The sequence below is a fragment of the Corylus avellana genome, chromosome 2 (assembly GCF_965113065.1).
Source record: "Corylus avellana chromosome 2, dhCorAvel1.hap1.2, whole genome shotgun sequence".
Taxonomy (NCBI): Eukaryota; Viridiplantae; Streptophyta; class Magnoliopsida; order Fagales; family Betulaceae; genus Corylus; species Corylus avellana.
This window is the reverse complement of record NC_142491.1, coordinates 35636040-35705351: the sequence shown is the minus strand read 5'-3', so window position 1 is coordinate 35705351 and position 69312 is coordinate 35636040. Positions and strand designations below refer to the sequence as shown.

The window sequence follows — 69312 nt, the reverse complement described above, 5'->3', positions numbered from 1 at the left end:
AACTGTAGAATGCTACATAAATGACCTGGCTGTAAAAAGTCGTAAAGGGAAATTCCTGGCAGATTTACGACAAGTTTTCCTTGGGCTTAGGCAACACAACCTGAAGCTGAATCCTCTAAAGTGCTTCTTCGGAGTATCGTCGGGAAAATTCCTCGGATTCATAGTACGAAAGAAACAAGCAAGGGATTGAGCTTTAGAAAGCCGTTGCTTGTTGTGGTGAAGTTCTTTGGTGTGCCCCTGGAGTTTTGGACTCCCAATGGCTTGAGTTAGATTGCCAGTGCTATATATATAAACTAGCCAAACCCCTCTCATAAGTGCCTTTAAATTGCGACATGTGGCATTAACCCATTTTTTTTAAAGGCTAAACCGATTTTTTAAAGCATAATTTTTTAATCGATTTTTTAAGAGTGAACCGGTTTTTACTTAAAAAACCGGTCATTAATTAACGTAATTAATTGTGTTAATTATATTTCAAGAGTTTTCCATATATAAATTGTTTAATTAATTAACTATTATTAATGTCCGAATCAAATAAGGAAACAAATAATATAAATCAAATTATTATGTATTAATACGTTTAGGATTCTAAAAAAAAAAAAAGAAAAAGAAAAAAGAAAGACGATATATATATATATATATATATATATAGAAAGCCGTTGCTTGTTGTGGTGAAGTTCTTTGGTGTGCCCCTGGAGTTTTGGACTCCCAATGGCTTGAGTTAGATTGCCAGTGCTATATATATAAACTAGCCAAACCCCTCTCATAAGTGCCTTTAAATTGCGACATGTGGCATTAACCCATTTTTTTTAAAGGCTAAACCGATTTTTTAAAGCATAATTTTTTAATCGATTTTTTAAGAGTGAACCGGTTTTTACTTAAAAAACCGGTCATTAATTAACGTAATTAATTGTGTTAATTATATTTCAAGAGTTTTCCATATATAAATTGTTTAATTAATTAACTATTATTAATGTCCGAATCAAATAAGGAAACAAATAATATAAATCAAATTATTATGTATTAATACGTTTAGGATTCTAAAAAAAAAAAAAAGAAAAAGAAAAAAGAAAGACGATATATATATATATATATATATATATATATATATATATATATATAAAATAGCCGAAACACCTCTTAGAAATGCCTTAAAATTGCAACATGTGATGTGAACACATTTTTTTAAAGGCTAAACCAGTTTTTTAAGAGTGAACTGGTCATTAAATTAGCTTAATTTAATTATATTTCAATAATTTTCCTTATATGTGATTTCATTAAGTTCAAAAATTTAATGCACGGTATTATTTTTTCAAAATTTACTACTCTCCAAAACTATAGAAAGACAACATTAAAATTTAAAAACATACTACATTAACTACTTATAATCGGCCATATCGGTCATAAAAAATTAAAAATAAATAAAAAAAAGAGAAAAAATCGGCCAATTAGCCCATTTATTTAAAATACTATTTTTTTCTTCTTTATACTTTCATTTTAAGGGCATGTTTGAGATTACGTTTGAGAAATAGAGTTTTTAAGTAAAAAACGCTTTTTGGCAAAAACTTTATTTTTAAGCTTTTGCCAAAGATGTGCTTTGGCATTTTTATGGTTTTTTTTTTACCAAACAAGTTTTGTTTTGTTTTGCTTTTGTTTTTTTTTTTTGTTTCAAATGAGCTTTTAAGGTGTTAAACGCACTTTTGAAGCCCTTAAACGCAATCTCAAACAAGCCTTAAACCATGTATACCTATAACCTATGGGAACAAATTTTCATTAAAAAAAATTGTTTTATTTTTCTCTGTATTTTTTTTCGAATGTGCAAAATTATATCCATTTGATATGTATTGAAATATTATAGATATCACACTAATAATATTAGATAATCATGCTAATTTTCTATATTATAATCTATGTATTCTTCTTGCTAATTTTTTTTTCTTTATACTATTCATTTTAAATCATATATGCTTATAGTTACAAAGATTTAATTTATTTTATTTAAAGAGGTGAGATATATTTTTATACGTATTTTTTAACTTATAATGAAAAATGACGCGTTTAAATTTTAAAATTAAATTATAATGAAGAATCTCGCGCTATGCCAGAGTTATAAGCTAATTTATATAAAGCAAAATTCCCATCTATGAATATTTCAAACACTTTCACACATAACATGCACATAATCTAACAATTGCAATTAGATTCACATATAATTACCCGAAACCCATTCTTTATGGCAATAGGATAGCTCAAAGAACCCTATAAAACAATTACTAGAGTTGAGATAATTACTTCTTAATTTATAGGGTAAATATATTTAAAGTTCTTGGGTCAAGACGCCAAAATTTTTATCTCCTCAAGCTTTTTTTTTTTTTTTTTTTTGAAAATTTACTTTATGGGTTAATCTAAATTTCAATAAAATCTCTACCGTTAATTTTTTTTTTTAACAGCTGTTATATTCTTTGAAAAGTACCGTTTTGCCACGTTAGCATAATAATTTTTTATTAATTTAATTTTAAAAATTAAATAAAAATTAATAAAAAATAAAAAAATTGAGGAGGTTATGGGGTGGGCAAACGACCCCTAGGGTGGCTTCCGGCCACCCCCAGGGGCTGGGGGTGGCCTGCAGGTCACCCCAAACCACCTAGGGGCCACCCGCAGGGTGGTTAGGCCACCCCTAACCACCCTACGGGCCACCCTAAACCACCTAGGGGTGGCTTGTGAGATACCCCTAGGTGGTTTTGGGTGGCCCGCAGGTCACTCCTAGCCCCTAGGGGTGGAAGCCACCCCTTCATTTTTTTTAATAATTTTTATTTAATTTTTTAAATTAAATTAATAGAAAATTATTATGCTGACATGGTGAAACAATGCGTTTCATCCAATTTAACGGCAGTTAAAAGAATTTGATGGTATGGATTTTCTTGGCATTTCAATTGACCCAAGGAGTAAATTGTCGAATAAAAAAACTTAGGGAGATAAAAATTTTGGCGTGTTGACCAAAGGACTTTATATATATATTTACCCTAATTTATGTAACGACTACCTAATTGTCAGTTGGTTGGGCCTCTGTAACTGGGTTTTTTTCTTTCTAGGACGCTATCTTTGAAACCCTAGAGGAGAAGGAGCTTTTCTAATCCCATCACTATTTACGTAGAGTGTGGGGGGATTGAACACGAAATTTATCTCTCTTTAGGGACAATGAATTTCTCGAACAAGGATGGCTGATGAACTGGTAAGAAGATGGGGAAACTTCTCTTTGTGAGAAAAGGAGAGCGTTGGGGTGGAGGCCATTGAAGGTGTTGTTGAGGCTTTGGAATCAAGGGGCCAGTCTTGGCTAGTGGGCAAACTCGTTACCGACAAGATTATTGGGAAGGACTACATTCGATCTACCCTCATTAAGGGGGTGGAAGCAGACAAGATCCCTACATTTCAAAGTTCTAGGAGAAATTTGATTCCTCTTGGATTTTGCACGTTATTGGGATAGATCACAAGTATTGGAAGGACGTCCGTGGATCTTTGAAGGTCAATTGTTCACAGTTGAAGAGCTAGACGGATTTACACCCCCCAATAAGATGAAGCTTGATTCAGCTTTATTCTGGATCAGAATGTATGATCTTCCATTGGTTTGCATGGAGAGGGAGATGGGATTCAAACTTGGATCCACAGTGGGGGAGGTGGACGAAGTTGATACAGAGATAAATGGAACAGGTTGGGGCTAATACTTGCGAGTTTGGGTGCATTTAAGTTTAACCAAGCCAATTTTGAGGGGACGTACATTGAAACTGAAGGATCAATCTCTCTAGGTGCCATTTCAATTTGAAAGGATCCCAAACTTTTGCTTTAGCTGTGGGGTGATCAACCATGGCCATGAAGGTTGTTTAAAAGATGATGGAAAAGGCAAGCAGGGAGATGTTTCAGAAAATGAGTACGGGCTATGGCTTAGAGTTCCACCAAACCGAGCTTGGTTGGAAAAACGGCGGCTACGGCTAAGAGAGGGGTTGCTAAACATATGTTGGGGGAGGGCCAAGGAGATTTTTGATCATCGGCGGCGGCAACGACGGAGCCTATTGTCAATGATGGTGTTAAAATTAGGAATGAATCTGCTAGAGCCAATGACGGGCTGTCAGACCATGCATGGTACGCGACAGCGGGGTAATTTCCTTATGGAGCACAGGGTCCGTTGATGACTGATGGCATTAATAAGGTGGACAACAGTTATTATGGGGAAAATATGGGAAGAAAGGAGGGAAATAAAAACTATACTTGTGCGAATGTTATTGCACAGGAAAGCTGTGACTTACCTTCCAAAGCAGATATGGCAGTAAATGAAATGGAGAAAAGAAGGAAAGATTCTAAAGAAATAAATCCACCATCAATGGAGGTAGATGGAAATCTAGAAATCCAGCAAACTATGCAATTCCCAAACTTGGAAACTCCTAAAGGTGCAACTTCTTCATTGAGAGGAAAGATGTCATTAATGGGTGATAGTCGCGTGGGAGAATACACGGACAGTAACTTTCTTTCCAGAAAAGCTGTGAACGAAGACTTTGGACAAAGTCAAAATGAGCTGAATCTGAATTTGGAAGCAATTCATGGGGAAGGAAATATGCAGAGATTAGGCAACCTTTATATGGGTCAATGGAATCATATGAAACAAAAAATGGTGTGGAATTTAATGGAAGAAAACAAGGAAAGAAAGGGTCTGACTATGGGTGTAGAAGCAGCCATGTCACCAACTTTGGGGCACGTGGCTGTCTCCAATCCAATTGGGCGTTGCAAAAAGCCTAGGTCAGGAGGACCTAGATAGGAATGCAATAGAGAAAAGGCCCATGAGCTCTCAACAGTACCAACTCATCCAATGGGCGGGAAAAGAAGAGGTTAGGCAGATGCAATGAATGATGCAAGCGACGGGCAGAAAAGTGTGCAATCCTGCTCAAACCTGGGAGATACTTCTGGAAGAAAACGAGTAAGAGTTTTGGAAATTGGTACTAGTAATGTAAACAATGATCAGGCGGAGGCTGCTTTGCAACCCCGCCAGTCTCCATGAATGTATTAAGTTGAAACTGCCAAGGGCTTGGGAACCCTCGGACAGTTCGTGACCTTCACCGTTTGGTAAAGGAAAAGAAACCCGATTTGGTTTTTTTGACGGAAACCAAAATGCATAATAAAAAATGTGATTTTATTCTAATAAAATTGAGATTTGATTACATGTTTGGAGTGAATAGTGTGGGTCGAAGTGGTGGTTTACTTTTGCTTTGGGAAAATACTTTTAATGTTGACATTCAAAGTTTTAGTTGTCGCCATATTAATGCGGTAATAGCTAGTTGTGGGATATGGCTCGATTGGAAATTCACCGGGTTCTATGGACACCCGAACATAGCAAAACGGAAAGAATTGTGGGCTCTACTCTGACACCTCAACTCCTTCCAACCCACCCCGTGGGTGTGTGTAGGGGATTTCAATGAAATTGTGAACCTCTCGAAAAAAAAAAAAGGAATAATAATTTGTCATAAGGGCAAATGGAAGATTTTCAGCATGCTTTGGAGGATTGTCAACTCCATGATTTAGGTTATAAGGGCCCAAAGTACACTTGGAATAATGGTCATCCAGGGAGCGAATACACGTTGGAAAGGTTGGATAGGGTCATGGCCAATATGGAATGGAGTACCATATAGAAGGACGTGGGTGTGGATGTTTTGACCTGTTGCAGCTTAGACCATCTTCCGATACACCTTACTATGAACAAAAAAGGGACATCTACTGGGAAAAAAAATGGGGGCCATTCCATTTTCAAGCGGGTTGATCAAAGCATGGAGATTTTAAAAAGATCGTTCAAGAGTCATGGGCTATGAGATGTCCTAACAAAGAACCATGGACGGTGTTTAGAAAGAAGCTACACGGGTGTCAAAAAGTTATCAAGCAATGGGTTAAAAAACAAAAGCAACCGACGGAGAAACTTATTTTGGAGAAAACAACGGAATTAAGGAAAATTCAAGAAGCAGCAAATCCTCTCAATGTGCAAAGTGAAAAGGTGCTCCAAGAAGAAATAAATGTCATGTTGGAACAAGAAGAGCTCAAATGGCAACAACGGGCAAAGGAAAATTGGCTGCGAGATGGTGATCGTAATGCCAAATTTTTCCGCGCTTGTGTGAACTAGAGACAACACAGAAACCGGATTGAGCAAATTATTGATAGAATGGGCTGTACTTGTATGTCCCAGGCCACGGTGGAGCAAGCATTTATAGATTTACACCAGGATTTATTTACGTCGGCCATACTGTGTGATATAGATGACTGCACAGTGGCGATTGAAGGCAAATTGTCAGAAGATATGAAGGCCTCTTTGCTTGCTGCATACTCGGAGGATGAAGGTCTATAGAGCACTCATGCAGATGGCACCACTCAAAGCATTAGGTCCTGATGGCTTCTCAGCGGAATTTTATCAACAACAATGGAAGACGGTTGGCCAGGAGGTATGTAGTGTTGTTTTACATTTTCTCAACAGATCTGAATTGGACAACAACATTAATGCGATGCATTTTGCCCTGATTCCAAAGAAGACAACCCTAGCTGCGTAACGTCGTTTACAAAATCATCGCAAAGGTCTTGGCAAACCAACTTAAAATGATCCTTCTGCATGTCATTTCTGCAAATCAGAGTCCTTTCATTACGGGAAGGTTAATTTCTGACAATATAGTGGCGGCATACGAAACTTTACATTCAATGCACACTAGATTGTGGAGTAAGATGGCCTATATGGGAATAAAGCTTGATATGAGTAAGGCATATGACCAAGTGGTGTGGGCATTTCTAGAAGCGGTCATGCATAAAATGGAGTTTCCGGAGATTTGGATAAATTTGATTATGGGGTGTGTAAGCTCAGTCTCCTATGCCATTCTTGTAAATGGACTGCCAGTCGGACACATAAAGCCTTCCAGAGGGATCTAGCAAGTGGATCCTTTATGCCCGTATTTTTTCCTTTTATGTGTAGAGTCACTTAGCGCATTATTGACTCGAGCTGAGAAGAATAGGCCCTAGATTGAGTCACTTGTTTTTTGCAGACGATAGCTTGATTTTCTATAAAGTGAATTCGGTCGAATGGAGTAGATTAACTAAATTCCTAGAAAAATATGAACTAGCATCGGGATAGAAGCTTAACAAGGATAAGACGTCTATTTTTTTTAGCCGTAACACTAGTCTAGAAAATATGAAGGAAATCACTCAGCTTTCGGGACTCCTAGCCACCCAGAGTTATGACAAGTATCTAGGGCTTCCAACTCTTGTGGAAGTCCTAGATATTTCATCATGTCCTCAGTCAAGAGGGAAGGTGAACATTCCTCTCCTTTAAATGCAAATGTCTTGGCGCTATCCGCTTCTCCAAGCTAAACCCAAAATACTGAGGAAACCCAATCAGCTCCACCACACTCCTCTCCATCTATTCCACCAAATAAAAGTACTTGGCATAACTGAATTTGGGATAAAAAGTTGCTTCATCTATTATTAGCCAAACACTGAATTAAGGAGATGTTGGGATAACTTTATTTAAGGTTATAAAGCATTTGATATATCTATTATCAACGAAACATTGGAATTAAGGTAGGTGATAAAGCTTTTGATGCTTGAATGCAATAAGGATTTTCCGCGGGGTGGGGGGGGGGGGGGGGGGGCATGGTAGGATTAATTCATTATATCACGTAAAGTGTAGAAATCTAATTGATAGGTTTATACTAATCAACAAGCTCCTCATAGAAAGATTTATAGTTGCAACTAGTCAAAAGAAAAAGATTTATAGAAAACCATGAATTCGAGATTTTTAGTGTTTTTGATATTGTTGCAGATTGTTACTGCAACACATGCTCCACCTAAAGTTGGTGAATTTGCTTGAGCTCCAGCTATCACAGGTACATCAGGAACTTTGGAATGGTGCCCCCTTGGCAAGTGCCTTAAATGTTGTCTGTGTGTCAATGTCTTCTATAGACCACGTTGTTCACGCTGCTGTGAGAAGGCTTAGAAGACTCAGGAAAAATATGTAGGACTTTTGAAATTAGTAGTTTGTTTGAGTTTAAATCAGCTGTTTCTCATGTAGTAATGTTTCAGATGTTGTAGTTTGTTTTATTTAATTTGAATCAGCTGCTCGTTGGAAACTCTTTTATGCGATCTTATAGTTGATTAACAAAGTGGCTTTGGATGGAATGAACATACTTTTGCGAGTATTTTGAGTGCTTGCTCGGAGCTGAAAAGTTTGAAGCTTGGAAAGGAAGTCCATGCTTGGGTTTTCAAAAATGGGTTAAGTTTCAATCCATTTATAAGTAGTGGCATTATTGATGTCTAGGGGGGGTGTGGGGTAGGGTAGAATTAATTCAGCACATCTCATAAAGTGTATAAATCTAATTGAAAGCTTTATACTAATCAACAAGCTCCTTATAGAAAGATTTAGAGCTGCAACTAGTCAAAAAGAAAAAGATTTATAGAAAACAATGCATTCGAGATTTTTAGTGTTCTTGATGTTGTTGTAAATTGTTACTTCAACTCATGCTCCACCTAAAGTTGATGAATTTGTTCAAGCTCCAGTTGTCACAGGTACTGCAGAAACTTTGGAATGGTGCCCCCTTGACAAGTGCCTTAAATGTTGTTTGTGTGCCAATGTCTTCAATAGACCACGTTGTTCACGCAGCTGTGAGAATGCTTAGAAGACTCGTGAAAAACATGTAGGACTTTTGAAATTAGTAGTTTGTTTGAGTTTAAATAACCTGTTTCTCATGTAGTAATGTTTCGGATGTTGTAGTTTGTTTTATTTAATATAAATCAGCTGTTCATTGGAAAATCTTTTATGCGACATTATAGTTGTTTAACAAAGTGGCTTTAGATAGAATGAACATACTTTTACGAGTATTTGAGTGCTTGCTCGGGGCTGAAAAGTTTGAAGCTTGGAAAGGAAGTCCATGCTTGGGTTTTAAAAAATGGGTTAAGTTTCAATCCATTTATAAGTAATGGTAGTGTTGATGTCTAGAGAGGAAGGTGGGGGGGGGGGGGGGGGGTGGGGGGTAGGGTAGAATTAATTCAGCACATCTCGTAAGTGTATAAATCTAATTGAAAGATTTATACTAATCAACAAGCTCCTCATAGAAAGATTTAGAGTTGCAACTAGTCAAAAGAAAAAGATTTATAGAAAACCATGAATTCGAGATTTTTAGTATTCTTGATGTTGTTGCAGATTGTTGTTGCAGATTGTTGTTGCAACTCATCCTCCACCTAAAGTTGGTGAATTTGCTCAAGCTCCTGCTATCACTGGTACTAAAGGAACTTTGGAATGGTGCTTCCTTGACAAGTGCCTTAAATGTTGTCTGTGTGCCAATGTCTTCAATAGACCACATTGTTCTCGCTGTTGTGAGAAGGTTTAGAAGACTCGGGAAAAACATGTAGGACTTTTGAAATTAGTAGTTTGTTTTAGTTTAAATCAGCTGTTTCTCATGTAGTAATGTTTCAGATGTTGTAGTTTGTTTTATTTAATATAAATCAGCTGTTCTTTGGAAAATCTTTTATGCGACATTACAGTTGTTTAACAAAGTGGCTTTAGATGGAATGAACATACTTTTACGAGTATTTAAGTGCTTGCTCGGGGCTGAAAAGTTTGAAGCTTGGAAAGGAAGTCCATGCTTGGGTTTTAAAAAATGGGTTAAGTTTCAATCCATTTATAAGCAGTAGCATTGTAGATGTCTAGGGGGTGTGGGGTAGGGTAGAATTAATTCAGCACATCTCATAAAGTGTATAAATCTAGTTGAAAGATTTATTCTAATCAACAAGCTCAAAATTGAAAGATTTATAGCGGCAACTTGTCAAAAGAAAAAGATTTATAGAAAACCATAAATTCGAGATTTTTAGTGTTCTTGATGTTGTTGCAGAATGTTGTCGCAACTCATGCTCTACCTAAAGTTGGTGAATTTGCTCAAGCTCCAGCTATCATTGGTAGTGAAGGAACTTTGGAATAGTGCCTCCTTGGCAAGTGCCTTAAATGTTGTCTGTGTGCCAATGTCTTCAATAGACCACGTTGTTCACGCTGCTGTGAGAATGCTTAGAAGACTCAGGAAAAACATGTAGAACTTTTGAGATTAGTAGTTTGTTTTAGTTTAAATCAGCTGTTTCTCATGTAGTAATGTTTTGGATGTTGTAGTTTGTTCTATTTAATATAAATCAGCTGTTCTTTGGAAAATCTTTTATGCGATCTTACATTTGTTTAACAAAGTGGCTTTAGATGGAATGAACATACTTTTACGAGTATTTTGAGTACTTGCTCGGGGCTGAAAAGTTTGAAGATTGGAAAGGAAGTCCATGCTTGGATTTTCAAAAATGGGTTAAGTTTCAATCCATTTATAAGCGGTGGCATTGTTGATGTCTAGGGGGGGGGGGGAGGGTTGTGTGGGGAAGGGTAGAGTTAATTCAGCATATCTCGTAAAGTGTATAAATCTAATTGAAAGATTTATACTAATCAACAAGCTCCTCATAGAAAGATTTAGAGCTGCAACTAGTCAAAAGAAAAAGATTTATAGAAAACCATGAAGTCGAGATTTTTAGTGTTCTTGATGTTGTTGCAGATTGTTGTTGCAACTCATCCTCCACCTAAAGTTGGTGAATTTGCTCAAGTTCCAGCTATCATTGGTACTAAAGAAACTTTGGAATGGTGCCCTCTTGGCAAGTGCCTTAAATGGTGTCTGTGTGCCAATGTCTTCAATAGACCACGTTGTTCACGCTGCTGTGAGAAGGCTTAGAAGACTTGAGAAAAACATGTAGGACTTTTGAAATTAGTAGTTTGTTTTAGTTTAAATTAGCTGTTTCTCATGTAGTAATGTTTCAGTGTTGTAGTTTGTTTTATTTAATATAAATCAGCTGTTCTTTGGAAAATCTTTTATGCGACATTACAGTTGTTTAACAAAGTGGCTTTAGATGGAATGAACATACTTTTACGAGTATTTGAGTGCTTGCTCGGGGCTGAAAAGTTTGAAGCTTGGAAAGGAAGTCGATGCTTGGGTTTTCAAAAATGGGTTAAGTTTCATTCCATTTATAAGCAGTAGCATTGTAGATGTCTAGGGGGTGTGGGGTAGGGTAGAATTAATTCAGCACATCTCATAAAGTGTATAAATCTAGTTGAAAGATTTATTCTAATCAACAAGCTCAAAATTGAAAGATTTATAGCGGCAACTTGTCGAAAGAAAAAGATTTATAGAAAACCATAAATTCGAGATTAAAAAGTGTTCTTGATGTTGTTGCAGAATGTTGTCGCAACTCATGCTCCACCTAAAGTTGGTGAATTTGCTCAAGCTCCAGCTATCATTGGTAGTGAAGGAACTTTGGAATGGTGCCCCCTTGGCAAGTGCCTTAAATGTTGTCTGTGTGCCAATGTCTTCAATAGACCACGTTGTTCACGCTGCTGTGAGAATGCTTAGAAGACTCGGGAAAAACATGTAGAACTTTTGAGATTAGTAGTTTGTTTTAGTTTAAATCAGCTGTTTCTCATGTAGTAATGTTTTGGATGTTATAGTTTGTTCTATTTAATATAAATCAGCTGTTCTTTGGAAAATCTTTTATACGATCTTACAGTTGTTTAACAAAATGGCTTTAGATGGAATGAACATACTTTTACGAGTATTTTGAGTACTTGCTCGGGGCTGAAAAGTTTGAAGCTTGGAAAGGAAGTCCATGCTTGGATTTTCAAAAATGGGTTAAGTTTCAATCCATTTATAAGCGGTGGCATTGTTGATGTCTTGGGGGGGAGGGTTGTGTGGGGTAGGGTAGAGTTAATTCAGCATATCTTGTAAAGTGTATAAATCTAATTGAAAGATTTATACTAATCAACAAGCTCCTCATAGAAAGATTTAGATCTGCAACTAGTTAAAAGAAAAAGATTTATAGAAAACCATGAAGTCGAGATTTTTAGTATTCTTGATGTTATTGCAGATTGTTGTTGCAACTCATCCTCCACCTAAGGTTGGTGAATTTGCTCAAGCTCCAGCTATCACTGGTACTAAAGGAACTTTGGAATGGTGCCCCCTTGGCAAGTGCTTTAAATAGTGTCTGTGTGCCAATGTCTTCAATAGACCACGTTGTTCACGCTGCTGTGAGAAGGCTTAGATGACTTGAGAAAAACATGTAGGACTTTTGAAATTAGTAGTTTGTTTTAGTTTAAATCAGCTGTTTCTCCTGTAGTAATGTTTCGGATGTTGTAGTTTGTTTTATTTAATATAAATCAGTTGTTCTTTGGAAAATCTTTTATGCGATCTTACAGTTGATTAACAAAGTGGCTTTAGATGGAATAAACATACTTTTACGAGTATTTTGAGTGCTTGCTCGAGGCTAAAAAGTTTGAAGTTTGAAGAGGAAGTCGATGCTTGGGTTTTCAAAAATGGGTTAAGTTTCAATCCATTTATAAGCAGTGGTATTGTAGATGTCTAGGGGGTGTGGGGTAGGGTAGAATTAATTCAGCACATCTCATAAAGTGTATAAATCTAATTGAAAGATTTATACTAATCAACAAGCTCCTCATAGATAGATTTAGAGCTGCAACTAGTCAAAAGAAAAAGATTTATAGAAAACCATGAATTCGAGATTTTTAGTGTTCTTGATGTTGTTGCAGATTGTTGTTGCAACTCATCCTCCACCTAAAGTGGGTGAATTTGCTCAAGCTCCAACTATCGCTGGTACTAAAGGAACTTTGGAATGGTGCCCCCTTGCCTTGTGTCTTAAATGTTGTCTGTGTGCCAATGTCTTCAATAGACAACGTTGTTCACGCTGCTGTGAGAAGGCTTAGAAGACTCGAGAAAAACATGTTGGACTTTTGAAATTAGTACTTTGTTTTAGTTTAAATCAGCTTTTTCTTCTGTAGTAATGTTTCCGATGTTGTAGTTTGTTTCATTTAATATAAATCAGCTGTTCTTTGGAAAATCTTTTATGCGATTTTACAGTTGTTTAACAAAGTGGTTTTAGATGGAATGAACATACTTTTATGAGTATTTTGAGTGCTTGCTCGTGGTTGAAAAGTTTAAAGCTTGGAGAGGAAGTCCATGCTTGGGTTTTCAAAAATGGGTTAAGTTTCAATCCATTTATAAGCAGTGGCATTGTAGATGTCTAGGAGGGGTGTGAGGTAGGGTAGAATTAATTCAGTACATCTCATAAAGTGTAAAAATCTAATTGAAAGATTTACACTAATCAACAAGCTCCTCATAGAAAGATTTATAACTACAACTAGTCAAAAGAAAATGATTTATAGAAAACCATGAATTCGAGATTTTTAGTGTTCTTAATGTTGTTATAGATTGTTGTCGCAACTCATGCTCCACCTAAAGTTGGTGAATTTGCTCAAGCTCTAGCTATCATTGGTACAGAAGGAACTTTGGAATGGTGCCCCCTTGGCAAGTGCCTTAAATGTTGTCTGTGTGCCAATGTCTTCAATAGACCACGTTGTTCACGCTGCTGTGAGAAGACTTAGAAGACTCGGGAAAAACTTGTAGGTCTTTTGAAATTAGTAGTTTGTTTTAGTTTAAATCAGCTGTTTCTCTTGTAGTAATGTTTCAGATGTTGTAGTTTGTTTTATTTAATATAAATCAATTGTTCTTTGGAAAATCTTTTATGCGATCTTACAGTTGTTTAACAAAGTGGCTTTAGATGGAATGAACATACTTTTACGAACATTTTGAGTGCTTGCTCGGGGTTGAAAAGTTTGAAGCTTGGAAAGGAAGTCCAAGCTTGGGTTTTCAAAAATAGGTTTACTTTCAATCCATTTATAAGCAGTCGCACAGTTGATGTCTAGGGGGGGTGAGTGGGGTAGGGTAGAATTAATTCAGCACATGTTGTAAAGTTTTATACTAATCAACAAGCTCCTCATAGAAAGATTTATAGCTACAACTAGTCAAAAGAAAAAGATTTATAGAAAACCATGAATTCGAGATTTTTAGTTTTCTTGATGTTGTTGCAGATTGTTGCTGCAACTCATAAAGCCTTCTAGAGGGATCCGGCAAGGGGATCCTTTATCTCCGTATTTTTTCCTTTTGTATGTAGAGTCACTTAGCGCATTATTGACTCGAGCTGAGAAGAACAGGGTGCTGACAGGGGTCCCTACATGCTGAATAGGCCCTAGATTGAGTCACTTGTTTTTTCCAGACGATAGCTTGATTTTTTGTAAAGCGAATTCGGTCGAATGGAGGAGATTAACTAAGGTCCAAGAAAAATATGAAGTAGCATCAGGACAGAAGCTTAACAAGGATAAGACGTCTATTTTTTTCAACCGTAACACTAGTTTGGAAAAGATGCAGGAAATCATTCAGCTTTCGGGACTCCAAGCCACCTAGAGTTATGACAAGTATCTAAGGCTTGCAACTCTTGTGGAAGCCCTAGATATTTCATCATGTTCGGGATATTTCATTATGTCCATCAGTCATGAGGGAAGGTGAACATTCCTCTCCTTCAAATGTAAATGTCTCGGCGCTATCCGCTTCTCCAAGCTAAACCCAAAGTACTGAGGAAACCCAATCAGCTCCTCCACACTCCTCTCCATCTCATCCACCAAATAGATGTACTTAGCATAACTAAATTTGGGATAAAAAGTTGCTTCATCTATTATTAGCCAAACACTGAATTAAGGTGATGTTAGGATAACTTTATTTAAGGTTATAAAGCATTTGATATATCTATTGTCGGCGAAACACTGGAATTTAGGTTAGTGATAAAGCTTTTGATGCTTGTATGCACTAAGGATTTCCCGGGGGGGTGTGGGGCATGGTAGAATTAATTTATTACATCACGTAAAGTGTAGAAATCTAATTGATAGATTTCTACTAATCAACAAGCTCCTCATAGAAAGATTTATAGCTGCAACTAGTCAAAAGAAAAAGATTTGTAGAAAACCACAAATTCTAGATTTTTAGTTTTCTTGATGTTGTTGCAGATTGTTGCTGCAACTCATAAAGCCTTCTAGAGGGATCCGGCAAGGGGATCCTTTATCTCCCTATTTTTTCCTTTTGTGTGTAGAGTCACTTAGCGCATTATTGACTCGAGCTGAGAAGAACAGGGTGCTGATAGGGGTCCCTACATGCTGAATAGGCCCTAGATTGAGCCACTTGTTTTTTGCAGACGATAGCTTGATTTTCTGTAAAGCGAATTCGGTCGAATGGAGGAGAGTAACTAAGGTCCTAGAAAAATATGAAGTAGCATTAGGACAGAAGCTTAACAAGGATAAGACGTCTATTTTTTTCAACCGTAACACTAGTTTGGAAAAGATGCAGGAAATCATTAAGCTTTCGAGACTCCAAGCCACCTAGAGTTATGACAAGTATCTAAGGCTTGCAACTCTTGTGGAAGCCCTAGATATTTCATCATGTTCGGGATATTTCATTATGTCCATCAGTCATGAGGGAAGGTGAACATTCCTCTCCTTCAAATGTAAATGTCTCGGCGCTATCCGCTTCTCCAAGCTAAACCCAAAGTCCTGAGGAAACCCAATCAGCTCCTCCACACTCCTCTCCATCTCATCCACCAAATAGATGTACTTGGCATAACTAAATTTGGGATAAAAAGTTGCTTCATTTATTATTAGCCAAACACTGAATTAAGGTGATATTGGGATAACTTTATTTAAGGTTATAAAGCATTTGATATATCTATTGTCGGCGAAACACTGGAATTAAGGTTGGTGATAAAGCTTTTGATGCTTGTATGCACTAAGGATTTCCCGGGGGGGTGTGGGGCATGGTAGAATTAATTTATTACATCACGTAAAGTGTAAAAATCTAATTGATAGATTTCTACTAATCAACAAGCTCCTCATAGAAAGATTTATAGCTGCAACTAGTCAAAAGAAAAATATTTATAGAAAGCCAAGAATTCGAGATTTTTAGTGTTCTTGATGTTGTTGCAAATTGTTACTGCAACTCATGCTTCACCTAAAGTTGGTGAATTTGCTCAAGCTCCAGCTATCACAGGTACTGCAGGAACTTTGGAATGGTGCCCCCTTGGCAAATGCCTTAAATGTTGTCTGTGTACCAATGTCTTCAATAGACCACGTTGTTCACGTTGTTGTGAGAAGGCTTAGAAGACACGGGAAAAACTTTTGAAATGAGTAGTTTGTTTTTGAATAAACTATTTCAAGTGTTGTAGTTTGTTTTAGTTTAAATCAGCTGTTTCACATGTAGTGATGTTTCGGATGTTGTAGTTTGTTTTATTTAATTTAAATAAGCTACTCTTTGGAAAATCTTTTATGCGATCTTACGGTAGATTAAAAAAGTGGATTTAGATGGAATGAACATACTTTTACGAGTATTTTGAGTGCTTGCTTGGGGTTGAAAAGTTCGAAGCTTGGAAAGGAAGTCCAAGCTTGGGTTTTGAAATATGGGTTAAGTTTCAATCCATTTATAAGCAGTGGCATTGTTGATGTATAGGGGGGGTGAGTGGAGCATGGTAGAATTAATTCAGCACATCTCGTAAAGTGTATAAATCTAATTGAAAGATTTATACTAATCAACATTCTCCTTATAGAAAGATTTACAATTGCAACTAGTCAAAAGAAAAAGATTTATATAAAACCATGAATTCGAGATTTTTACTATTCTTGATGTTGTTGCAGATTGTTGCTGCAGCTCATAAAGCCTTCTAGAGGGATCCGGCAAAGGGATCCTTTATCCCCTTATTTTTTTCTTTTGTGTGTAGAGTCACTTAGCACATTTTTTACTCGAGTTGAGAAGAACTCGTTGCTGGCAGAGGTCCGTACTTCCTGAATAGAATGAGTCACTCGTTTTTTGCAGACGATAGCTTGATTTTCTGTAAAGCGAATTTCGTCGAATGGAGGAGATTAACTAAGGTCCTAGAAAAATATGAAGTAGCACCGGGATAAAAGCTTAACAAGGACAAGACGTCTATTTTTTCAACTGTAACACTAGTCTGGAAAAGATGTAGGAAATCATTAAGCTTTCGGGACTCCAAGCCACCCAGAGTTATGACAAGTATCTAGGGCTTCCAACTCTTGTAGAAGCCCTAGATATTTCATCATGTCCGGGATATTTCATCATGTCCTTCAGCCGTAACACTAGTCTGGAAAAGATGTAGGAAATCACTCAGCTTTCGGGACTCCAAGCCACCCAGAGTTATGACAAGTATCTAGGGCTTCCAACTCTTGTGGAAGCCCTTAATATTTTATCATGTATGGGATATTTCATCATGTCCTTCAGTCTAGAGGGAAGGTGAACATTCCTCTCCTTCAAATGCGAATGTCTCAGCGCTATCCGCTTCTCCAGGCTAAACCCAAAGTACTAAGGAAACCCCATCAGCTCCTCCACACTCCTCTCCATCTCATCCACCAAATAGATGTACTTAGCATAACTGAATTTGGGATAAAAAGTTGCTTCATCTATTATTAGCCAAACACTGAATTAAGGTGATGTTGGGATAACTTTATTTAAGGTTATAAAGCATTTGATATATCTATTATCGGAAAAACATTGGAATTAAGGTAGGTGATAAAGCTTTTGATGCTTTTATGCAATATGGATTTGCCGCCGGGGGGGGGGGGGGGGGGGGGGGGGGCATGGTAGAATTAATTCAGCACATCTCGTAAAGTGTAGAAATCTAATTGAAAGATTTATACTAATCAACAAGCTCCTCATAGAAAGATTTATAGCTGCAAACTAGTCAAAAGAAAAAAGATCTATAGAAAACCATGAATTCGAGATTTTTAGTGTTTTTTATGTTGTTGTAGATTATTGGTCCAACTCATGCTCCACCTAAAGTTGGTGAATTTGCTCAAGCTCCAGCTATCACCGGTACTACAGAAACTTTGGAATGGTGCCCCCTTGGCAAGTGCCTTAAATATTGTTTGTGTGCCAATGTCTTCAATAGACCACGTTGTTCACGCTGCTGTGAGAAGGCTTAAAAGACTCGGGAAAAACATGTAGAACTTTTGAAATGAGTAGTTTGTTCTTGAATAAAATATTTCGGGTGTTGTAGTTTGTTTTCGTTTAAATCAGTTGTTTCACATGTAGTGATGTTTCGGATGTTGTAGTTTGTTTTATTTAATTTAAATCAGCTGCTCTTTGGAAAATCTTTTATGCGATCTTACGGTTGATTAACAAAGTGGCTTTAGATAGAATGAACATACTTTTACGAGTATTTTGAGTGTTTGCCTAGGGCTTAAAAGTTTGAAGCTTAGAAGGAAGTCCATGCTTGGGTTTTGAAAAATGGGTTAAGTTTCAATCCATTTATAAGCAGTGGCATTGTTGATGTCTAGGGGGGTAAGGCAGGGTAGAATTAATTCAGCACATCTCGTAAAGTGTATAAATCTAATTGAAAGATTTATTCTAATAAACAAGCTCCTCATAGAAAGATTTATAGCTGCAACTAGTTAAAAGAAAAATATTTATATAAAACCATGAATTCGAGATTTTTAGTGTTCTTGATGTTGTTGCAGATTGTTGTTGCAACTCATAAAGCCTTTTAGAGCGATCCGGCAAGGGGATCCTTTATCTCCGTATTTTTTCCTTTTGTGTGTAGAGTCATTTAGCGCATTATTGACTCGAGCTGAGAAGAACAGGGTGCTGACAGGGGTCCCTACTTCCAGAATAGGCCCTTGATTGAGTCACTTGGTTTTTGCAGACACTAGCTTGATTTTCTGTAAAGCGAATTTGGTCGAATGGAGAAGATTAACTATGGTCCTAGAAAAATATGAAGTAGCATCGGGACAGAAGCTTAACAAGGATAAGACGTCTATTTTTTTCAGCTATAACACTAGTCTGAAAAAGATGTAGGAAATCATTCAGCTTTTGGGACTCCAAGCCACCCAGAGTTATGACAAGTATCGAGGGCTTCCAACTCTTGTAGAAGCCCTAGATATTTCATCATGTCCGGGATATTTCATCATGTCCTTCAGTCAAGAGGGAAGGTGAACATTCCTCTCCTTCAAATGCAAATGTCTCGGCGCTATCCGCTTCTCCAGGCTAAACCCAAAGTACTGAGGAAACCCCATCAGCTCCTTCACACTCCTCTCCATCTCATCCACCAAATAGATGTACTTGGCATAATTGAATTTGGGATAAAAAGTTGCTTCGTCTATTATTAGCCAAACACTGAATTAAGGTGATGTTGGGATAACTTTATTTAAGGTTATAAAGCATTTGATGCATCTATTATTGGTGAAACACTGGAATTTAGGTAGGTGATAAAGCTTTTGATGCTTGTTGCCACCAGGGGGTGGGGCATGGTAGAATTAATTCAGCACATCTCGTAAAGTGTATAAATCGAATTGAAAGATTTATACTAATCAACAAGCTCCTCATAGAAAGATTTATAGCTACAGCTAGTCAAAAGAAAAAGATTTATAGAAAACCATGAATTCGAGATTTTTAGTGTTCTTGATGTTGTTGCAGATTGTTGCTGCAACTCATGCTCTACCTAAAATTGGTGAATTTGCTCAAGCTCCCGCTATCACTAGTACAACAGGAACTTTGGAATGGTGCCCCCTTGGCAAGTGCCTTAAATGTTGTCTGTGTGCCAATGTCTTTAATAAACCACATTGTTCACGCTGTCGTGAGAAGGCTTAGAAGACTTGGGAAAAATATGTAGGACTTTTGAAATGAGTAGTTTGTTTTTGAATAAACTATTTCGGGTGTTGTAGTTTGTTTTAGTTTAAATTATTTGTTTCTCATGTGGTGATGTTTCAGATGTTGTAGTTTGTTTTATTTAATTTAAATTAGCTCCTCTTTGGAAAATCCTTTATGTGATCTTACGGTTGATTAACAAAGTGGCTTTAGATGGAATGAACATACTTTTACGAGTATTTTGAGTGCTTGCTCGGGGCTAAAAAGTTTGAAGCTTGGAAATGAAGTCCATGCTTGGGTTTTGAAAAATGGGTTAAGTTTCAATCCATTTATAAGCAGTGGCATTGTTGATGTCTAGAGGGGGGTGTGTGTGGGGCATGGTAGAATTAATTCCGCACATTTCGTAAAGTGTATAAATCTAATTGAAATATTTATACTAATCAACAAGCTCCTTATAGAAAGATTTATAGCTACAACTAGTCAAAAGATAAAGATTTATAGAAAACCATGAATTTGAGATTTTTAGTGTTCTTGATGTTGTTGCAGATTGTTGCTGCAACTAATAAAGCCTTCTAGAGGGATCTGGCAAGGGGATCCTTTATCCCTGTATTTTTTCCTTTTGTGTGTAGAGTCACTTAGTGCATTATTGACTCGAGCTAAGAAGAACAAGGTGCTGACAGGGGTCTCTACTTCCAGAATAGGCCCTTGATTGAGTCACTTGGTTTTTGCAGACGATAGCTTGACTTTCTGTAAAGCGAATTCGATCGAATGGAGGTGATTAACTAAGGTCCTAGAAAAATATGAAGTAGCATCGGGACAGAAGCTTAACAAGGATAAGACATCTATTTTTGTCAGCCGTAACACTAGTCTGGAAAAGATGCAGGAAATCACTCAACTTTCGGGACTCCAAGCCACCTAGAGTTATGACAAGCATCAAGGGTTTCCAACTCTTGTTGGGAAGTCGTGGACATAGGCTTTCTCGGGCATCAAAGTTCGAGTGTGGAATTGCCTAAATACTTGGAAGACAAAATTTTTGACGCAAGCAGGGAAGGAGATTTTAATCAAAGCGGGGGTGTAGGCCATTCCTACATACTATATGAGTGTTTTCCTCTTGCCTATAGCTCTGTGCAAGGACAAGGGTTGATGCTGCGATTTTGGTGGGGGCATAAGGAAAACGGTTCTGAAATACACTGGATGAGTTGAGAAAAGATGGATCTTTCCAAAGCCCAAGGTGGTCTGGGGTTTCGCGATTTGGGAATTTTTAACAAAGCCCTTCTAGTAAAGCAACTTTGGAGACTCCTACAATGTTCGGAATCTTTGGCTGGGAAAATCCTAAAAGCTAAATACTACCCATCTTGTTCTATTTTGGAGGCAAGTCTAGGTAATCGACCCTCTTACGTCTGGCGGAGTTTTATGGCAACCCAATCGGTACTCCAAAATGGTCTTATTTGGAGGATTGTAAATGGGGATGACATTCATGTGTGGGGTGACAAATGAGTCCCAAAACCAACCACATACATGGTACTATCACCGAGGACTATACTTGATCAACATGCCTGTGTTTCGAAGCTTATTGATCCAAGCACGAGGACATGGAGAGCCGATCTTATTGCTCAAGTTTTCCTGAATGTTGAAACGGAGGTGATTAGAAGCATGCCTATTAGCCCTCTACCAACTTAGGATCGACTTATTTGGCAATGTACCAAAAATGGAATTTTCTTCGTACGAAGTGCTTCTTTTTTTTGGAAAAGGAGAATATGGCAGACAGAGAATGCGGAACATCCAGACCTGTTGGTGGTGTATCTCGGAAGGAATGCTAGAATTTAAAGATACCAAATGTGGAAAAGCTTTTTTTATGGAAAGCCTTACATAATCTGTTACCAACTAGAATGAATCTGGCCAAGAAGGTAGTAGTTCAAGATACATCTTGCCCCATTTGTGGATTGGATGAAGAAACGGTGGAGCACATCCTATGGACATGCCCATCATCAAACGACGTTTAGGGAGGTGGGCCGATAAGATTACAAAAATGCGGTGGAGTGGGGGGCATTCTCCTAGATGTTTTTGCGTCAGTACTCGAACGATGTGCTATAGAGGAAGCTGAACTTTTTGTTGTCATGGCAAGGAAAATCTAGTTAAGGAGAAATTCAGTAATACATGGAGAAAATTTTCTCCACCCCACCCAGTTAATACGAGAAGCTCAAACCTCGTTGGAAGAATTTCAAAGGTTGAATCACAACGCTCAAGAGGAAGTAGCTAGTGACCGTGAATCAGCAATTGTAGTATGGCAACCTCTACCACGGAACATGGTTAAGATAAACTGGGATGCGTGGCTCAATTCGAAGGAAGGACACGTGGGGTTGGGACTTATAGCCAGAGACTCGAAAGGGAAATTTCTTGCTGCACGTAATTTGTCTGTCGCTATTCAAACTGAATCAACATCGGCGGAAGCTTTAGCGGCGATAAATGCTATTATTTTCTACAAGGAATTGGGCTTTGAAAATATCATTTTTAAGGGTGATTCCATGCAAGTTATCAAGGCTATTAACTCAGACGGGCCCTGTCTTAGTTGCTATGGTCAATTCATAGAATGTATCAAAAGAGAGCTATGTGTTTTGATAAACGCCAGTTTTATGCATGTAATGAAGGACGCCAATAATGCGGCGCATACGCTTGCAAAATTGGCTACCACTCATGTCATTATGTCTACTTGGTTGGGGAATGTCCCACCAAGTGTAGGTGACATAGTAGGGAGGGAGCAATCTCTCTTACTTGTGAGATCTTTTGATGGATCTTTTGAGATAATGAATATTTATAATATTCCTTCAAAAAAAATTACTTCTTACTCTATTTATTTCTCAAACAACACGTAATTTTATAGCCTTACAAGACGTCTACCGCTAAGATTATACAACCAAAGCAAATAAACTCCAATAACTATGATGTATTATGTCCCTAAGGGGTAACTTAATTGACTGAGGACCACGTCTCATAAAACGGAGGTATCTAGTTCGAATCTCCCTTCCCTTCTTGTGCATACATGTAAAAAAAAAAAAAAAAATGTATTATGTATGCACAAACTGTTAAAGATATAAATCCTTTTGATTAATGAGGATTTGATTTGTGATTATTGTTGACTTGATTTGTTATTAATTACCCTTAATTCAAGGGATTTATTTTGTATTTAAAATTATGTCAAAGCTCTATAAATAGAACTATAACTCAAATCATACATCAAGGAAATATATAATCTATTGAGGTTTTAATGTGTGAATGTACGCTATATGCTGAACCACTTTAATTTCTATCTCTCTCTCTCTTTCCTTTATTTCATATTATTATGCTTTATATTTATCTTATTATATGTTTCTATACAAACAACCCAATAGTTTTAAGTTTTATCGTTGTATTAGAGGTTTTTTTTTTTTTTTAAAGCAAATAAAGGCTAAAAAAAAAATAAATAAATAAAATTAGCAGTCTTGTCTGGAGCTGATAATTGGAAAACGTCATGATCATCTTGATATGGAAATCGTCTTTGTCATCGAGCCCAAATGGCAGAATGGGTGCAATGCAGCTTGGTGTGCTATGAAAGCTACTCTTGTGGTCCACATATAATCGACATGTAATATGTAATTTCGTTTGCGGCTCTCTTCTTTTCATGCGTCTATGTCCTCTATTTCCTCCACAGTATCATCCGGATGACCATTTTCAACCATTTTCAACCATTTTAAACGCTCGAAAAATGAGATACTTCATGTTACAGTTAAGAATTTAGTATATTTTTGTCAGATTTTTTTTATTTTTTTATTTTTTATCTTGTAAAAAGGTTTTGAGCCAAAAACTTTATTTTAATTTTCTAGAAAAGAAGCGTTTTTACAAAAATGTTAAAAAAAAAAAAAATTTAGGAGAAAAACTATTTGTGACTACCTCGATAACATACAACCCTTTTAATATGTAATATTTTTTTGACGGTTTCAATAATTGAAATTGGCCTAAATTCTATAATTTAAAATTGGAGAAAATACATTTTACCCCATAAACTATTCACCTATTTATATTTTTAACCTCAATGTTTAAAAAGTGATATTTTACCCCCTAAAGTATTTGACATAAACACTTTTAACCCAAATGTTTAAAAAGTGACACTTTACCTCCTGAAGTAAGTAAGTTTTGAGGAGTAAAGTATCAACGTAAGGAGATAAAGTGTCAATTCAAAAATACTTTGGAGAGCAAAGTGTCACTTTTTAAATATTAGAGTTAAAATTACAAATAAGTGAATAATTTAAGGAGATAAAGTTTATCATCTCCTTTAAAATTTCTTTTAAAATTGTAAGGTATGGTTCAAGAAACCTAATTTATACAAAATCATTGACATTCTAAACAATGAGAAAACGTCACTCAACATCAAATAAAAAGAAACTTAAGAAGAGGCGGGTCAATATTTGCTACTGCTCCATATTCAACGGGCGGAGCCCCAATTGACTATCTCTTTGTTTTTTCTTTTGGGCATGCGTGAATTCTGCTTTCACCCTAAGGGCTAAATATAAAGAAATGAGGAAAACCCACTAAATTAAGGAAATTTGTTGTGTATTTTCTATTACATCTGACAAATAATTGAGCATCATATTCTTGGTCAAATTTTTATAAAAAAATTTTAAAAAATAAAATAAAATTGTCAAACGTTGGCAAAAAGCCATAGATAAAGATGTGCATTGGTTGGTAATGGTAGGGGCTTCGTTTCAAAGTTCAAACACAACCCAACCCACAAAAGGAGAATCTTCTTTACAAGAGGGGCAAATAAGTATTTAACTCAAATAAAACCTTTTTATTTTTGCATAAATATAAAATAAGATAATAGTGTATATCTATCTATCAATAAACGTTTTGAGTTTTTAGTGGAACTCAAAAAACGGAATTACCGGTAACAAAAAAAAAAAAAAAAAAAAAAAGCCGATGACACGTTTCTAAAAAAATAAAAAAAATTCCGCTGAATTTTGCAAAGACCCATTCCTTCATTCCCTACCATCCAATCCTTCACAAAAAAGCAACGCTTTTTACGTACCACCCAGATACAGATTCTCCACTACAATCTCTTCTCCCTCTCTCTTTTAGATCTGCTCCAGCTTGTGTTTTATGCTTTTTAGCTTTGCAAAGTCCCTACGACCCACACTCCCTGATTAATATATTTCATCGCTTTCTGTCACTATATATATATACAAAAGTGTTAGCGTGTATATATATACACATACATAGCTGCATTCTGGGTTCGCCGTTATCTCTGTGGTCACTTGTTGCCTTGTCAAAAAGGTGAGTTGGGTTTTAATTTTCATAAGTGTTTGTTAATTTGTTAATATTTTTTTGTATGATGGTATGAACTTGTTCCTCATTTTTTGGATTGAGTTGTTGACGCATCCCTGGGATGTTGATAGTTTATATGGGTGTTTATATTTTGTTTGGAAATACTCAGCCGTATAAGCAAAATGTAGCCAAGTGAATGTTTTGATGCATGGTTACACATAATGAAGGGAAACCCATGTGGGGGAATTGCTTCTTCGTATGCCTCTGTTTTTATTTATGTTGTTCTTCCATTAACTCCAAATTTTGGTCAATTAACTCATTTGAATCTCTCTTTCTATTTATGAGTTTAAACAAGATACGACTTATTTGAAATTAATTGAATGAACAATTCATAAAATAAATAAATAAATAAAATTTTCTGTGGTATTCCATATATTCTGTAGTTTCTTACCGTCTCAATTTTCATTGAGATTCCTATAAATCTTGCGTATTATACTCATTATTGAATTTTGAGATCAGTGTTTTGTTTGTGGGTTTTTGGGAGAGTAAGAGAGAGATCCAGTCATAGATTCTTGAGCATAAACACACATAAATATAGTCCTCTGCATTCTCTCTCTCTCACATATTTTTTTTTGGCTAAGAAGTGCTTCCTTGCCAATTTCATTTTGGTTGAATTAATAGTAAGGTTTTTTTACCACTAATTTGAACCATAAGACACTTGTAATTGAAATTCTGATTAGATTGTTGAATCTGAATCACATTCACATAGATGAATTAATACAAATCTGACTAATAAAGCCTAGGATATGAATCATGGTAGACACACTAGTCTTGAATTTTCCCCAAGCCTCCTCCCTTTTCGTTCCATTACTGTAACGGAGGAATTCACCAAGGTTGGACTAGAACTTAAAGAGGAAATTCATGGTGTATCACAGATATTAGAAACTTGTGTTATGACCAAGATCCAGGCTCATACCTAGTTACTTTTATGTGTATAAAATCCGTAAGGCTTTTAAATGTATGCTCCAATAAGAGAAAGCTTATTCTCAAAACAGAAGATATGCACAATTTGATCTGAATTTTGTAGTTTTGTTACTCCACTATCTGATTCAAGTATGCAAGCTTCAGTGAATTTATCACTTGAAAATATTATGATGATGCAAGAAGAAAGATCATACTTATGAGCATTTGAAAATTTATACTTACATCCATTATTCCACTATTTATAGATTTTCTTTAAAGCTCATTGATGATCAACAGAATCTTCATTTATGTGCATCAAATTTCATTGATACGGTTGCCTAGAAGCATATTTTGCTGGTGTAAGCTTTTGTCCAATCTATCCTTAAGTTTTATGGTCAGTTTTTATGATGAATTTCAATCCAGCCATAGTGAAATTTTGCATCACATGTATCGGCATTTTCATTTTCCTTGCCTTCTAAAATGTACTTATAGCTGTTTGTCTTACTTGAATGATAAATCAAGTATAGTGTACAAGTACCATTAACTGACGTTGGAGAGTATGCTTTCTTTTGGCCTGGAAAAAATAAAAAAAGCCATGGAGACCTAGAGATACAGTCCCACATGGAATAAAAGAAAACAAATACACATACACACTCTCTCTCACACATAGACGCGGTTATGCACACCACACAAACGTCTTACATATTGTGCTGTCTAGGATAAATTTGGATTTTGAAGCTCTGTGCTGACACTTTGTCTAGTTTTATTTCTAGGTGTGTACTAGAACAATAATACAGTCAGCACTTCAAGTTGTGTTTCTAAAAAGTACATAAGGATACCAAGTTTAATAGTTGGAGACTTGTACTTGGGTATTTCCCAAGCAGACAAACGAAGTACTAACGCAGAAAGATCCTTTGTAGTGGTAAAGCTCCATTCCTTTCCCTCCACCTTAGCAAGTAAGTAAACAGTAATGGATTCCTAAGATGTGCTTGACAATTCATGTCCACGAAATACTGCTAATACCAGTTGACAGTCTAAGTTTTGTGCATTAACTTTGAAGAGGTTCTTCTTAAATGTTATAGCTACTCAAGTATTCATGTTATGATCGTACAAATATAATTTGTTAAGTTGGTCATCCTATCTTTTAGGTTTCTAAAACGTTAACAATTGAGGTGTTTTGACTGTTCCAGCCATAAATGATGTGGGGAGAAACTGAGATTAAATCTGAAGGAGAACTTAAAGTAAGTTTCGGCTATCAATGCAACGACAACAGAGGGAGCTCTTTTCAGGTTTCTAATGGATATAAAATCCTCCCTGAAATCCGAAAGACCAGCAGCTTCTCCTGCTTGTCTGGTGCTGCCTTGAGTGCCAATGCCACACTGGCAAACACAAATATTTGCAACGGTTTGATAGGAGCAGAAATTCTTCCTAGTTTGGATTCCCCTAATTCATTTCGTAAGGTTCCTTCTTCACCAAACCTTTCAAGGTTGGATATATTATCATCTTCTCTTCAGAGTAGCATTTCTAACTTAAGTTGCAGCCCATCCCCTCCAAGTGATCATGATTCTTATTTGTTGAAACCTAAGAGCGCTCCTTCAAGAAGTGAAGGTTTTCTTAATGCTATGGATGTACAAGTGGCAGGTGGGGCTGCTGGTGAAGATAGGGTTCAAGCTGTTTGTTCTGAAGAAAATGGGTGGCTCTTTTGTGGAATCTATGATGGCTTTAATGGGAGAGATGCAGCTGATTTTCTGGCTTGTACGCTATATGAGACCATCCTATATTACTTTAATTTATTAGGATATGAATCAAAGCTGGATTTCTCAAGAGCTTCTGACATTCTGTATTTGGATCCGTCCTTCCAACATACTCTAGATGATAGTAATATTATCCATGAGGAAAAGCTTCCATCAAGAATTTGTAGTAACATGGATTCAAGTCTTGACCATATCAACAAGAATGGATCATCTGATAGAATAGAATTCTCATCCAACTCATTTCAGCATGGGGTACTTGATAGCTTTGTACGTGCCCTTAATCAGGCTGAGAATGATTTTTTGAATATGGTTGAGCAGGAAATGGAGGACCGTCCTGATTTGGTTTCAGTAGGATCTTGTGTTTTAGTTGTGCTTCTTCATGGGAACGATTTGTATACACTCAATTTGGGTGACAGCAGAGCTGTATTGGCAACATATGGTGAAGGTGCTGACACGACTGGGAATGAGAGACTGAAAGCTATCCAGCTCACTGATAGTCATACTGTTGACAATGAGGTTGAAAAAACTCAACTTCTATGTGATCATCCTGATGACCCAATGACCATTGTAGCTGGAAAAGTGAAAGGAAAATTGAAGGTCACTCGTGCTTTTGGAGTTGGTTACTTAAAAAAGGTATGTATTTTTCCTTTTGCTTTTTTGTTTCCTTTTTTTGGGTAAAAGGTTAGCAATATTTTGTGTTTGGCTACTCAATCAGGCTAACATAAGGATTGCATCACATCTTAGTTCATAGGGAATTCTTCAAATGTGAAAGTTACATGGCTAAGACATCCAATGCCATGCTTTTTGGCAAAAAAAGTGGAAGCACCCCATCCTATGATATGTTTTGAGAAGCAGAAACAGATCTAGAGGGGGCCTTCTGCACTCCCCCAGCCCCCTCCCTCATATTATTATACCTTCAAATCCTTTCAAACAATAACAGGACTACTGCCATTTAAAATTGAGAATCAAAACTCTTCTAATCACTCCATGTTGATACATTTAGTATTATGTTTTGTAATGAAAATAAGCATTTCCCCTATGAGATCCAAGCTACAAGTTCGCGGGAATCTACTGTAGTCTGTTACTCAAGTTATACAGGGATAATTCTCTCTGCCATGGCCAAAATGTCTTTTCCCTCTGCTATGTTCAATGTCTTTCTCTCAAGAAGTATACCTAAGTAATTTTTGGCATGAAGACTTCTATCCTGGAATTGATGGATACTGGACCTAATGCCCATAACGTGTCATATTAATCCATCCGTGTTCTCAGCAAATATACTTCTCTCCTTCATGATGAATCAATGATTCTGTTGTTTCTTTTTTATTGCAGAAAAAACTGAATGATGCGCTGATGGGTATTCTTCGAGTTCGAAACCTTATAAGCCCTCCATATGTATCTACTCAACCATCACTGAATGTGCGTCAAATTTCAAAATCTGATCACTTTGTTATAGTTGGCAGTGATGGTTTGTTTGACTTCTTCAGCAATGACGAGGCAGTAAAGCTTGTCCATTCTTATATCTTGAGCAACTCTTCTGGTGATCCAGCGAAGTTTCTATTGGAGCAGCTTGTAGATAGAGCAGCTAACTGTGCAGGTAAACCTTTAGATATCTTCATGTGAAAACTGTGTAATGAAATTTCCTCTTCTCCGAGTACAAAGATATTTCACTCTTGTCAATTTAGTCATTTAGTGTTAAATGTTTCAATATCATACTTGGATTTTACCTCAGGATTTGTTTCTTTTAAATGTCATGCTTCCTTTGTGGAATTGTTGCCCCATTTAACATTGTGCCAAAATTCCTAAATTTTCCATGTTATCTGGATTACTACTGTAATCAGTAAGTATATCAAAATAGCAGTTTGTCTTCCTAAAAATTATTTATCTTCCGTAACATTTAATGCCTACTTATCATATTGCGACGACATTATGCCCTCTGAATCAGAGAATAATGGTATTTTTAAAGTCTCTGGAAAACAAAACCAACTGGAAGCCATTGATAATTGAACGAACTTTGGTTGTTAATTCAACCAATAATTATTAGGAAGTGAACTTATAAGACAATAATTGCAATTCACACATACACAAATCCCGTCTACTTTAAAAACAGGTTTGCTAGATAGTCAGCAAAAGTAGTTATCAATGCAGTGGATTTATAAAAGAAGTATTAACCGACACATTAATCATCTTTGTAGCTTATTTTTGTCAGATGAACTATATATGTTTCTAGTATTTTATCCCCCCAAGTCGCTAACCATTAATTTTTAATGTTGCAGGTTTCAGTAGGGAAGAATTAATGAATATTCCAGCTGGTAGGAGGAGGAAATATCATGATGATGTAACTGTAATTGTGATCATCCTTGGAACAAACCATCGCACCTCAAAGGCATCAACTTGCATATGAGTTTTTAAGAAGGTCATCTTCCATCTTGCAATAATATGTCTGGTGGTTTCTACCTTAAAGGTGTAATTCTCAAATTGTATATATTTGATGCCAGAAACACTTTTGTTCTTATTCTGTACATAAGTTTATTAGTACTACATTCTTGTATGACACTCACAAATTGCACCAGTGCCCTTGTCTGCATTAAGGCAAGCATTGTTTTCATTGTACTGGAAACTTTAATGTGGTGAGCAACTTGCAAAGGTGGCTCACAAATTGCTTGATTCTGGCTTTAGAGAAATATTGCCAACAAAATGGTCTAGTTTCCCATATGGAGCAACAACTTTTATTATACTAACTAAAGCCAAGTGTGGAATTTATTTATTTATTTTTCTTTTTCTGAGAATCTTTTACTCCAACATGCCTTTTCATTTCAATATAATCATCCCACTTGTTTCTTCTAAGGCCATATTTTTAGCTTCTTGGCCCTAGGCTTGTGACAATGGAGCTACTCTGACAATAGCTTTCTTTTGTTTAAGCTTTTTGCTCCTCAGTTGGGTGGTTTTCACTAGATTTCTAGTCCACTAGCATATATATATATATATATATTTGGCACACAAATTTATTGTCCTTGGACAGGCAGGGTGGCCCATGAATCAAATCTGAAGAGGCAAAATGGGTGGCTTAAATTGAACAATCTGGACAAGCAAACAAAAAGTGGTGTTTCATAGAGAGCATCAATCATTATCATACAAAAAGAGGGTTCCACAATTCTAATATATTATATTTCTCCTACACATTTTGTCTCATCTGCGATTCTGCAAAAGGCTTGATTTGAAATGATAAAGAATATCTCCAGAGAAAAGAAATATAAATAAATAGATACCCACAGCAAAGAAGAAAACAAAATGGTCGTCAGGTTCTTTTTATTTTTTATTTTTTTGGAATGTCAAATAGAGTGGATCATTTGGGTTGACCATACTAACCCAAAGGAATCAAAATATGCTATCCAAATGGCATGAAGAGGAATGGAACCTATTGTAAACCAAACAAAGGTGAAGTAAAGGATAAAATATTCATCACTTTGCCCTATGGTTTGATTTTAAGGGTGCTCTTTTTGAAGCTACTTTTTGTCTTTTATAAATGAGAAAAAAAAAAAAAAAAAGTATTATTCTAAACCTAAAACCCAATGAATCAAAATTCGTTTATTATCAACGTCAATTTTGTCCATCTCAGTTTCCACACAAACTCCATAGTTTCACTTGTATTTCCTTTGTGCTCTATATAAGTCTTTCATCATACTCACTCTTGTTCTTTCTTCCGGCTCAAGCCCTCCCCATTATTTTCTTTAGCCTCACAAACATTTTCCGTGGACAACGATATTGAACACCTTGTTGGGGATTGGACATACCGCCTTTCAGGCCCAAGTTACGAGTGGAGGATTGGCCCACACGTGTCCATCAGCTTCCACGATCACGAACATCGCTCACGAGTTTTGACCACAATCGAGATTAGGTAATCTTTTTGTGGCAGAAACAATGACTTGAAAGGCTACAGTGCTCAGATGAGACTAACGTCACATCAATTATACCAACCATGAGGTAGGAGACCTCCCCATGCGTTGACACCTAATGTTCGACTCTGACAATACCACTCCCTAAGCTAAGGGTTTACATAGAGCAAGAATCGGCCATCATAATCACATTTAATGCTCGACTATTATGTAAACAACTCGAGGTCCAGGTACACAAATTTTTTGGTAAATTTATTATTTAAATTGCTTAATTAAGCATTTGGGCTATCTCCCACCGGCCCACTCTGGTAAGCTCTCTGCCTCATTTCTATCTGATTTGCAGGACCAATCAAGAGCAATCAAAGTGGAATTTTGGAGAAGATGCCATATAAACCTGACTAAAAACTGCACTAAACACACCTCATCTCCAAAACAAAGGGCTTTGGTTGGGAACACAGTCCTCCCACTCTAGTTCCCACCACTAAAGAACAACAAAACAAAACCAATTTGTCTTTGGTGGGAAATCTCTTTATCTCCCCAAAACCAGTCTCCAAACAGCATGGAGTTTTATACTAATCATGGATGTGGGACATTAACACCTAACTTTTCCTGTTTTGAAAATCCTCTTGACCTTGACAGAATCCTTGAGCAAGCCCCAAGGAATATCAGGGGATGCCTGTTAAACCAAAAACCTTGGCCTCCTAGCCTCACCCTAAATGAAGGAAAGTAATGTGTATTTACATAAAATTGCCTATAAGTGTCCTAATAATAATCGAATTTGAAAGTTACCATCTCCCAAATCCTGATTCATGGAGATTTCAAACACTGCAGACAAAGATTACATGCACATTGTAATCCAAACATCAAGTAGACCAAACAAGTTACAATTAATACTACCAATTACCCTAAAGTTAAATTCCCCAAAAAAAAACAACACCCATTGTAAATTTGTATGCCCAAAATACCCACAAGGTGGGCAATCACATGATGGAACACCCATTGGCGTTTTCATCACTGAAAATCTCAAAGGAATCCAACGGTGTTGCTTGCACTGGATAAATCTCTTGGTGGGTGCCTGCATACGTGTACGGTGATGATGGAACACAACAGGAGGGTCCAAAACTTGGGGTAGGATGTGTCCTACTGTAACTTGCAACATACACAGGTTGAACATGAGGGTAATTTCCTTGTGGGTAGTGGCTTGATGAGTGACGTGTAGGGTTCAGATTCATCAGGCTCACACCATGATTCGTACCCAGCTCATGACTTTGAGATCCGGTGCCCGCAGGCCTACCATTACCAAACAATGGTGCAGGCAAACCACTGCTCACATTATTACCTTTTTGCCCTTTTCTTTTCTTCTTTTTTCCGCCACCTTTTGCAGCGGTGGTAGCAGCACCACCCTCAGTACTTTCGCTGCCCTTTTGATCCACCGTCGGCGACTCCTCTCCGGCGGGAGGATTTCCAGGCGAATTTCCGCCACTTTCTTTTCCACTGTTTTTAACAGAGACAAGCTTCTCTTCAACTTTCTCACATGGATTCTCATCCTTTTGGCCATTGTCGTTTATGCCACTTTCTGGGTCACTATCTTTGTTCTTGTTCTTTGCTCTCCCGGATTTTTTCTCTTTTCCGGCGATAGTTTCCGGCCAAATCTCGGCGTGTTTCCCTGTTTTAAGCAGCTTTCTAATCAGAGTCTCAACTGCTACGTTTCCGGTCACTGTAACTTTCTGTTGCTGTAAATCAAAGGCTGTGGTAAAAACACCTGCATAATACGAAAAAAAAAATACAATAAAGACTACGTGAAAAAAGAAAAAAAAGAAAGAAACAGAAGTGGGATTTTTCATTTCCTGTATTAATTAATTTTCTGAGCAGCCAAATGGCAAAAGGGTTTTCATATTTTTGGCTAGTACCATCAATGCTCTTGAGAACTTTCTTGACTTTCCTCTTACAACCTTCACAGTGGAGGGAAACTTTGAGGATCCATGTCTGAGAAAACAGAGCAAATGAGGTTTGAAATGCCAAAATCAGTGACAAAAGAAGAAGAAGAAGAAGAAGAAGGAGCAGAAGAAAAAGTATATACGGTTGTGTTTTAACAGGGATATGCTATATATATATATATATATATATATATATATATATATATATACCTGGTACTTAAGTGCTTCTGAGGGTTCTCCAGCAGATTTGGTAGCCATTAGAGTAAAGGTTTGAGATGAGAATATGGAGGAGGCGAAGAAAGAAAGAGTTTTGAAGAGGTGGAAAGAGACGAAGGACAGAATGTGAGCCTGTGTACTCTAAAACACTGCAATTATATGTATTCCATATGGAGCAAATTGCGCAACATTTAATAACAATCAAAGTATAAATATGAAAATGACAAAAGAATACAATGCCTGCTCACTTTTATAAATGAATGTAATGAAATAGCTCTCTCTCTCTCTCTCTCTCTCTCTCCTGAAGAAAATAGATTTGATATTATTATTATTATTATTATTATTATTATTATTATTTGTAAGTAATGGATTTGATATTTTAATTACATCTGATTTTACCTTGTTCCCCGTGAACCCCCCAAAATTACCTTTTTTTTTTTTTTTTTTTTCATTTTTTGGTCCTCGTTCATAATTATTGCTATTTATGTTATTTATCGAGCTTGTTCGGTTTACATGGCGATAAAATTGATAATTTTTTACATTATTTGTAAATTTAATATAAATTCAATACAAAATTAAAGAGTTAGGTTTGAGGAGTTAATCCTATATAATTTTATACCATTGTCTTAATACGACCAAAGCCTAATAGGCAAACACGAATTACTACATCTACATAATGGTACATAAATAACCCAATGCAAAAACCATGTTTTATTTTTTATTTTTTCTAAAAAAAAAATGATAATAAAAGCTACATTTTTATCACATGAATTACTAGCAAACACTAGAAAATATTAAAAGCAATTTATGAAAAACACGTCGAAACAAATGGAGGTTTTAATTAAGTTTTGTTTTGTTTTAAATCTCATAGTGGTCCCGGAATTACGGGTTTTAGCTTTTGAACATTTTCACACGGAATCTCCAATTAACATATTTCTGTGGTACTCGGAAAATGGTGCAGAAAACACTCCACAATGAGCAAAAACGAAAGAGATTGACAAGACAAAGAGTCAAAGACTAGACAACACTAAACAAAACTTTCACAATAAATAAACATTGACGTGGTACATCTGGGTAGATAGGGATTCAAAACTAAGCCTGCAATTACTGCAATTTGATGGTTGCCCCAATCAAACACCTCCACGCCTACTACAAATTCCAACTCTAGATTTTGATGAAACTTCTCTCCAGAGGAACATGATCAAAAATGCAAAATGATGAAGTCATTTATCCTGTTAGCTACAATAACATTTATTCTGCTCTTCATTTTAAGTAAAATGGACAGAATCTTTGTCCACTTGTCACGTCATTGCTTCTTTTCATTGATGAGCCATTCAATGTTTGAAAATCTATCTGGTTTTATGTAAGTTTATCTACATTGACAGGGCAGAACCCCTGCAAGGCTGCAAGAGAGATTCACACAAGTAATAAATATGAATTAAATGGGAATGAACTACACTGGGAGCAGGCAGGTGCAGGCTTACTGCACCCAGATTGCTTAAGAAACTTGTAAGAATTCAAGAAAAACTTCATCTTAGTTTGAATCCAAACCGAGCATCCACAAGACGAAAGCAATTGGAAGCTACGTTACATAGAATGGAATTCCAAATTCTACAAGCAGACAAGATTCCACAATAATTGATTTAGAGAAGAGTTGGTTGTTGTAACTAGGTTAAAAACAAGATAAAGCACCAGTGGTACAAATTCATGGAAGAATGCTCTGATCATCTCCTTTTGGGGCATAACCTATAAAGTCATGCACACTCCAGTGTAAACCCATTTAGTTTTCACTTTCTTTATCATTATTATCCTCCTCGGGCAAAACTTGTTCTTCCTTGTCATTTCCTTCAACCTTGGGATCCTGAGCCTGGGAGCCTTTAGCATCACCTGAGAGATCCTGCAGCTGCAAAAAGCTCATTATGAATCAGTCCAGGTACTTGTTCCCAAAACATAAAAAAAATACCAGCAATCTGTTTAATAGATCAGCCATTGGAAGGCATGGGAAAATTAGTCTAGTAATAGCTTACCCCCAAGTTTCTTAGGCTAGAAGTGACATCCTCTTGTTGCTGCTGGAGAGTGGTCCTCAGTTCTTTAAATTCCTAGTTCCAATTTGATTTTAAAAAAAAATTAGACGAAGATATATTTGAAAAATCAAGTTTGGAAGGACAAATCTGCAGAGCATCACTTACCGATCGAAGTTGATCCACTTCGACGTTCAGTGATTTCTTTTGTTCTGAAAGCTCCTGTATGAAGCAAGAGATAATTGCATAAATTACAAGTTGAAGTTTAAGGGCAAAGCGGTTTTTATGCCAATTAAAAGCAGAGGCGAGTTCCAATATCAAATCAAAACAAGCAAGAAAGAAAGAAAGAAAGAAATGAAATGAAACCATGTTTACATTTAGATTCCAATATTGACATATTCAGCACATTGATGTACTTTTAATACTGAAATCCATAGAGCATAGTTCAAAGATGATGTTAGAATCTGAAATGATGGACAATCTTTTCTTCTTTCAAATTTACTTGGCTACTCAAATCACGATGTATATATATGTTGCAGTCAAACCATGTCTGAATTTAGTCGCTTCATATTACAAATCTGTAGATGTCAATCATATTGGATCCCAAGTACTCATATTCAACAATATGGCTGGGTTTTTTGTCCTAGTTCATAACTTGATAACCATTGGCATTAACAAGTGAAAATACGATATTTCTTAAAGCCAAGCTCCAATCTTTCATCCCTAAAACAGGACAATTTGGGAATCTCTAATATCAATTGCTTGCATAAAAGCACCATTTATTCAAACTTTGTTATCACATCAGAGCATTTTCCACGCAGCAACACGTGTTCTGAAGTCCTTAGTCCTCTTTTGCTTATTAGCTGGCAAGGGAATACATTAGATGTATGTCTACCAATATCCTTAGATATCTAGTTACTAGCTTAGTTGCCTATACATGATTTGTTACACACAGAGGTTGCTCTTTACCATCTTATCAAACATTTGATATTTCTATTAACAAATATAGCCCCCACATCTATTTCCAGTTTCTTCCCTCTATAAGTGCTTTGGATCTTGAAGCACCAAAGCATGCCACATGTCATTTTAATCCACTCCTGCCATTTTGCCGGAGTCGAATCATACAATTATAAATGGAGTATCTATTGTGTCTCAATGAGACAAAAATCAAAACATAGTCACTGTTGTTAATTGGGTAATTGTCTGGTAAAAGAATATCTCTGATTAGCCATATAACATGCATCAAAATCAACTCATATTGAATTGAAGAGCTTCCAGAAAAGTTGACCAACTTTAGTTGACTGTTTGATTACGGAATATCAATGTCCCTGAAAATAGTTATAAGATCTAAAGAAGTTTTCCCCATTAAATTGTAACCATGCCATCATGGAGTGATTATCAATATAGCCCACCATAATTTGAAATAAGAATTCCAACACCAGCTTAAAAGAGGTCCATGTGAGAAGTAATCGATCCATATATAAGATCCAATATCAAACAAAAGGAATTGAATGCCCTAGCATGCACCAAAGAACATGTACCCATATCTTGTATCAATCACCCATGGAAGCCAGACATCTTATTCTATCAAAACTTGTACACTTTCCAAATATAAAGCACAAACATGGAATAGATATACAAAAGCAATTTGTCATAATTATCCAACACTTACATCGCGAAAGACCTTAAATTGGGTGTCTACTTTTGATCTCCAATTTTGCAAATCCTAATTACCCATAAAAATAAAACAAAACAAAATGGTTCTGCAGTCAGAACTGAAACACATTAAAGCAAATTGAACAAATAAAAACAATTATCGCAATGCTAATTAAGAAAGTAAGTAATGCTTAAACTCACCTGTTTCAACCCTTGAATTCTATTAAGCAGCTCAGCCCTCGATTCACTCAATTCCTGAGAGCAAAAACCAACAGATATGAATAGCGTAACCTACATTATTCCTAAGCAAACAAACAGAACACTGAGAGCATACAATACAAAGATTGGAAATTACCGCGATCTTTGAGCCGATCGGAGTAATGTTCTCCTTCTTCTGCAACCAAAAATCACAGATGATCAAATTTCAAAGCACAAAAACACATATACAAATTGGCACACACAGACACAGAGAGAGGGAGAGTACTAAGGAGAGTGGCTCGGCTTGAGGCGGAGAAGGGGAGGAGTCAGATTTGGCCATTGGATCGAGAACTCCGATGAGGTTTCTAGGGCTTGTGTTCTGTGTGTACGACCAATGTGAGATCCTTGAGGTTTTCGGGGTATATAAGGATTAGAGACAGTGGAAGTGTGAGAGAGAAGAGGAAGAAGCAAAACCCTGTACGTTGATTTTGAAATTTGAGTTAAGGATGTGTTTGGGCGGGCTATCTGAAACTGATGCAGCGCAGTGTCGTGAGTTGTAGGTAGCTAGAGAAAACGAAGGATTTATTGGTCTTGTCGTGTAGCCAAAGTTCACAATTTAATTAAGGTTTGTGTTCGAAGTGTCATGAATATATTGTTGGACTATTTATTAGTTGAATGGTTACATTTATTTTTATTAGCTTCAGATTTTAGGAAGAAGAAAAAAATGCTCAAGAGACTCTTGGGGTAGGGCTTTATTAAATCCCTTATTAATGTTTAAATTTTATCAATTTATTTCCCAAGATTTCAATTGTTATCAAATAGATTATTTTGTCCACCTAACGTTAATTTCTAACGTTCATGCCATGTAATATCCCATTAAAATCCGACATGTGTCATAATAATACAATCATCATTTCACATGCCACGCCATGACATGTCAAAAAAAAAGTGACATTCAAGGCACCCAAAACGGCACATCTTATGAATTTAATGTTTCAGTTTTAGTACTTAGAGTGCATTTGTCTTTGTGATTTTATAAACAAAAAAATGTATTATTTGAGAATTTTTTTTTTTTTTTAAATCACATATTTTTTATATTTTCAAATCCCAAGTAAAAGAATTCTGCTTAGACATCATGCTTTGCCCCCATTGCGTTTCCATGTTAGTGGAGATTTTTCAGGCTTAAACCAACAAAATCTGTCATTGCATTGCATGTTGAAATCATCAATTTCATGTTCTATGTTCTATAAAAGTATCTGTAAAAACATAGATTATTAGTAGTTCTTGAGAAGTAGACAACAAATTATTATTATTATTATTTTAAAAAAGACCGTTATTGTAGAATCCATTTTGTTACACATTGCGACACATAATCAAAAATTTTAAATTGTAATAATCTCGCAAAGTTAATCGCAATAGTAATATTAGCTTCCGATATTACTGATTTTTTTTAATATTAAGTTTCTCCACGCGATTATCTTATGAGTTTGAGGCTTATTTCTAATCAGTCAAAAAAGAAAAGGAAAAAAAGAAAAGGAAAAAAAAAGAAAAAGAAAATAAAGGAAACTTTGAATATTCACTATTCAGTACTAATCTTCAATTATTAGTTCATTACTTTATTATCTTTAACTTTAATTCAACTTCAAAATGGGGAAATATTATGACCGTTTAACCCACCATCAAAATTTGAACATAAAAAAATAACTTAATACTTTAATAATCTAGTTGTTATTATTATTTTGTTAGATGGATTTTACACATATATTTTGCTTCCCTATCAAATTCTTCCATTATCAGGGAATTTCTTTCTGTTAAATGGATTACGATCACCTAATTACCTAATTTGCCTCCTTAATCCTTATCCCGCCCGTTCATTGTCTCCATAATCTTTTTAGCAGGAAAGTAATTCTTTATTAGGTCATAACTATTATATAATTGACATACTTCCATATCTATAAATATTAATCTGAAGTTCTCATAATTAAAATCTTAGATATGTTTTACTATACTTCAACAGTTAATCAAAATTATTCCATGTATCCATTCATATTGCACAAATCACAAAAGGAATCCAATATCAATTAAATCATCAGATGTATCCGTAAATCACAAAAAATATCAAATCTTAATTGAAACACCAAATGTAACATCCCGATATTTATCTTCTTTTATCTTGTAGATAAACACGAATGTTACGCTCAAATAATCTCATATAGCGGAAAAACTGTAATTATCAATACAAAAAATACTGTTAAAATACTTTTCTTTATACAAAAATACCCAAAGCTATGTCGTACAAGGCATTTATACAAATCTATCCGACAGTCTAAACTCTAGACAAAACTTAACCAACTTGGAATCTCTGTACATCTCAATATGAATCTCTAATCACAACTGCATAATTACCTTGATTTTCCATTCCTGCAAGCACTACAAAAAAACTGTGAAGTAGTGAGTCAATTGATTTCCAACAATATAAATCATTGTTGAATCATATATAGCAAAATGCTAGACAAGTTATAAAACCACAAAAATCCGTATTATTGGATATCAATATCATACTCAGTAAGTAAGAATACTTACAGTGGATTACATGAATGGATCATCAAAGGTAATTACTTGAAACCCGTTCTGCTGCAGTTGGTTCATACCCATAACAATCCCTTCACTGACTTTCTCTCTCTCTCTCTCTCTCTCTCTCTCGCCTAAACTCTCTTTCTTCCTCTTCAGCTCTCTGTCTTAAATTTCCCATCTCACTCTCGGTTTCTCTTGTGTTCTTTCTTTCTTGTAGCGCTTGGTCTCGCCCTTTCTCTCTCTGTTCTGAGTAAACATTTTTAGAAAGAAGAAAGACCGAGTAAAAAGCGGAAGAAGGAAGAATATATGCAAGAGATGGGAGAGGAGATGAGTGGTGAAAATACTGAAGGAGAAGAGCTCTATTTATAGGAGAAAATCAAACACTATTCTACCTTCAATTTACAATTATATCCTCATTTTACTATTTCACCAACCCTATACTATTTCACCAACCCTATACTATTCTACCCACCCTATACTATTCTACCTTCTTATTCAAAATTCTACCATCCTTATACCTACCATTTACTATCCTATTATTTCACCAATTACCATTCTCTAATTACCACTCTCATAAATTTCCCAAGAATTAATATCATTGCCTAATATGAATATTAATATAATCATAGCATAAATTTAATATCTCTAAAATAAGACTTTAAAAATCTGGGGTGCTACAATCTTCCCTCCTTATTAGAATTTCGTCCTCGAAATTAAATCCCATAAATTACCACCTATCTTCAAATTGAGCAACCCAAATTAAAAACAAATCATACTTGAACCATAACTTACTCAAGTTACTATAAAAATTTTTAAATTCAATCTGTTCATAAATAAATATCATAACATATTCCATACCCAGGCGATGTGAGACTCTACAAGCACTCTTCTTGGGCACCAGTGTCACCGTTGGCAATCCTCAGGGAATTTCTTCATTCTCGGCCCTTAACTTTTGGCCCTTATACATTTCATTGTGTCTTAACTGACACCATTATAATATAACCCACTTTTGGCATCACCAACGTGTGTCCACTAGCGACCCTCATAGGCTTGTGCACACTCCCACCATCTCAGGCTAGGTAATGCTTTGATACCATTTGTAACATCCCAGGGAAAAGCGCTAGCCACATCTGCGCTATTACCCCAAAAGGACTAGTCAATTTGGAGCTTCCCTAGAATTCATTATAAAGCCCAGTTTCACCTAGTAACTAGGCAATGTGGGACTTAGCACCCATGACTATCTCTATAAACTACCCACTCAATGTGGGCTTCTTCTCATCATGCAGTGCTTCAATACCACATGACCTGGCGTTACTAGGTGGCTCTGATACCATTTTGTAACATCCCGATATTTATCTTCTTTTATCTTGTAGATAAACACGAATGTTACGCTGAAATAATCTCATATAGCGGAAAAACTGTAATTATCAATACAAAAAATACTGTTAAAATACTTTTCTTTATACAAAAATACCCAAAGCTATGTCGTACAAGGCATTTATACAAATCTATCCGACAGTCTAAACTCTAGACAAAACTTAACCAACTTGGAATCTCTGTACATCTCAATATAAATCTCTAATCACAACTGCATAATTACCTTGATTTTCCATTCCTGCAAGCACTACAAAAAAACTGTGAAGTAGTGAGTCAATTGATTTCCAACAATATAAATCATTGTTGAATCATATATAGCAAAATGCTAGACAAGTTATAAAACCACAAAAATCCGTATTATTGGATATCAATATCATACTCAGTAAGTAAGAATACTTACAGTGGATTACATGAATGGATCATCAAAGGTAATTACTTGAAACCCGTTCTGCTGCAGTTGGTTCATACCCATAACAATCCCTTCACTGACTTTCTCTCTCTCTCTCTCTCTCTCTCTCGCCTAAACTCTCTTTCTTCCTCTTCAGCTCTCTGTCTTAAATTTCCCATCTCACTCTCGGTTTCTCTTGTGTTCTTTCTTTCTTGTAGCGCTTGGTCTCGCCCTTTCTCTCTCTGTTCTGAGTAAACACTCTTAGAAAGAAGAAAGACCGAGTAAAAAGCGGAAGAAGGAAGAATATATGCAAGAGATGGGAGAGGAGATGAGTGGTGAAAATACTGAAGGAGAAGAGCTCTATTTATAGGAGAAAATCAAACACTATTCTACCTTCAATTTACAATTATACCCTCATTTTACTATTTCACCAACCCTATACTATTTCACCAACCCTATACTATTTTACCCACCCTATACTATTCTACCTTCTTATTCAAAATTCTACCATCCTTATACCTACCATTTACTATCCTATTATTTCACCAATTACCATTCTCTAATTACCACTCTCATAAATTTCCCAAGAATTAATATCATTGCCTAATATGAATATTAATATAATCATAGCATAAATTTAATATCTCTAAAATAAGACTTTAAAAATCTGGGGTGCTACACCAAATGTATCCATAGAACAAATCACAAGGAATATCCAATTATTTAGACAAATAAAATCAAGCAATCAATTATGTGAAATTATCTTAAATCATCAAGTGTATCATTGAATCACAACAAGATATCCAAGAATCATGCCGCATATTGAAAAGAAGTAAAACAATTGAAATAATAAACCCAATAAAATCAGATAAAAAAAAAAAAAAAGTCTTACATAAAAGTATTGATGTTCTTCGTCGGTGAGGCTTCATCCCCAACCTTAGTTGAGAATTTAGTTCCACATAAAAATAAAACATAAATCTAAAGAAAACCTAAACTAAAAAGAGAAAAACTGTAGAATTTTGCTCTCTAGAATTTTATATCTTTTCTTGAATGCAAAGAAGTCTATTTATAGGCTTAGGGAAGTCCTAGAAACCCAAGTAAACCTAGATAATTCGAAGGTCTGTCTCCCAATCAAAATAGAAGTCTGAAATCGGAATAGTATTCGTCCAGATTTGTGTCCTTTTATTGCGGGGTGATTTTGGCATAGCTACCATCCGAATTAGGAAAATCCTATTTCACAACAAATTGTATTATTTTGAGTTATATTTCCAATGCCGCTTGAATCACTTCAATCCGATATTTGAGCGAAAAGTTATGGTCAAAATACTGAGACATGTACAGAATTTGAATTTGAATCCAATCCAAAATCTTATCCAATCTGACCTTTTATCCAATTTAATCTGATTTAACTTTTTTCTTGGATTTGGTTAAACTTAACCACATCATCTAGGTCTTCTCAAAGTATGCTTTCTTTCAAACTTTGCATTTTTCCCTTTAAAGCTGTACTTTTTCTTTAATGACCTACAAAACATTAAAAACACAAAACTAACACAAAATATTAAATAATGACACAGCTAAAAGATTAACTAATGTAAATAAAAGGGTCCAAGTATGCAATATTTGACACTTATCAATCACCTAATTACGTAATTTGCCTCCTTACTCCTTATCCCGCCCACTCATTGTCTCCATAATCTTTTTAGTAGGAAAGTAATTCTTTATTAGGTTATAACTATCATATATGGTTTACCTAAGATATTACCTCTTCTCATCGGAGTTGGCGCTGTCCCGAGGGACTTGTAATACAATACCGGTGCCCCCAGCTATTGCATGCTACTGTCTATAATACTAGTAGTCCGACCGAGGGTGGCTTATGCTATTAGTGATATACGTATTGTAGGGACCAACCAGTCAAACATGGTTGCGCTGGTTACGAAACAACCATTGGATTCAAGGCCCATATAACACAATAACATTTTGACCATAAATCAAGTCTATATAGTAAGCTCATGGCTATTATACTGCATGTACCGGTGTACTATGTCATACCATGCATATTATCAATCAATTTATTAAGCAGTTACCAAGTTGTATAAAAAGAGTAATTAATCTCATGGCATACGTGTGCTCAGTCAGCTAACATATCGCACGTTTTTAATGAAAGCGGTTGTAAGTGTTTACTTATCTCGTGCGCTCGCTTGAGTCCTCTGACATCACAAATCCTTGCTATAATAAAATATGACATATCGTTACATGCAGTACTAGAGGACTCTACGAGTGACGTACTAGGGTTTATTTAATCAAAAAGGTCGTCAAAACCCTTATCACATATTTGGGCTAAGGGGCGAATGTAACATCCCCAGTCCGTTAAGACTGAGTTTGCCACTTTTCTTCTTTTTCAACAAAAATTCTTGCAAAGATCTATAAGGTCTATCAGAGTACTTGATTTTAAAAGATACAATAAATGCGTAAAACATTTTCTTTCAAGAGATTTTATTACAAGCGGAATTAGAAAACATTAGATTTTAGTTGCGGAATATCATATCATTACAATAACTTATATGAAAAGACTTTGAAAATTAATAATTATTCCCGTCCCCATTCCGGCCTCCTATTCCAGCATCCTTTCTACCTGAAAACAAGAAATAAAACTGAATGAGCCCAAAGGGGGCCCAGCAAGTAACATCCACGACCATAAATAGTTTTACTCCTTGTTCTCAGTTTTGAAAATCATTTTCGCAAATAAATATAATTCTAGCCATAATAATATCTGTATGTACGGTTGCATCTCCCGTAACATATACATACTATTACATCTAGTAATAGATCATCGTTGTAAATCATCTTTATAAATCATCATCATAATGCATCATTATAAATAATCTTTGTAAATCATCTTAGCATATCTTCGTTGAAAATATAGTATCATTTTCTCATAATAAGGCCCATGTACACTATTACCCCTGTGCACGAGGGTTGCGGGTCCTTGTGACCATGGCACTGAACTGTGGCCACAGCCATGCCCGACCGTCAATTAACTCTTTCTTGGTGCACTCAACGGTCTAGTTGATGGAATACCACCTTCTGGCATAGCCTCCTTCAGTGGTTTCGCCTCCATCCGAGTATCGGTACCGAACTCTTCTCATTCTTACTTATCTTGGGGCCAAAAATACTCTCCTCCATACATGTGCCCTCATTTCATAAACATTTATCTCATCTCTTGTACTTTTCTTTGTACTTCTTTTGATGCATCTTAGGGCAACATGTAGGAGGGTTTATCATCATTTTTCTTTCTTATAATCATCATCATTTCTCAACTTTCTTTTCTTAAAATGAAAACTTTTCCAAATATAAACTTGTTGTGCTTAGAAAGCATTTAAACAAATAGAAACTTTCTAGATAATTCTTTTAGAAATCCTTCATGCATGCAACATAACTTCATAATACGTAAATAAAATAATCATTTACAATTTGATACAAGAATATATAAATAGCATGACATGAAGTAATTTTAGAAGGGGTAGTGAATTTACTTACCTCTAGACTGAAGCTAAAAGTGGTATGAAGGAATCTAGTTGCTCCAATATGACTAACACCACTAGTATATCTTTTGAAACTAATTTCTAAAGTCCGCTATCTCTTGTGTTCTTTCTTTCTTGTAGCGCTTGGTCTCGCCCTTTCTCTCTCTGTTCTGAGTAAACACTCTTAGAAAGAAGAAAGACCGAGTAAAAAGCGAAAGAAGGAAGAATATATGCAAGAGATGGGAGAGGAGATGAGTGGTGAAAATACTGAAGGAGAAGAGCTCTATTTATAGGAGAAAATCAAATACTATTCTACCTTCAATTTACAATTATACCCTCATTTTACTATTTCACCAACCCTATACTATTTCACCAACCCTATACTATTCTACCTTCAATTTACAATTATACCCTCATTCTATCTTCAATTTACAATTATACCCTCATTTTACTATTTCACCAACCCTATACTATTCTACCTTCAATTTACAATTATACCCTCATTCTATCTTCAATTTACAATTATACCCTCACTTTACTATTTCACCAACCCTATACTATTCTACCTACCCTATACTATTCTACCTATCCTATACTATTCTACCTTCTTATTCTACCATCCTTATACCTACCATTTACTATCCTATTATTTCACCAATTACCATTCTCTAATTACCACTCTCATAAATTTCCCAATAATTAAAATCCTTAGCTACAATGGATATTAAAATAACATCATTATCAAAATAATCTATTTAAATAGCTTTGAAAATTCTGGGACACTACAATCTTCCCTCATTATTAGAATTTCGTCCTCGAAATTAAAACCTATAATATTATCGTCCAATCTTCAAGTTAAGGGATTCAGATTTAAAATATTCCTTTCAATCCTTCATCAAAGCCTACTCTCTTTTATCATATTGACATTTTATTTCCTTCTACTAGGAGTAAATCTTATTCACAGTCTAAAGTCTCGATTTCTGCAATCATTCATCAATTCACACTAAAATCTTACCTCAAAATCTTTTCCATTTTTTTTTTCCAACCTCAATAACAACAATCGAGTTATTCATCAATAGTCCACAGTCAAGGTTTAAACATCAAATTAATAAATCATGTGATCAATAGTTTATACCTCCAAACATCATAGTCCTCATTTCAAGCCTGCAATAATTTTCTCGATCTAATTTAATCAATTTATCAAAAAGGTGTAAAAATCATTCCTGCCTATATTCTCTTTAGTATCTCAGTATTCCAAATCATGCATACGAAATTTTAATATGATGCTCTAATAATTATTAACTTCTCACCATCATAAACCTGTAAAAGTAAATAGCACCAACATTCTACAGTTTATATTTTTCAAAAACATCATTACATGAATATACCTCAGAAGTGACATCATAATTCGATTCATTCTAAATACACAACCGTTTCTATTTTCTCATCCCAACTTTTGTGTTGATGCTACAATATCAGCGAAAATCTTTCAGTACTACATCTTTACTTGATAAATCATAACTCAACAATAGAAACTCGTAATTATGATTTCAACTCAAACGAAATACACGATTACATCAAATGTAAGATTCTCATCCATTCTTGACTAATACATATTGTGCTTGCTGCGTTCTAGAGATGAAATTGATAAGCAAGCAAAGTAGGATATGGGTAAGTTTCCAGGCTGGAAGTTCCAAAGTACACATGCTATAATTTCTCTCCCTTGGGTCTTGCAAGGTCAAGAAGAGAAAGAGAGAAAGATAGTCCTGTTGCTTTCTAGAAATGAAGATTTGAAAAGCATTTCAGGACATGGCATGTATGTGAGACTTTCAAAATACCCACATCGGATGCTCTCTCTCTTCTGTCATTTATGGAGACTGAGAAGAAAAGAGAGATATTTAGCCTGAGAAGCATGATCAAGGATAATCTTGCTTCCGCAGGACATGATCAACGATAATCTTGCTTCAATGGTTTACTACTGAGAGTATAAGGAGTTGGGTTTGTGAATCAAGTCGTGAGGCTGCATTTTTCTCTTGAGGATACGCTCAACTAGGAGGAAAAGTCGAGCTTTCATTGTATGGAAGGTCATTAGAAGATTTCAGGTGAAGGAGTATGATCAGAAGGCATGCGTTGCAATGGAGAAGGAGGTGTGAATTTATATGAAGGGTTTCTGGATAATGAACGAGCGCGTGGCGCGCGTTGGCATGACAATTCATTCAGTTGCCCACGCATGGTATTCGAAGTCGTTGATTGAACAGTGGGTTTGAAAAAATTAGCTCCGTCGAATTTATGACAGGAGGCAAGATCCTACTTCCACGGGATCTTTTGACAAAATTTCCATCGCGGCCCGAGGTCGCCTAACGCTTTGTTGTTTACTGTTTATTTCACCTGAAGTGAAAAATTCCTTTAAAGCCACTCATCGGCTGCTTCCAGAAACTTCAAAAAAAATCTCTTCAGTTTCTGACGCTCAGTCTCTTTTCAATACTTCATCTCTCCCAAATTTCTTCGTATTCTCAACTATTTTTCCTTACTCTCCTAAATATGGGAGCATCATCATCATCCGTTAACAACCTCGATTTGAATGTTGCTCCTGCAGCACAACCCATTGTTATGCCTGACGTGCAACCGGAGGTGCCTGTTGTTCCCCCTGAAGTGTCTGCTATTCATCCCGTCGTACCTGTTACACACCCTAATGAACCTGCTGCATATCCTAACGTATGGCAGCCAACTTTTGTCTTTGACAATCGTCCTATCACTATTCACGATTCTGTCATGCTCCATGATTCTACTGCTGTAGCAGTGGCCAAAGGTTTTGTAATTCCACGGGATCAAACATTCTTAGCGGATAGGTCGGATACTGATGCTATTAATAATTCATTGGCATTCAGTATCCAAGGTGCTGCTTCAGTTTCTGACATGGCACAACGTTTGAGTGCCAGAAATGTTGAGCTGAAAGTCTCAAGAAACCAAATCGGGGTCTTACAGCGACTGCTCAAATACTACAAACGAAAACACGTGGATTTGAAGCAGGAGAATACTCAGCTGAAAAAGATGATGTTATCTTACGCAGAATACTTGGGACCAAAGATGCTAGAAATGGAGAAGAATACCGAACGTCTCCAGCGACAGCACGAAAAACTCCGGGTCGATGTTCAGGGGTGTTGCAAGTCTCTCCGCACACGCTCTAGTCAGGTACCTCATTAGAAATAAATATTCTCTTTGATAATTCAATTATATAAATATATACGATTCTGCTCATACTAGGTTTTCTCTATGCAGAAATAATCTTCCTGGAGTAGCTCTAAGGAATCATCTGCTCATCATTACCACGTGTCTCTTTATGCAACAAATTCCTTTTTTTTATTTTTTATTTTTATTTTTTTTTATGGACACTGGTATGTAATATTATAAGGAGCTTGTTCTCCAAACATTTCTTTTCGTAATCATTCAGTACTCATTCAATATTCATTATAAAATCATTCTATCATTGTAATAACTTCCTTTAAACAAACAATCTGTTTAAAAAGTTAATCACTCAATAAAACATCTAAGTATGCACCATGACATGTTATCAACCTCTAAAATACCTTAATATCATTGAACATATATCTTATAAGAGAAATTTAGATCATGTCACTATATTATATCACTGTATTATATTGTCTTTCAACTCTTACCTTTATGCTTCAATTTACCTCAAGAATAATAATCCATTATCTTTACTTAGTAAAAGAAAATCATATCAAAAGTTTTGGCATGTAACTAAAATTTCTCATAATTTCATATCCACTAATGCCTCAAAATTTAAATATTATCCACAACCTAAGAGCACTAATTCATCCTCAAAACTTTAAGCATCACTTCAATATAATTTACCTCAATTACAGAAAACCTAGCACCTCAAATTCTAAGAATCACCTCAAAGATTTCGTGAATTGTACCTTAAAGTCATCACAATCATTTGAAAATATCAAAATCCTTAAACCACAACTTTATATCTCAAAATATCTTATAGATTCTAGGGTATACCTTATTTGCATTTATCCCTGCAATACTTAGGCATTCACTTCATGCCATTACGTAATCCTTATTCATCAATCCATATATTATAACATCAATCATAGTATCATTATTGTCATCGACCAAACCTTAGCCATTACCAAAAACTCATATAAACTCTTATATCATTAATTCATTTCAAGAATCATTTCACAACCGACATCCATAAGACCATTCGTTACTAAGTCACTTACACCATTTGTCTCACAACCTAAATCAATAAAACCATTTTGTCACCAAATTAATTTCACAAATTAGCTCGCAACCTAAATCTATAAAATCATCATACGATTTTTAAATCATGATCAATAATCTTTTATAAATCCTCGAGACATCTTAAAATATACCCTTATCAATCGATACTCTAGAAAACTGCCGCAAATCCAAATAGGCAGATACTATAGATCACAACCTATCTATAAAATAAAAATTCATCTCCGTCATTAACATGATCACAATAATAAAATCCTCCAAATTAATCACACTAGGATGATTTTTGTTTTTTTTTTTAACAAAAAAAATTAACCATTAGAAAAATGCTCATGCATCATTTATTAGAGACCACACAACAATGCACACTCTACTTGGCCGGAATGTGGCTTCTCATTAACCCCCCAATTTTTTTTTTTTTTTTTTTTTTTTGAAAAGTCTGCCAGAACCTTATAACCTTTGCTCTGATACCAAAATTGTAACATCCCCAGTCCGTTAAGACTGAGTTTGCCACTTTTCTTCTTTTTCAACAAAAATTCTTGCAAAGATCTATAAGGTCTATCAGAGTACTTGATTTTAAAAGATACAATAAATGCGTAAAACATTTTCTTTCAAGAGATTTTATTACAAGCGGAATTAGAAAACATTAGATTTTAGTTGCGGAATATCATATCATTACAATAACTTATATGAAAAGACTTTGAAAATTAATAATTATTCCCGTCCCCATTCCGGCCTCCTATTCCAGCATCCTTTCTACCTGAAAACAAGAAATAAAACTGAATGAGCCCAAAGGGGGCCCAGCAAGTAACATCCACGACCATAAATAGTTTTACTCCTTGTTCTCAGTTTTGAAAATCATTTTCGCAAATAAATATAATTCTAGCCATAATAATATCTGTATGTACGGTTGCATCTCCCGTAACATATACATACTATTACATCTAGTAATAGATCATCGTTGTAAATCATCTTTATAAATCATCATCATAATGCATCATTATAAATAATCTTTGTAAATCATCTTAGCATATCTTCGTTGAAAATATAGTATCATTTTCTCATAATAAGGCCCATGTACACTATTACCCCTGTGCACGAGGGTTGCGGGTCCTTGTGACCATGGCACTGAACTGTGGCCACAGCCATGCCCGACCGTCAATTAACTCTTTCTTGGTGCACTCAACGGTCTAGTTGATGGAATACCACCTTCTGGCATAGCCTCCTTCAGTGGTTTCGCCTCCATCCGAGTATCGGTACCGAACTCTTCTCATTCTTACTTATCTTGGGGCCAAAAATACTCTCCTCCATACATGTGCCCTCATTTCATAAACATTTATCTCATCTCTTGTACTTTTCTTTGTACTTCTTTTGATGCATCTTAGGGCAACATGTAGGAGGGTTTATCATCATTTTTCTTTCTTATAATCATCATCATTTCTCAACTTTCTTTTCTTAAAATGAAAACTTTTCCAAATATAAACTTGTTGTGCTTAGAAAGCATTTAAACAAATAGAAACTTTCTAGATAATTCTTTTAGAAATCCTTCATGCATGCAACATAACTTCATAATACGTAAATAAAATAATCATTTACAATTTGATACAAGAATATATAAATAGCATGACATGAAGTAATTTTAGAAGGGGTAGTGAATTTACTTACCTCTAGACTGAAGCTAAAAGTGGTATGAAGGAATCTAGTTGCTCCAATATGACTAACACCACTAGTATATCTTTTGAAACTAATTTCTAAAGTCCGCTATCTCTTGTGTTCTTTCTTTCTTGTAGCGCTTGGTCTCGCCCTTTCTCTCTCTGTTCTGAGTAAACACTCTTAGAAAGAAGAAAGACCGAGTAAAAAGCGAAAGAAGGAAGAATATATGCAAGAGATGGGAGAGGAGATGAGTGGTGAAAATACTGAAGGAGAAGAGCTCTATTTATAGGAGAAAATCAAATACTATTCTACCTTCAATTTACAATTATACCCTCATTTTACTATTTCACCAACCCTATACTATTTCACCAACCCTATACTATTCTACCTTCAATTTACAATTATACCCTCATTCTATCTTCAATTTACAATTATACCCTCATTTTACTATTTCACCAACCCTATACTATTTCACCAACCCTATACTATTCTACCTTCAATTTACAATTATACCCTCATTCTATCTTCAATTTACAATTATACCCTCACTTTACTATTTCACCAACCCTATACTATTTCACCAACCCTATACTATTCTACCTACCCTATACTATTCTACCTATCCTATACTATTCTACCTTCTTATTCTACCATCCTTATACCTACCATTTACTATCCTATTATTTCACCAATTACCATTCTCTAATTACCACTCTTATAAATTTCCCAATAATTAAAATCCTTAGCTACAATGGATATTAAAATAACATCATTATCAAAATAATCTATTTAAATAGCTTTGAAAATTCTGGGACACTACAGCGAATGCCCTGCTCTCTAGGCGAATGTTTGGGCTCGAGGGCGAGTGTTCGGCCAAAGACTGAAGACTATTGGCCAGAGCATCAAACTGTGATTCTAGGCTTCTATCCTGAAACTAGGGGTTGGTACATCTCATCCTAGGCTGATAATGGACAAATGCAACGTAAGAAAACATAGCAACATGCAATCCCAAGAAATCAAAACAGAGTTTAAAGATTTTTTAAGACATTTCATTTGCTTTTAAGAGATAGGCACATAGTGCTAACAATACATCTTGAAAACTTGAAATACTTCTGAAAACAGAACAACATGGAGGTTAAAGAAATAGACAAGTGGTTACCTTTGAAGATGACAAAAATCCTCAAAATCTCCTTCTTCTCTCTCCAAACTCTCTCTCCTCTTTAGGGTTAAAGTGTTACTGGGTGAGGGAGAGCTGAGGGGACGAAGGGGAAGCTTTTATAGGGGTCTGGGGCGTGCTACTCTCTGAAAAGTGGATAATGGGTTAAAAATATTTTTTAGAGGGTTGGCGAGCATTCCGTATTTGGGGGCGAACGTTCAAGGTCCTATTTGCACAGTGGCTCAGAGGTTGCCAGTGTGCGTATGGATATTACCCAGCAGTCCAAAAGACTGGTCAACGAATGCTTGGGATGGTCCCCTTGCGAACGCTCGCACTAGAGTTAAGAGCGAACGCTCGGGTGGTCCCCCTTGCAAACATTAGGGCAGAAAGTTTCATTTTGGTTTTATTACAAAAATCTTAAGGAAAGGGTTTGCTTATAAAAGGTTTATTGTTATTGGCTAAAATGTGCCTTGTAAAAACATTTAATCGTGCCTTGAGGAAATTATTAATCTTTTGAAAACTGGTGATTTTTCGGGGCATTTCATATATAAGTGTTTAAAAAGTGATAGATTCAAACCAACCGTTTACATATACAAAGGTCATATACTACATGGTAGAAGCTATACTACTTTGTCACGTACTAAACCTTGATAATAATCACAACAACAAAAGTTACAAAACAGATTCCTCGTCCATCTACTATTGCATCATGGGGAAATCAACCATAGCAAGGTCACAAATATAATAAGCAGCCATGAAAACACCAATAAATTAGTTTGAATCCTCATTCGTGTTCTCAGGTATGGAACTTCACCCTCTAAAGACTCCACTTCACCCACTAAAGACTTCACCCTCCAAAGACTTCACTTCACCATCCAGAGACTTCACTTGACGCTGCAAAGCCTCCACTTCACCCTCCAAAGACTTCACTTGTTTACACAACCTATGAGGAGATGTCTATTCATCACACCACTCAAAAAAATGACATTGTCCAACTTTTTGTGATACAGGAAAATGGTGATAATCAAAACAAAGCTCATTGTTGCAATTAATCAAAACCCAAACCAATGATAAAAAATAAAAAAAATTTAAAAAAAAAATCCCCAAACCCAACTTTCTATCATCAAGAAAAACAATGATAATCAAAACTTAGCAGTGTGACACTTACAAGTTTTGGTCATACTTGGCACACCCAAAGAACTGCCTTGCAGGATTATCTGTATTCCGTGAAGTTCTCAACGGCGGTGGAACACCACATTTGCATTTCACATAATCCAGATCAACTCTCACTGATGATATTGCCGACAACAATGACGTGGATGGCGACTGTTCACGCTGTATTTAAACCCTAATTGAATTGAGCAAGATGGGAAGGAAAACTGTAGTGTCCCAGAATTTTCAAAGCTATTTAAATAGATTATTTTGATAATGATGTTATTTTAATATCCATTGTAGCTAAGGATTTTAATTCTTGGAAAATTTATGAGAGTGGTAATTAGAGAATGGTAATTGGTGAAATAATAGGATAGTAAATGGTAGGTATAAGGATGGTAGAATAAGAAGGTAGAATAGTATAGGATAGGTAGAATAGTATAGGGTAGGTAGAATAGTATAGGGTTGGTGAAATAGTATATGGTTGGTGAAATAGTAAAATGAGGGTATAATTGTAAATTGAAGATAGAATGAGGGTATAATTGTAAATTGAAGGTAGAATAGTATAGGGTTGGTGAAATAGTATAGGGTTGGTGAAATAGTAAAATGAGGGTATAATTGTAAATTGAAGATAGAATGAGGGTATAATTGTAAATTGAAGGTAGAATAGTATAGGGTTGGTGAAATAGTATAGGGTTGGTGAAATAGTAAAATGAGGGTATAATTGTAAATTGAAGGTAGAATAGTATTTGATTTTCTCCTATAAATAGAGCTCTTCTCCTTCACAATTTTTACCACTCATCTCCTCTCCCATCTCTTGCATATATTCTTCCTTCTTCCGCTTTTTACTCGGTCTTTCTTCTTTCTAAGAGTGTTTACTCAGAACAGAGAGAGAAAGGGCGAGACCAAGCGCTACAAGAAAGAAAGAACACAAGAGATAGCGGACTTTAGAAATTAGTTTCAAAAGATATACTAGTGGTGTTAGTCATATTGGAGCAACTAGATTCCTTCATACCACTTTTAGCTTCAGTCTAGAGGTAAGTAAATTCACTACCCCTTCTAAAATTACTTCATGTCATGCTATTTATATATTCTTGTATTAAATTGTAAATGATTATTTTATTTACGTATTATGAAGTTATGTTGCATGCATGAAGGATTTCTAAAAGAATTATCTAGAAAGTTTCTATTTGTTTAAATGCTTTCTAAGCACAACAAGTTTATATTTGGAAAAGTTTTCCATTTTGAGAAAAGAAAGTTGAGAAATGATGATGATTATAAGAAAGAAAAATGATGATAAACCCTCCTACATGTTGCCCTAAGATGCATCAAAAGAAGTACAAAGAAAAGTACAAGAGATGAGATAAATGTTTATGAAATGAGGGCACATGTATGGAGGAGAGTATTTTTGGCCCCAAGATAAGTAAAGATAAGAGTTCGGTACTGATACTCGGATGGAGGCGAAACTACTGAAGGAGGCTATGCCAGAAGATGGTATTCCATCAACAGACCGTTGAGTGCACCAAGAAAAAGAGTTAATTGACGGTCGGGCATGGCTGAGGCCACAGTTCAGTGCCATGGTCACAAGGACCCGCAACCCTCGTGCACAGGGGTAATAGTGTACATGGGCCCTATTATGAGAAAATGATACTATATTTTCAACGATGATATGCTCTGATGATTTACAAAGATTATTTATAATGATGCATTATGATGATGATTTATAAAGATGATTTACAACGATGATCTATTACTAGATGTAATAGTATGTATATGTTACGGGAGATGCAACCGTACATACAGATATTATTATGGCTAGAATTATATTTATTTGCGAAAACGATTTTCAAAACTGAGAACAAGGAGTAAAACTATTTATGGTTGTGGATTTTACTTGCTGGGCCCCCTTTGGGCTCATTCAGTTTTATTTCTTGTTTTCAGGTAGAAATGATGCTGGAATAGGAGGCCGGAATGGGGTGGGAATAATTATTAATTTTCAAAGTCTTTTCATATAAGTTATTGTAATGATATGATATTCCGCAACTAAAGTTTAATGTTTTCTAATTCCGCTTGTAATAAAATCTCTTGAAAAAAAATGTTTTACGCATTTATTGTATCTTTTAAAATCAAGTACTCTGATAGACCTTATAGATCTTTGCAAGAATTTTTGTTGAAAAAGAAGAAAAGTGGCAAACTCAGTCTTAACGGACTGGGGATGTTACAATTTTGGTATCAGAGCAAAGGTTATAAGGTTCTGGCAGACTTTTCAAAAAAAAAAAAAAAAAAAAAAAAATTTGGGAGGTTAATGAGAAGCCACATTCCGGCCAAGTAGAGTGTGCATTGTTGTGTGGTCTCTAATAAATGATGCATAAGCATTTTTCTAATGGTTAATTTTTTGTTAAAAAAAAAAAAAAAAAAAATCATCTTAGTGTTTGAAGGATTTTATTATTGTGATCATGTTAATGACGGAGATGAATTTTTATTTTATAGATAGGTTGTGATCTATAGTATCTGCCTATTTGGATTCGCGGCAGTTTTCTAGAGTATCGATTGATAAGGGTATATTTTAAGGTGTCTCGAGGATTTAGAAAAGATTATTGATCATGATTTAAAAATCGTATGATGATTTTATAAGATTTAGGTTACAAGATGATTTGTGTAATTAATTTGGTGACAAAATGGTTTTATTGATTTAGGTTGTGAAACAAATTGTGTAAGTGACTTGGTAACGAATGGTCTTATGGATGTCGGTTGTGAAAAGATTCTTGAACTGAATTAATGGTATAAGAGCTTATATGAGTTTTTGGTAATGGCTAAGGTTTGGTCGATGACAATAATGATACTATGATTGATGTTATAATATATGGATTGATGAATAAGGATTACGTAGTGGCATGAAGTGAATGCCTAAGTATTGCAGGGATAAATGCAAATAAGGTATACCCTAGAATCTATAAGATATTTTGAGATATAAAGTTGTGGTTTAAGGATTTTGATATTTTCGAATGATTGTGATGACTTTAAGGTACAATTCATGAAATCTTTGAGGTGATTCTTAGGATTTGAGGTGTTAGGTTTTCTGTAATTGAGATAAATTATATTGAAGTGATGCTTAAAGTTTTGAGGATGAATTAGTGCTCCTAGGTTGTGGATAATATTTAAATTTTGAGGCGTTAGTGGATATGAAATTATGAGAAATTTTAGTTACATGCCAAAGCTTTTGATATAATTTTCTTTTACTAAGTAAAGATAATGGATTATTATTCTTGAGGTAAATTGAAGCATAAAGGTAAGAGTTGAAAGACAATATAATACAGTGATATAATATAGTGACATGATCTAAATTTTCTCTTATAAGATATATGTTCAATGATATTAAGGTATTTTAGAGGTTGATAACATGTGATGGTGCATACTTAGATGTTTTATGGAGTGATTAACTTTTTAAACAGATTGTTTGTTTAAAGGAAGTTATTACAATGACAGAATGATTTCATAATGAATATTGAATGAGCACTGAATGATTACGAAAAGAAATGTTTGGAGAACAAGCTCCTTATAATATTACATACCAGTGTCCATAAAAAAAAATAAAAAAAAAAAGAAGGGAATTTGTTGCATAAAGAGACACGTGGTAATGAGATGAGCAGATGATTCCTCAGAGTTGCTCCAGGAAAATTATTTCTGCATAGAGAAAACCTAGTATGAGTAGAATCGTATATATTTATATTAATTGAATTATCAAAGAGAATATTTATTTATAATGAGGTACCTGACTAGAGCGTGTGCGGAGAGACTTGCAACACCCCTGAACATCGACCCGGAGTTTTTCGTGCTGTCGTTGGAGACGTTCGGTATTCTTCTTCATTTCTAGCATCTTTGGTCCCAAGTATTCTGCGTAAGATAACACCATCTTTTTCAGCTGAGTATTCTCCTGCTTCAAATCCACGTGTTTTCGTTTGTAGTATTTGAGCAGTCGCTGTAAGACCCCGATTTGGTTTCTTGAGACTTTCAGCTCAACATTTCTGGCACTCAAACGTTGTGCCATGTCAGAAACTGAAGCAGCACCTTGGATACTGAATGCCAATGAATTATTAATAGCATCAGTATCCGACCTATCCGCTAAAAATGTTTGATCCCGTGGAATTACAAAACCTTTGGCCACTGCTACAGCAGTAGAATCATGGAGCATGACAGAATCGTGAATAGTGATAGGACGATTGTCAAAGACAAAAGTTGGCTGCCATACATCAGGATAGGTAGCAAGTTCATTAGGGTGTGCAACAGGTACAACGGGAGGTATAGCAGGCACTTCAGGGGAAATAGCAGGCACGTCCAGTTGCACGTTAGGCATAACAATAGATTGTGTTGCAGGAGCAACATTCAAATCGATGTTGTTAACGGATGATGATGATGCTCCCATATTTAGGAGAGTAAGGAAAAATAGTTGAGAATACGAAGAATTTGGGAGAGATGAAGTATTGAGAAGAGACTGAGCGTCAGAAACTGAAGAGAATTTTTTGAAGTTTCTGGAAGTAGCAGACGAGTGGCTTTAAAGAAATTTTTCACTTCAAGTGAAATAAACAGTAAACAACAAAGCGTTAGGCGACCTCGGGCCGCGATGGAAATTTTGTCAAAAGATCCCGTGGAAGTAGGATCTTGCCTCCTGTCATAAATTCGACGGAGCTAATTTTTTCAAACCCACTGTTCAATCAACGACTTCGAATACCATGCGTGAGCAACTGAATGAATTGTCATGCTAACGCGCACCACGCGCTCGTTCGTTATCCAGAAACCCTTCATATAAATTCACACCTCTTTCTCCATTGCAACGCATGCCTTCTGATCATACTCCTTCACCTGAAATCTTCTAATGACCTTCCATACAATGAAAGCTCGACTTTTCCTCCTAGTTGAGCGTATCCTCAAGAGAAAAATGCAGCCTCACGACTTGATTCACAAACCCAACTCCTTATACTCTCAGTAGTAAACCATTGAAGCAAGATTATCGTTGATCATGTCCTGCGGAAGCAAGATTATCCTTGATCATGCTTCTCAGGCTAAATATCTCTCTTTTCTTCTCAGTCTTCGTAAATGACAGAAGAGAGAGAGCATCCGATGTGGGTATTTTGAAAGTCTCACATACATGCCATGTCCTGAAATGCTTTTCAAATCTTCGTTTCTAGAAAGCAACAGGACTATCTTTCTCTCTTTTCTCTTCTTGACCTTGCAAGACCCAAGGGAGAGAAATTATAGCATGTGTACTTTGGAACTTCCAGCCTGGAAACTTACCCATATCCTACTTTGCTTGCTTATCAATTTCATCTCTAGAACGCAGCAAGCACAATATGTATTAGTCAAGAATGGATGAGAATCTTACATTTGATGTAATCGTGTATTTCGTTTGAGTTGAAATCATAATTACGAGTTTCTATTGTTGAGTTATGATTTATCAAGTAAAGATGTAGTACTGAAAGATTTTCGCTGATATTGTAGCATCAACACAAAAGTTGGGATGAGAAAATAGAAACGGTTGTGTATTTAGAATGAATCGAATTATGATGTCATTTCTGAGGTATATTCATGTAATGATGTTTTTGGAAATATAAACTGTAGAATGTTGGTGCTATTTACTTTTACAGGTTTATGATGGTGTGAAGTTAATAATTATTAGAGCATCATATTAAAATTTCGTATGCATGATTTGGAATACTGAGATACTAAAGAGAATATAGGCGGGGATGATTTTTACACCTTTTTGATAAGATTGATTAAATTAGATCGAGAGAATTATTGCAGGCTTGAAATGAGGACTATGATGTTTGGAGGTATGAACTATTGATCACATGATTTATTAATTTGATGTTTAAACCTTGATTGTAGACTGTTGATGAATAACTCGATTGTTGTTATTAAGGTTGGAAAGAAACAATGGAAAAGATTTTGAGGTAAGATTTTAGTGTGAATTGATGAATGATTGCAGAAATTGAGACTTTAGACTGTGAATAAGATTTACTCATAGAAGAAGGAGATGGAATTTCAATATGATAAAAGAGAGTAAGCTTTGATGAAGGATTGAAAGGAATATTATCTGAATCCCTCAACTTGAAGATTGGACGATAATATTATAGGTTTTAATTTCGAGGACGAAATTCTAATAAGGAGGGAAGATTGTAGTGTCCCAGAATTTTCAAAGCTATTTAAATAGATTATTTTGATAATGATGTTATTTTAATATCCATTGTAGCTAAGGATTTTAATTCTTGGGAAATTTATGAGAGTTGTAATTAGAGAATGGTAATTGGTGAAATAATAGGATAGTAAATGGTAGGTATAAGGATGGTAGAATAAGAAGGTAGAATAGTATAGGATAGGTAGAATAGTATAGGGTTGGTGAAATAGTATATGGTTGGTGAAATAGTAAAATGAGGGTATAATTGTAAATTGAAGATAGAATGAGGGTATAATTGTAAATTGAAGGTAGAATAGTATAGGGTTGGTGAAATAGTAAAATGAGGGTATAATTGTAAATTGAAGATAGAATGAGGGTATAATTGTAAATTGAAGGTAGAATAGTATAGGGTTGGTGAAATAGTATAGGGTTGGTGAAATAGTAAAATGAGGGTATAATTGTAAATTGAAGGTAGAATAGTATTTGATTTTCTCCTATAAATAGAGCTCTTCTCCTTCACAATTTTCACCACTCATCTCCTCTCCCATCTCTTGCATATATTCTTCCTTCTTCCGCTTTTTACTCGGTCTTTCTTCTTTCTAAGAGTGTTTACTCAGAACAGAGAGAGAAAGGGCGAGACCAAGCGCTACAAGAAAGAAAGAACACAAGAGATAGCGGACTTTAGAAATTAGTTTCAAAAGATATACTAGTGGTGTTAGTCATATTGGAGCAACTAGATTCCTTCATACCACTTTTAGCTTCAGTCTAGAGGTAAGTAAATTCACTACCCCTTCTAAAATTACTTCATGTCATGCTATTTATATATTCTTGTATTAAATTGTAAATGATTATTTTATTTACGTATTATGAAGTTATGTTGCATGCATGAAGGATTTCTAAAAGAATTATCTAGAAAGTTTCTATTTGTTTAAATGCTTTCTAAGCACAACAAGTTTATATTTGGAAAAGTTTTCCATTTTGAGAAAAGAAAGTTGAGAAATGATGATGATTATAAGAAAGAAAAATGATGATAAACCCTCCTACATGTTGCCCTAAGATGCATCAAAAGAAGTACAAAGAAAAGTACAAGAGATGAGATAAATGTTTATGAAATGAGGGCACATGTATGGAGGAGAGTATTTTTGGCCCCAAGATAAGTAAAGATAAGAGTTCGGTACCGATACTCGGATGGAGGCGAAACCACTGAAGGAGGCTATGCCAGAAGGTGGTATTCCATCAACAGACCGTTGAGTGCACCAAGAAAAAGAGTTAATTGACGGTCGGGCATGGCTGAGGCCACAGTTCAGTGCCATGGTCACAAGGACCCGCAACCCTCGTGCACAGGGGTAATAGTGTACATGGGCCCTATTATGAGAAAATGATACTATATTTTCAACGATGATATGCTATGATGATTTACAAAGATTATTTATAATGATGCATTATGATGATGATTTATAAAGATGATTTACAACGATGATCTATTACTAGATGTAATAGTATGTATATGTTACGGGAGATGCAACCGTACATACAGATATTATTATGGCTAGAATTATATTTATTTGCGAAAACGATTTTCAAAACTGAGAACAAGGAGTAAAACTATTTATGGTTGTGGATTTTACTTGCTGGGCCCCCTTTGGGCTCATTCAGTTTTATTTCTTGTTTTCAGGTAGAAAGGATGCTGGAATAGGAGGCCGGAATGGGGTGGGAATAATTATTAATTTTCAAAGTCTTTTCATATAAGTTATTGTAATGATATGATATTCCGCAACTAAAGTTTAATGTTTTCTAATTCCGCTTGTAATAAAATCTCTTGAAAAAAAATGTTTTACGCATTTATTGTATCTTTTAAAATCAAGTACTCTGATAGACCTTATAGATTTTTGCAAGAATTTTTGTTGAAAAAGAAGAAAAGTGGCAAACTCAGTCTTAACGGACTGGGGATGTTACAAAAACCATTAACTAGAAAACAAGAGGAAAATTTACGAACCTTTATACACCTCCCGTTGTCAACTTCATCTTCTCTGACTAAATATGTCATCAGAGGCTCTCTCTCTCTCTCTCTCTAGTATATTTTTCCAAAAAGATCCAAGGGCTCATCTGTAAAACACCAAAATGCACCGTTTTAATCCTACCTGTCATACTTGACACGTAAGATTCCAATAAATCGTGTGTGGATGACTTGGAAGGTTGCAAAATGGCATATTTCTTTTTTCAAAACGATGCGTTTCTTTTTTAAAAGTGGTGTGTTTTGCCTTGGATGGACGATCGTTACTCAGTTTGAAAGAAATTTGATGAAAGTACCTAATGAGCCATTTCAAAGGACTTTAGGAATTTTCTGTTTTCACGCGTCGACTCAGGAATTAATTATACAAATACCCAAAAAAGAAAATAACGACTATCTCTACATTGACACACGTGTGCAACTAATCAACAAACAAACCCGATTAAATTATTAATACAATTGGCCCATTTACAGCTCAAAAGTAATACAAAATACATGGTCAAAATGGCCTTTGACTTACTATATAGACTTGATATATGGTCAAAATGGTATTGTGTTATATGAACCTTGGATCCAATGGTTATTTCGTGACCATCACATCCATATTTAATTGGTTGGTCACTATATGATGCACATCACTAGTAGCGTGGGCAACCCGAGGTCAGACTCGGTCGGGCAGCTAGTGTTATGGACAGTAGGGTGCAGTAACCGAGGCACCGATATTGTATTACAAATCTCTCGAGACAGCGTCAACTCTATTGAGAATGGGTAATATCTCAGGTGGACTATATATGACAGTTATGACCTAATAAAGCATTACTTTACTGCATCAAAATATCTAGACGATTGCCGCTGGAATTACACCCCCTTATCTCTAACTAAAACTATACTTTTTCAGTGTAATAACAAAGGCAACACCCCATCCTTTTTTTTTACTTGAAAATGCATGTTTCATACCTGTTCATTAAACTGGCTCACGGCATACATAACTGTAGGGTTTACTTACTAAGTCTTTAGACTTATGCGGTTATAGCCATTGTAGGTACCCCATCCGGAGGGTATTAACTATGCCCAACTTTGAGAAAGAATGCACATGGTAGTACATTCATTATTATAGTTCAAATTTAGCTCAAGGTCATACCTGTTATTAGAAGGCTATGTGTTCTGGATCTAGGATAAGGTATGTATATTTCATGATCATTAATTATCTCAGATTTTTTATGTTCACATTATGCTCTCTTATACTCTGATTAGGTTAGAAGGGCTGTCCCTCAGTTAGTTACCGGTTAACTAATATAAGGTGATTGACAGAAACCTTGCCAGAATAACCAAGGTTATTTTTGGGGGTATTACATGATGGTATCAGAGCAAACGGTCTTGCCGGCTATAGTGAACAATTTGAGATTAGGCTGCAATATACTAGGGCTGAATTTTTGAAAGAACAGAGCATATGATAGATCTAGGTTTTATTGCTTGATTGAGGTGTAGGCTAAAAGTAACAGCCTTTTATTGCTTCATATTAGGATTGAACAGGATCACATGCTCTGTGTTACAAGCACTTGATCACCTGCTCTGTCTTAAGCACTTGATCCTACTCTACGCTCAGATGTGTAATGGATGCCGACATCCGGAAATCGTGCGCAACTGGGCGGAGGAGTACGGGCCTTACGCATCGGGTTACAAACCTCGCTCCGTAGCACTCTAGGTTCCAAGAACAATGAAACCCTCTCCGAAGACAATGATTATGCCACTAAGATTCTGCCCATTTATCAGGCCCAAGGAGAAGACATGGGAGTAGGCCTTGAGAGTAGGAAGGTAGTAGTGAAGTGGGAGCGTTGTTGCATGTCAGCAGTACGTGATTTTCCACCAATTCCAGGGAAGTACAAACCATAACTTAGCATGGGAAGGAAACTGGAAATGCACGAGCGTCTGAATCAGATTGCCGACGAGTATGCCAACAAGTTGGAACAAGAAGAAAATCAGTTGTTGAATATAAGAGCCCTACAAGCCGGGTCTGAATGACAACAAACTGCGTTCCTCTCTAGCATTAATAAGGACTATGAGGCGATGGTCAAAGACAAAGAAGATCCGTCAAAGGAATCTTCTAGGGAGTGTTAGATACTAGAGGTCAAGCAGTCTCGAGATAGATAGCTATAGGGTAGCTAGGTTATGCATTGCCCTAAGAAGTGCATTTTGTATTACGCACTCATGTATCTTAAAATGAATTTCAGATGAGAAAGAAATTTTATTTAACTTATTCCTTAAATTTTTGCAAATCGATTCTTGCCTCTATTTAAATTTCATCTCCAAACCCAATGAGCATTATTTTAATACTTTTCATTCCAAGGGGATGCCATATCACAAAAACATTGTATTTAAATCTGCTGTTTTAAAAAGAAAAGTGGGAAGTTTTGTTTCTGCCCGAACGTTCACACTTGTGTGGCCTAGTGTTCACCCTCGATGCCAAGCGTTTGCACAGAAACCCAAGTTTGCGAACTTAAAATGATTGAACAATCTAAAAATCTCACTTTCTCTCATTTTCTCTCAACTGAAACACCCTCAAAACAATTTTCGGCCATGTCTCCCCCTATTAATTGAAGGTATGCGTTTTTAACCGATTTAAATTCCAAAGTTTCAATTTTAGGGTTCTAGGGTTTCAGTTTGGGATTTTTGGAGTTCTCTTTGATTTTGTGTTTAATGTTATTTCAACGAAAGATTTGACTAATCCTTTCCAATGTCTGCCAAAAATGACAAAGAAAATACAATTTGTAGGGGAAAATAAATTGATATTGTTAAATCATGTGCTTAAATTCTTTATCAACAAGTAAACCCAAACAAATAGAAGATTTAACTGAAAATAAATTTAAATAGTATCTTAAGATGTATGTATACGTTTAAAGCTTAAGCTGATAGGCATCAACACTTTATCTTCTCCTCATGTGTGAACTTAAACTCCATCTTAATAGGTGATACCTAACATGTGAAATATTTAATTTAAATGAAATGAATTAACGGAGTCAAGGTTCAAACTCAAAACCTTTGCCTTTGATATTATATTAAATCATCATTTATCCTAAAAGCTTAAGCTAATAGTAAGATGTAAATTTAATCATTTAATCAACACCTTGACATTATATAAACAACAATTCAACTTATATATAACCGTGCATGATTGGGCAAGTACTATAACTTATATATTGAGTTCCACTGATGGCTTGATAAGGTTAAGTTAAGTTATAACTCAATCAAATTTAAGGAAGAGTCTGCATTTTTTACCGTCTAAACCTTTCATCTTATACAATTCTCAACAAGTAGATATTACTATGGTCATGTTTAAATTAAATAACTGCTCTAGGGTTCCTTTTTCTTTGTTTTGTTTTTTTTTTTTTTTTTTTAATTAGAAAAAAAAAATCCAAAGAAAATAGCACGCCCAAGAGGATCAATCATTAGATGCGTATACCTACTCAAAAGAAAAAGTCAAATTTCTAGAAGATTAAAATTCAAAGAGAAATAAGTTTTCAACTTTTTAGGCTTAGCCTAATCCAACAACGATAAACAAAAGAAAAAAATTGGAAAGTTGACGGCTTGAAGGAGACTCTTGTGTTTTTGTCGTATGAGGAGGGAGAGGAACAAGACATGACTCCGCGCTTCCAGCTGCCTTTGACCCTCCCATTATGTATTTAGTTTTTATTATTGTTTTTCATTAACAATCTTTCAAAATGTAATATAATTAATTATTTAGTAAGTATAATATTTTCAATACCTTGAAGCTATATTTCCTTGTAGCAACAGTCAATTACCAGGTTAATGTTTTGTTTGTACAATTTTTTCAAAGTGGGTCTGGGTCTTACAAATCTATCTGTAAATTTGTAAAAGTTGGACGGGAAAGATTAATAACATGTTTTTTAATTATGGTTAGACTTTGAAATTTGTACATTATTTTACCTAAAAAAAGTGTTAATATTGATTTTATATACATAGTTAGATACACCAATTTTAAATGTTAAATATAAAATAAATATTACCAATTTTAAATAAATAAAATGAAAGAGAATCATTGCCCCCAATCAAACCGTGTAGACGTTTTCAAGAAGTAGTTTAAGATCATTCATACGTACCCATCACACACACACCTTAGTAGGAAAGGGAATAAATTAATGAGGGGCAGGCTTAATTATGAAAGGGACAAAGTCTAATTTTTAGGCTCAAAGATATATTTAAATTTAAGTTGGTAATGAATGAATAACAAATGCTATCAATGAGAAACTTTTTCATGAGCCCCACTTTCTAGATAATAATAATAATAATTATTATTATTATTATATATATATTGTGTAGGTACAGCAAAAAAGAACAACAAACAAAGAAACCGAAAAAACAAACAATAAACAAACTAGGAAAGCGGTAAAGAGACTGGAAGATCCTTTACACTGGTAATAGGAACCGAGAGAGCAAGAGAGAGGTAATAGGGAATGCAGCCAGAGAATTTTTTGACCGCTGCCCAACGTGCCGCATCATGGGCGCAGAAGTTTGCACTTCTGAAGACCTTTCTAACTTCCCAAAAGAAAGATGCTGAGATAGAGTCAATAATATCAAAGATAATAGAAGAAATCCACCAATTGTGAAAAATGTTGGGTTCCTGAAGAGTTAGAATAAAAACTTGTGAATCACTTACCAAGATGGAGTGAAGCTGCTAAAGATATTATCAATTTAGCTACAAGGGTTTCCCATAATTAGGCAAATAGACCCGACTGACTCGAGAAAACACCCGAAGCATACCATTGGAATCTAGACAAACCGTTACTTGAAAAGAAAAAATATCTCTATTAATTATATCAAAATTTATTTTGAACCAATCATCAGGAAAAATAGATAATGTGTTTTATGGGGTTTTTTTTTTTTACAAAAAAAAATTATTTGTAAATGTCTTTAATTTGATAACAGAAAATAAATCTGATAATTTGATTTTGATTGATCAACTAACATCTATTGATCAATAAATATGTACTGTTTAGGTTACCTACTTCAACTAAACAAACATACCTATATAAATCTATCAACACTTAAAAAAAAAAAATAAAATAAAATAAAAATAGGATGTCAGGATCATCGGACATTTTTGAAAATTTAATTCCCATTAAATTCATGAATTTAGTTTATTTATTTATTTTATAATCTCTTTCTTAATCTTATTTTCCTTAATTCTACCAAACAAGTTACGGCAATTGGAATGATTTTGAGTTTTGACCAAAAAGTGTTAACAAATTAGTTGTTGCATCGATTAGTCGCCATACATCTTAAAAGTTAAAAGTCACCCGTTTTATTATTTGAAAAATTGACTCTATGAAATTCGAGAAGACAGAAACGACGACGATTTCAAGTCATATGGTCCAAAGTCCAAACAAGTTTTTTTGTATGATTTAAAACTTTAATTTTATAAATCTAACTGTGGTTGTCAAGTATAAATATATTCTAATGCCATTTAAAATAACATTTAACTATAGAATATATCACATTTATTTCACTTAAAAATAAGTAAAATAAACACGTTGATATTTAATAAAATCGCAGTTTAAAAAACACCCTCTCTTATCTGTCATTTAAAAAAAGAGTGTTGCGCTTACAAACAAATTTTACAGAAAAATTTTTATAAACTGATGTAGCACAACATGATTAGGTTTTCAAAATTTGAATTTATTTAATATATAATTATGTTGTGCAACGTCAGTTTGTAAAAGTTTTTCTGTAAAATTTATTTGTAAGTGTGACGTTCCTCTATTTAAGAACAAAAATTTTTCGATTTAAAATCACATTTTTCATATTTTTTGGGATTTGATATAACTTTTCATAACAAAGTCTTAATATTTGAATATTATTTAGACAATTTTTGCCAGATATTGAAAAACGTTCACATAGACGCGTTAGATGATAAATCCCGCAACATTAATTTCTTCGAAGCGAAGAAACAGACCAAAAGAAAAGATCCGAGTTCTAAGAAACAGTCTTTTCTTGCTAAGTATTTTTATATTTTAATTTGTTTTTTAATATAAGGTCACACAGACGGACCCCGTTGAATGATAAAACCCACAGTCGACAACAATTATTTCATTGCAGAAAAGTAACAGACAAAAAGGATCCTAGAGATTGCTAACGTAGAACCAGAACAAGCTCTCTCTCTCTCTCTCTCTCTCTGTGTTGTTTGATCGCGTGAAGCTCTATCTTCTCCGTTACTGAGTTCAAAGGCAATGAGTCAGGAATCGTTCATATACAGCTTCGTGGCCCGAGGTACCGTGGTCTTGGCAGAGTACACGGAGTTCACTGGCAACTTCCCGGCGATTGCGGCTCAGTGCCTTCAGAGACTCCCTTCCTCCAACAAGAAGTTCATCTACACCTGCGACGGCCATACCTTCAATTTTCTCGTCGAGGATGGTTATGGTAAACTTTCCCCCCTTTTTTTTTTTTTTAATTATATTTTCGTTTCACTGATTTTTTTGAGTTGGAGGTTGAATTGCTAGAGGAAGTGGGTGGATCTGGTCTGAAACACTCACACATAGAGTTTTGTTTTCTGGGTTTTGTTTATTTTCTTGTTTTCTTAAGAGGTTTCGTTGAGCAGCCGTTTGGGTGCTGGGAAAACTGCGGAATATTTTAGAAAATCGAATTGTTGCATTTGGTGTTCCATGTCGTTTTGGTTGCCAAGAAATGAAAGGGTTTCTTGATGTTAAGCTAAGTAGATGTGTCTTGCAGAATTGAGTGAGTAGTAGTTCATACCTATCCCTTCAATGAATTGGTTTAATTAAGTTTTTTCTTTTCGTACCCGAGTTTAATGCTTTATGTCGAGTTATCGGCTCATTATTTACTGCATACTTTATGGAAATTCAGATGGATTCAGCTGCTTGTGGACCTGTGGTCAATAATTGTGATATAAAATTGCCTAGAAGGTCTGAGATTGGTTAGTATTGATCTCTAGGGCTGACCTTGGTTTGTTTGATTAATGGATGGATATCTGTTGTTGGGCATGGAGGCTGCTATTGTGGCTATATGATATGGAGGCAATCAGAAGAAATAATTATAATTAGCAGGAGGATAATCATGATGTGGGTTAAGCCCGGCATACACACACAGCAAATAATTGTACCTTATTTTTTTGGGCCAAAATTTGAGCTTGTAATTTCTGATTCCTTGACCAAAAGATTACTTCTTATGCTTTGTTTGGCTGGTGGGAAATATCGGTACATCATGATTTTTTTAATTTTTTTTTACGTTTTAGATAAGATTTACCATCAAGGACGCATGAGACCTAAGGGCATTTTGGTGGGTTCATTTTGAACTTGTGAATGGACTGTTTCCTGTTCTGGTGTTGAAGCTGAAATACAGTGGTTTTATGATTTTTATATCAGCTTAGGAATAGAGAAGCACATGTATGACATGAGGGAGGGTGGGGTGGGGTGGCAGTGGTTGGATTGGTATTAAAGTAGAAGTTCTATTGAAGACTATAATTCTACAATATGAAAATGCACTGGTTTGGGTGTCACCTA

The 69312-nt window shown here is 35.4% G+C and overlaps 4 protein-coding genes across 5 annotated transcripts in view; 2 read left to right on the top strand and 2 right to left on the bottom strand.

The window, feature by feature from the left end:
• The first annotated feature begins 24592 nt into the window (after nt 1-24592).
• On the top strand, nt 24593-30095 carry LOC132187705 (Protein phosphatase 2C family protein). 2 transcript variants are annotated; one of them, XM_059602119.2, is made up of 5 exons: nt 24593-24875; nt 26603-26785; nt 27020-28216; nt 28913-29177; nt 29857-30095. In XM_059602119.2, the coding sequence occupies exons 3-5, from the start codon at nt 27026-27028 to the stop codon at nt 29982-29984; spliced, it is 1584 nt and encodes a 527-aa protein (XP_059458102.1). In that variant the 5' UTR covers nt 24593-24875; nt 26603-26785; nt 27020-27025; the 3' UTR covers nt 29985-30095. The 2 variants fall into 2 exon arrangements, with proteins under 2 accessions (XP_059458102.1, XP_059458096.1); XM_059602113.2 differs by lacking the exon at nt 26603-26785.
• A 2355-nt stretch (nt 30096-32450) lies between these two features.
• On the bottom strand, nt 32451-33728 carry LOC132168009 (heavy metal-associated isoprenylated plant protein 35-like). Its single transcript, XM_059579069.1, has 3 exons — nt 33624-33728; nt 33387-33462; nt 32451-33238 (listed from the first exon to the last, which is right to left on the bottom strand). Exons 1-3 carry the CDS (start codon nt 33669-33671, stop codon nt 32457-32459), a joined length of 906 nt encoding a protein of 301 aa, XP_059435052.1. The 5' UTR covers nt 33672-33728; the 3' UTR covers nt 32451-32456.
• A 1316-nt stretch (nt 33729-35044) lies between these two features.
• LOC132167037 (uveal autoantigen with coiled-coil/ankyrin) lies at nt 35045-38113 on the bottom strand. The gene is made up of 7 exons (XM_059577931.2): nt 37791-38113; nt 37662-37700; nt 37508-37561; nt 37323-37376; nt 35819-35872; nt 35657-35728; nt 35045-35532 (listed from the first exon to the last, which is right to left on the bottom strand). The coding sequence occupies exons 1-7, from the start codon at nt 37842-37844 to the stop codon at nt 35410-35412; spliced, it is 450 nt and encodes a 149-aa protein (XP_059433914.2). The 5' UTR covers nt 37845-38113; the 3' UTR covers nt 35045-35409.
• Nucleotides 38114-67838: 29725 nt separating this feature from the next.
• The window catches only part of VAMP724 (vesicle-associated membrane protein 724), a 3921-nt gene continuing 2447 nt past the window's right edge, over nt 67839-69312 (top strand). The window contains exon 1 of the mRNA XM_059578918.2: nt 67839-68212. Coding sequence (XP_059434901.1) covers nt 68023-68212 — 190 coding nt within the window. The 5' untranslated portion in view covers nt 67839-68022. The remainder of the gene's footprint in view (nt 68213-69312) is intronic.

Excerpts from the sequence above, each read along its gene's own strand:
- LOC132187705 (XM_059602113.2), top strand. The coding sequence starts at position 27,026 with ATGATGTGGGGAGAAACTGAGATTAAATCTGAAGGAGAACTTAAAGTA. Across the intron at positions 28,217-28,912 it reads GAGTTGGTTACTTAAAAAAG|AAAAAACTGAATGATGCGCT; the intron begins GTATGTATTTTT and ends TTTTTATTGCAG. Across the intron at positions 29,178-29,856 it reads TAGAGCAGCTAACTGTGCAG|GTTTCAGTAGGGAAGAATTA; the intron begins GTAAACCTTTAG and ends TTAATGTTGCAG.
- LOC132168009 (XM_059579069.1), bottom strand. The coding sequence starts at position 33,671 with ATGGCTACCAAATCTGCTGGAGAACCCTCAGAAGCACTTAAGTACCAG. Across the intron at positions 33,463-33,623 it reads CAGAAGCACTTAAGTACCAG|ACATGGATCCTCAAAGTTTC; the intron begins GTATATATATAT and ends CTGTTTTCTCAG. Across the intron at positions 33,239-33,386 it reads AGTTCTCAAGAGCATTGATG|GTGTTTTTACCACAGCCTTT; the intron begins GTACTAGCCAAA and ends CGTATTATGCAG.
- LOC132167037 (XM_059577931.2), bottom strand. The coding sequence starts at position 37,844 with ATGGCCAAATCTGACTCCTCCCCTTCTCCGCCTCAAGCCGAGCCACTC. Across the intron at positions 37,562-37,661 it reads CGATCGGCTCAAAGATCGCG|GAATTGAGTGAATCGAGGGC; the intron begins GTAATTTCCAAT and ends TTTTGCTCTCAG. Across the intron at positions 37,377-37,507 it reads GAATTCAAGGGTTGAAACAG|GATTTGCAAAATTGGAGATC; the intron begins GTGAGTTTAAGC and ends ATGGGTAATTAG.